Here is a 72089-nt window from a genome sequence, read left to right as displayed (position 1 = left end):
TTATTGTCATAATTTATTTCCTAATTAATGTTTACTTAATTATATAATATATAATTTAATATTCATATACTTTCGATATTACAAAATACATTTACTATTAATTATACCTAGGATTCATATTTATTTATATTTACAATATAATTATTTTGTTTTACATTTTCATTATATTTTATTATTTTCAATTATCATATATCTTTATGAATTATATACATATTTATTTTCAAACATTGGTTCGTGAATCGTCAGGCATGGTCAAAGGGTAATTGATTTCATGAACATAGATTTCGAAACTTTCGAGACTCAACATTACAGATTTGCTTATCGTGTCGGAATCATATAAAGATTAAAGTTTAAATTTGGTCGGAAATTCCCGGGTCATCATAGTACCTACCCGTTAAAGAAATTTTGTCTCGAAATTTGAGTGAGGTCGTCATGGCTAAATATAATAATGTTTTCATGACGAATATGAGCTGATAAATATAGTTTTATCATCATTGAGTAATATAGATAAAATAATTTGATTACGCGAAGAGTATAAGTGAAGCTATCGTAAGAGAGTGAAATGAATAAATATATATTAATTTTAACCGATGACGTAGTTACGATTGATTTCCGAAATTCATGGGATTTAAAGAAAATCTTCATAATAAGATTTGGTTCTTCGGCGAGTAAGGAAATTAAGACCACTATAATTAAATACGGTGATCTGCCTCGATTACTCTGTCTGATATTCCCATTATAAATTAAACTTCTTCCGTTCCATTATTTTCATCATTCCTATACTTTCTTTCTTAGTTCATACATCCAAAAGATTGTGAAAATGCTTAATCTTTTTCTGATCCTTGTCCTCATCCTTACTATCGCAACAATCATTCTCCTTTTCCAACTTTCACCGGAGGAATCTGCTTTCTTCTACTTCGCCCTTGGGATTATAATGTTTTTAATTCTCCTGTGTATTTATGTTGTGATAAACATTGATATACACGGTTTGTAATTTATGTGTTGTTATCGGGCCTTATATTCTCCCTTAAATTTCAAAGCTCTATGCTTTTGTTTTCTCTTCCCGACTTCAAGTCAAGTGAATAATGATCCAGAATTTGTAGATATAGAATTTCGAATGATTATAATGTTCTAAGCAGGAAGGAACGTGATAGCACGATTTGATTTTTAAATTTATCAACATCACGGAAGATAGAACCATCAAGAATACAGTTTCTTGATTTGTTCAGGAGTTAAGTAGAATGAAAGAGTTATGTAACATGGCACATGATGACGTTATGATCTGTGAATCATCACATTCCATTAGAAACTCATCATGACTTACTGTAATATAATCACGTTGATCAAGTGTCATTATATTATACTAACTCAAGCTTCAGTTCCCAACATTACTTCAATAACATTCATATTTTAAGCTCGAAAGTTCATAGAATATAGAAACTAACAGTTTCTATATGATGTAACACTGATAGCACGAAGAGATTAATGATTTCAGATAAAATTAGTTATGAAGATATATTCAGAAATATCAAGGATATTTATAATGAAAGATACGATAATATCTCGGAATATCTAAGATCAGAGGATGATAGAAATTATTATCCGCAAGGGTTTAGAGTATGGAGCAAGATATTCGCTAAAGACTTTAGCAGACATTGAATCATTTGGATTCTTTGAAGTCAAACTTATTCTTTGTGATTTGTCCACAGCTTCCTTCATAGTTTCGCATAATCCGCTTTTCGGTACTAAATTTTCTATTGAATGTTTCCAATACTCTATTCTTTATCATCAAACTTTCGACGGTTAAGGTCGTTTACGGTTACCCACAGTTTCTGCTGCTTTATTCAGCTTTTTCAAAGTTCAATCTATTGATTCGTAGGCTGGGTGCTTTTCAAAATTTCAGAATTGAAGGTCATAATTCTAGGAGATAATTGCTATATGTATACATATAACTATTGATGTAGAAATGCTACGAGATTCTAAATACTGATTGCTGATTCTCGGTAATTGGTATGACAATTATTTTTACAGGGTATAGATGAATACACGATGGAGTTTCAACGAATATATTGATTTTTCGAAAAATCCAAATTCATTGAAGTTGCTGGTAAGTTTACTGCTAATGTGGTGGAATATAAACGGTTCCCCGGTAATGATGACGACAGGCAAACTTATATATCGAGGTTATAATAAGGCTAATTCGAATGGAAGTCGAAGTTGATTTGCTGAAGCTATGACATAATTGGCTAATTTGAAAAAGAACTGCAAAGTTATTTTAGGTAATAATAACACTAAAGGAATTAGCACAGCTACGTGTTAAATGTTTACTCAGTTTTCGAGAGTTTTTCAGGTGCATAACTATATGTTTCAATCTTTTCTTCCATAGATGAAGTGCGGTTGGTTCATCCTCCCGATTGAGATGTTTTCAAGAATCATGAAAGGTTTGAACGCAGATTGTAATCGTCAAGATACAAATGAGGTTTAAGATGAAATCAAGTGGCAAACTTGAAGAATTGTTTAGTTTCATATGTTATAATCAAATTTTAATTCATTTTAATTGTCCAATGTTGGCAGTCCCCAATTAGCAGTCCACAATTAATAATTCAATATTTCATATATAGTTTAATTTATAATATTCGAATTAATTAATACGTATCGTGACCCGTATATGTCTCAGACTTGATCACAATGTAACAACCCAACCCGTATTAAAACCGGCCCATAATTTTTTTTTTCCTTTTAATACGCTTTAAATAACACTTTAGGTCCCAATTGCGTTTCCATAAACATCTTTAATGCAATAGAAGGTTTAATAAACCTTAAAACATTTAATACATTGATTAATTGTCCAAACGGACATACACGACCCGACTAGTTTAGTTTCTAACCAAAACCGAGCATGGTGATTTGGGACTACGCTACCCAAATCCTAATCGAATACAAAAGAAAGATCTTCTTAGCAACCTATCCAAGATCTCTAATCCCCAAGCTTACCCAAGCCGCCAAGCATGCGATCCTATAAAAATAGCAACAACGAGAGGGTAAGCTAACGCTTAGTGAATGATAATATACTACATACATATATATGTATAAAATGGACACGCCACACAATTATCAAATACCGAAGCATCCATGTATAAGGCAACTACACTAAGCATACCGTACTATCTCTAAGTAACAAGCTAAAGATATCAACAAAGTGTAAGTTCACCAACGACGATGTGAACAACACCAATAAGCTACACCCGGAGGGTTAGCTACAACACAACATTACATTAATATATAACAATATAAAATGAATAAGGTTAACCCCTTAACCCATTACCGAATACCAAACTCCACAATGAAGAATGGCCGAGCTACACGAGCCTTACTAATCCGAACTACACGAGATCACTACTTCAATAAGATGACCGAAGTACACGCGTCACCGTGAATCCGAACTACACGAGATTCACTCCCGATAAGATGACCGAACTACACGCATCAACGTGAATCCGAACTACACGAGATCCACTTTCACAATTCAAAACCCACGATCACGGGATTATAGAATCCACCACATCGGGGTTATCCACAATACAACAATATCAACCCTTTGCCATTGGGGTTATATACTCCACATCACAAACACGTGTGATAACGTACACACAAAACGTGTACCTCGCCAAAGGTGGTCAACCAAAACTCACGAACGTGCCAAATGGACCTAAATGCAAGTCCATCAAATCCACCTATATGTGAAGTGAGCTCTATAACCGAGAACCACTTCACCCGACCCGCACCCATCCTACACATACATATGCATATAGGATATTAACACTCACCTTGTGGCCTAGAAGGAATGCTTCCAAGCAATCCGAAACTCGTCAATGGAAAGTACCTAATCCATTATCACAAATTCAACAACACACTTAGATTGGATCTACAAACCAACCCAATTCGACACTTAGTGCAATTTCGACCCAAATGCACTTCCAAGGACAAACCGCGCCCAAACTAACCAATAATCACTAACACAAGTGATAATGGTCCTAATATGCCAATTAAACCCGAACACAAGTGTTAAACACTTATCGTTCTCAAAATCGCCCATAAACCCTAATTTTGACCCATAAAGTCAAAATCTCACCATTTACAAGTTTTGAAACCAAAACATGTTTAACTCGGTTTTATACTTCAACTTAATCCATTTTAAGTTTTCAACCCTCATTGAATCGACATTCGGATCATAATCCTCAACAAACCCTAATTTCGACTCTAGTTAAAATTAGTCAACCACAAGAACCCTAAAAGTCTCCAAAACATCAATAATCGCTAATACTAGTGATTATACACCATCCTCAAGTCTTAAACATGGTTAAATCATTAACCAACCCAAAACCTGTAGTGACCCGAACTTTTCCATGTTTATATATATTAATTGAGATTGATATTTACATGATTAAATGTTTCCAACATGTTAAGCAATCAAACTTGTTAAGACTTGATTAATTGAAATATGTTTCATATAGACAATTGACCACCCAAGTTGACCGGTGATTCACGAACGTTAAAACTTGTAAAAACTATACGATGACATATATATGGTTATATATATAGTTAACATGTTTTTATTATAAGTATGTATCTCATTAGGTATTGTAACAATGAGTTATATACATAAAAATGAGACTATTAATTTAAGAAACTCGAAAACGATATATATAACGATTATCGTTATAACAACGTCTTACTATGTACATATGAATCATATTAAGATATTGATACACTTGGTTAATTATGTTAAATGATAAGTAAATATATTATTAAGTGTATTAACAATGAAATACATATGTAAAAATAAGACTACTAACTTAATGATTTCGAAACGAGACATATATGTAACGATTATCGTTGTAACGACATTTAACTGTATATACATCATACTGAGATATATTATATATCATAATATCATGATAATATAACAATTTAATATCTCATTTGTTATAATAAACAATGGGTTAACAACATTCAACAAGATCGTTAACCTAAAGGTTTCAAAACAACATTTACATGTAACGACTAACGATGACTTAACGACTCAGTTAAAATGTATATACATGTAGTGTTTTAATATGTATTCATACACTTTTGAAAGACTTCAAGACACTTATCAAAATACTTCTACTTAACAAAAATGCTTACAATTACATCCTCGTTCAGTTTCATCAACAATTCTACTCGTATGCACCCGTATTCGTACTCGTACAATACACAGCTTTTAGATGTATGTACTATTGGTATATACACTCCAATGATCAGCTCTTAGCAGCCCATGTGAGTCACCTAACACATGTGGGAACCATCATTTGGCAACTAGCATGAAATATCTCATAAAATTACAAAAATATGAGTAATCATTCATGACTTATTTACATGAAAACAAAATTACATATCCTTTATATCTAATCCATACACCAACGACCAAAAACACCTACAAACACTTTCATTCTTCAATTTTCTTCATCTAATTGATCTCTCTCAAGTTCTATCTTCAAGTTCTAAGTGTTCTTCATAAATTCCAAAAGTTCTAGTTTCATAAAATCAAGAATACTTTCAAGTTTGCTAGCTCACTTCCAATCTTGTAAGGTGATCATCCAACCTCAAGAAATCTTTGTTTCTTACATTAGGTTATCATTCTAATACAAGGTAATAATCATATTCAAACTTTGGTTCAATTTCTATAACTATAACAATCTTATTTCAAGTGATGATCTTACTTGAACTTGTTTTCGTGTCATGATTCTGCTTCAAGAACTTCGAGCCATCCAAGGATCAATTGAAGCTAGATCCATTTTTCTCTTTTCCAGTAGGTTTATCCAAGGAACTTAAGGTAGTAATGATGTTCATAACATCATTCGATTCATACATATAAAGCTATCTTATTCGAAGGTTTAAACTTGTAATCACTAGAACATAGTTTAGTTAATTCTAAACTTGTTCGCAAACAAAAGTTAATCCTTCTAACTTGACTTTTAAAATCAACTAAACACATGTTCTATATCTATATGATATGCTAACTTAATGATTTAAAACCTGAAAACACGAAAAATACCGTAAAACCGGATTTACGCCGTCGTAGTAACACCGCGGGCTGTTTTGGGTTAGTTAATTAAAAACTATGATAAACTTTGATTTAAAAGTTGTTATTCTGAGAAAATGATTTTTATTATGAACATGAAACTATATCCAAAAATTATGGTTAAACTCAAAGTGGAAGTATGTTTTCTAAAATGGTCATCTAGACGTCGTTCTTTCGACTGAAATGACTACCTTTACAAAAACGACTTGTAACTTATTTTTCCGACTATAAACCTATACTTTTTCTATTTAGATTCATAAAATAGAGTTCAATATGAAACCATAGCAATTTGATTCACTCAAAACGGATTTAAAATGAAGAAGTTATGGGTAAAATAAGATTGGATAATTTTTCTCATTTTAGCTACGTGAAAATTGGTAACAAATCTATTCCAACCATAACTTAATCAACTTGTATTGTATATTATCTAATCTTGAGATACCATAGACACGTATACAATGTTTTGACCTATCATGTCGACACATCTTAATATATTTCGGAACAACCATAGACACTCTATATGTGAATGTTGGAGTTAGCTATACAGGGTTGAGGTTGATTCCAAAATATATATAGTTTGAGTTGTGATCAATACTGAGATACGTATACACTGGGTCGTGGATTGATTCAAGATAATATTTATCGATTTATTTCTGTACATCTAACTGTGGACAACTAGTTGTAGGTTACTAACGAGGACAGCTGACTTAATAAACTTAAAACATCAAAATATATTAAAAGTGTTGTAAATATATTTTGAAGATACTTTGATATATGTGTATATATTGTTATAGGTTTGTGAATCAACCAGTGGCCAAGTCTTACTTCCCGATGAAGTAAAAATCTGTGAAAGTGAGTTATAGTCCCACTTTTAAAATCTAATATTTTTGGGATGAGAATACATGCAGGTTTTATAAATGATTTACAAAATAGACACAAGTACGTGAAACTACATTCTATGGTTGAATTATCGAAATCGAATATGCCCCTTTTTATTAAGTCTGGTAATCTATGAATTAGGGAACAGACACCCTAATTGACGCGAATCCTAAAGATAGATCTATTGGGCCTAACAAACCCCATCCAAAGTACTGGATGCTTTAGTACTTCGAAATTTATATCATATCCGAAGGGTGTCCCGCAATGATGGGGATATTCTTATATATGCATCTTGTTAATGTCGGTTACCAGGTGTTCACCATATGAATGATTTTTATCTCTATGTATGGGATGTGTATTGAAATATGAAATCTTGTGGTCTATTATTATGATTTGATATATATAGGTTAAACCTATAACTCACCAACATTTTTGTTGACGTTTAAAGCATGTTTATTCTCAGGTGATTATTAAGAGCTTCCGCTGTTGCATACTTAAATAAGGACGAGATTTGGAGTCCATGCTTGTATGATATTGTGTAAAAACTGCATTCAAGAAACTAATTTTGTTGTAACATATTTGTATTGTAAACCATTATGTAATGGTCGTGTGTAAACAGGATATTTTAGATTATCATTATTTGATAATCTACGTAAAGCTTTTTAAAACCTTTATCTATGAAATAAAGGTTATGGTTTGTTTTAAAAATGAATGCAGTCTTTGAAAAATGTCTCATATAGAGGTCAAAACCTCGCAACGAAATCAATTAATATGGAACGTTTTTAGTCAATAAGAACGGGACATTTCAGTTGGTATCCGAGCGTTGGTCTTAGAGAACCAGAATTTTGCATTAGTGTGTCTTATCGAGTTTGTTAGGATGCATTAGTGAGTCTGGACTTCGACCGTGTTTACTTGAAAAATGATTGCTTAACAAATTTTGTTGGAAACTATATATTTTTAACATGTGAATATTATGTGATATATTAATCTCTTAACGCGTTTGATATTATGTGATAGATGTCTACCTCTAGAACAAGTCCCATTGACTCACCTAATAATAATGAAGAGTCAAATGTAAATTGGAATGATTTGTGGACTGATTCACAAGTTCCCGAAGAGGAACCGGAAGAAGAGTCGGAACCGGAAGAAGAATCGGAACCGGAAGAAGAATCGGAACCGGATGAAGAAATAGAACCGGTGGGGGAAATAATAAAACGGTTAAGTAAAAGAAAATCCTCAACCAACCGACCAAGGTTAATTATGGTCAATGGTTTTTCCGCCAAGGAAGCAAAATATTGGGAGGATTACCAATTCTCCGATGAATCGGATTCCGACGAGAATTCCGATGATGTTATAGAAATTACCCCAACTGAATTTAAAAAGGCAAAAGAAAATAATAAGGGAAAGGGCATAAAAATAGAGAAATCTAATTCCAACCCCAATAAACTTTATATGTATCGTCAACCCCCGAAGTCCTTAAGTTGTAACAATGACCCGGGAACCTCTAAACCACCAGGTTTTTCTAAACCAATGTGGAAAATGACGGCTCGTATTAGGGGAACATCATATATCCCTAGAAACTTGGCAAAACGAACCAAAACCGAAGAAGAAGAAACAAGCAAGTCAGAATAAGATAGTTGTATTCGTGTGGTGTAATATATGTAATATAGTGTGCTTATGCTTTATGATATATGTAAAAATTGCTTGTATTAATAAGTATTTTTTTATGAATCTAACTCTTGTCTATTTTACAGTATAAAAACACAAAATGGATAGACAACCCAATATTTTAAGAGACCTACCCGGAGACATGATTGATGAAATCTTGTCTAGAGTCGGTTAGAATTCTTCGGCACAACTATTTAAGGCGAGATCAGTTTGTAAGACATTCGAAGAATGTTCCAAGAATGCCTTGGTTTATAAAAGGCTTTCGTTCGAAAGATGGGGGATATCACATTGGGAAATCCATAAGTTACGATGTATTTACTTTGACACATATATTGCGGGGAACCCAAATGCTATTTTACGCAATGGGTTAAGAAATTATTTTGACTCAATATATCCGAATATTGGACTTCGTGATTTAGAAAAAGCGGCTAACATGCAACATAAAGAAGCATGTTATGATTACGGATTAGTAATGTTCGCTTTTCACCAAAGTGAGAACAAGAACATCGGGCTACAACTATTAAACAAAACGTTTCCACAAGTGATGGAGTCGGTAATTGGGGTAAGAAATGAGGTTTTTAGATTGTTAGGGGACTGTTGGACATTACGTAACCCTCGTCCATTTGATGAAGTTACAACACGCTGTCTTATCAACGGCCATAACGGTTATGTTCCACAAGACCAAGGATGGGAAGTAATCCTAGTAAAACCAGAATGCATGACTTGTTTCTGGACGTATGAATTACGTGTCTTTATTGCCTTTGCTGAACGACTTGTGTACTAGCTAGAATTATCTTCACAACCATCTTGTATCAAATTTATTGTGTGCTATATTTCATGCTATATGTAAAATAAGCGGTATTGTAAGTTTGTAAAATATTGTGTAAAAGTTTGAACGCGAAATATTATTATAATCAGTTTTTCATATAGAATTGTAGTAGTTGAATTGTATATTAGCTACTAAGTATGAACTTAACGGGTAGGTACTACCCGAATTTAAACTTATAAAACGCTAATATGAAGAAAAAGCTTTTATAAATGAGTTCATATTATGCTACGAAATACTATTAACTACTTTTAATATTCTGTATGATTAACTTGTTCCATTTGACTATTTTGAAGGAAATGGCACCGACTACTCGACACACCGTGAATATGAATGAAGAGGAATTCCGTACTTTTCTAGCTTCAAACATAGCCGCAGTACAGGCTGCGCTACATACCAACAATAACCTTGGATCTAGCAGTACAGGAAATCGTGTAGGATGCACCTACAAAGAATTCACTGCCTGCAAACCTTTAGAATTTGATGGAACCGAAGGACCGATCGGATTGAAACGGTGGACCGAGAAGGTCGAATCGGTGTTTGCCATAAGTAAGTGTACTGAAGAGGACAAAGTAAAGTACGCTACGCATACCTTCACAGGTTCTGCGTTAACATGGTGGAATACCTATCTAGAGCAAGTGGGACAAGACGATGCGTACGCGCTACCGTGGTCAGCATTCAAGGACTTGATGAACGAGAAGTATCGTCCCAGAACCGAGGTCAATAAGCTCAAGACAGAACTTAGAGGGTTACGAACCCAAGGATTTGATATTACCACGTACGAAAGACGATTCACAGAATTGTGCCTATTGTGTCCGGGAGCATTTGAAGATGAGGAAGAGAAGATCGACGCGTTTGTGAAAGGATTACCGGAAAGAATCCAAGAAGATATAAGTTCACACGAGCCTGCCTCCATACAACAGGCATGTAGAATGGCTCACAAACTAGTGAACCATATTGAAGAAAGAATTAAAGAACAGACTGCTGAAGAGGCCAATGTGAAGCAAGTCAAAAGAAAGTGGGAGGAAAACGGTGATAAGAATCACCAATACAACAACAACAGCAATTACAACAATAATCGCAACAATTATCCCAACAATCGCAACATCAATCGCAACTACAACAAACGGCCCAACAACAACAACAACAACAACAACAGCAACTACAACAACAGCAACTACAACAATCATCCCAACAACAATAATAACCGCAACAACAACAACAATCAGAAGCAGCTATGCCAAAGGTGTGAAAAGTATCACTCGGGGTTCTGCACCAAATTTTGCAACAAGTGTAAAAGAAATGGTCATAGCGCGGTGAAATGTGAGGTCTACGGACCAGGGGTTAATAGAACGAAAGGAACAAATGGTGTCGGAACGAGTAATGGCGGAGCAAGTAGTGTCGAAGCAAGTTATGCCAATGTAGTTTGTTATAAATGTGGAAAACCGGGCCACATTATTAGAAATTGCCCGAACCAGGAGAAAACGAATGGACAAGGCCGCGGAAGAGTTTTCAATATTAATGCGGCAGAGGCACAGGAAGACCCGGAGCTTGTTACGGGTACGTTTCTTATTGACAATAAATCTGCTTACGTTTTATTTGATTCGGGTGCGGATAGAAGCTATATGAGTAGAGATTTTTGTGCTAAATTAAGTTGTCCATTGAAGCCTTTGGATAGTAAATTTTTACTCGAATTAGCAAATGGTAAATTAATTTCAGCAGATAATATATGTCGGAATCGAGAAATTAAACTGGTTAGCGAAACATTTAAGATTGATTTGATACTAGTAGAGTTAGGGAGTTTTGATGTGATAATCGGTATGGACTGGTTGAAAGAAGTGAAAGCAGAGATCGTTTGTTACAAAAATACAATTCGCATTATACGAGAAAAAGGAAAACCCTTAATGGTGTACGGAGAAAAGGGCAACACGAAGCTACATCTTATTAGTAATTTGAAGGCACAAAAACTAATAAGAAAAGGTTGCTATGCTGTTCTAGTACACGTCGAGAAAGTACAAACTGAAGAAAAGAGCATCAATGATGTTCCCATTGCAAAAGAATTTCCCGATGTATTTCCGAAAGAATTACCGGGATTACCCCCACATCGATCCGTTGAATTTCAAATAGATCTTGTACCAGGAGCTGCACCAATAGCTCGTGCTCCTTACAGACTCGCACCCAGCGAGATGAAAGAACTGCAAAGCCAATTACAAGAACTTTTAGAGCGTGGTTTCATTCGACCAAGAACATCACCGTGGGGAGCTCCTGTTTTGTTTGTCAAGAAGAAAGATGGTACATTCAGGTTGTGTATCGACTACCGAGAGTTGAACAAACTTACCATCAAGAACCGCTACCCACTACCGAGAATCGACGACTTATTTGATCAACTACAAGGCTCGTCTGTTTATTCAAAGATTGACTTACGTTCCGGGTATCATCAAATGCGGGTGAAAGAAGATGATATTCCAAAGACTGCTTTCAGAACACGTTACGGTCATTACGAGTTTCTGGTCATGCCTTTTGGTTTAACTAATGCACCAGCTGTGTTCATGGACCTTATGAACCGAGTGTGTGGACCATACCTTGACAAGTTTGTCATTGTTTTCATTGATGACATACTTATTTACTCAAAGAATGACCAAGAACACGGTGAACATTTGAGAAAGGTGTTAGAAGTATTGAGGAAGGAAGAATTGTACGCTAAGTTTTCAAAGTGTGCATTTTGGTTGGAAGAAGTTCAATTCCTCGGTCACATAGTGAACAAAGAAGGTATTAAGGTGGATCCGGCAAAGATAGAAACTGTTGAAAAGTGGGAAACCCCGAAAACTCCGAAACACATACGCCAATTTTTAGGACTAGCTGGTTACTACAGAAGGTTCATCCAAGACTTTTCCAGAATAGCAAAACCCTTGACTGCATTAACGCATAAAGGGAAGAAATTTGAATGGAATGATGAACAAGAGAAAGCGTTTCAGTTATTGAAGAAAAAGCTAACTACGGCACCTATATTGTCATTGCCTGAAGGGAATGATGATTTTGTGATTTATTGTGATGCATCAAAGCAAGGTCTCGGTTGTGTATTAATGCAACGAACGAAGGTGATTGCTTATGCGTCTAGACAATTGAAGATTCACGAACAAAATTATACGACGCATGATTTGGAATTAGGCGCGGTTGTTTTTGCATTAAAGACTTGGAGGCACTACTTATATGGGGTCAAAAGTATTATATATACCGACCACAAAAGTCTTCAACACATATTTAATCAGAAACAACTGAATATGAGGCAGCGTAGGTGGATTGAATTATTGAATGATTACGACTTTGAGATTCGTTACCACCCGGGGAAGGCAAATGTGGTAGCCGATGCCTTGAGCAGGAAGGACAGAGAACCCATTCGAGTAAAATCTATGAATATACTGATTCATAATAACCTTACTACTCAAATAAAGGAGGCGCAACAAGGAGTTTTAAAAGAGGGAAATTTAAAGGATGAAATACCCAAAGGATCAGAGAAGCATCTTAATATTTGGGAAGACGGAACCCGGTATAGGGCTGAAAGGATTTGGGTACCGAAATTTGGAGATATGAGAGAAATGGTACTTAGAGAAGCTCATAAAACCAGATACTCAATACATCCTGGAACGGGGAAGATGTACAAGGATCTCAAGAAACATTTTTGGTGGCCGGGTATGAAAGCCGATGTTGCTAAATACGTAGGAGAATGTTTGACGTGTTCTAAGGTCAAAGCTGAGCATCAGAAACCATCAGGTCTACTTCAACAACCCGAAATCCCGGAATGGAAATGGGAAAACATTACCATGGATTTCATCACTAAATTGCCAAGGACTGCAAGTGGTTTTGATACTATTTGGGTAATAGTTGATCGTCTCACCAAATCAGCACACTTCCTGCCAATAAGAGAATATGACAAGATGGAGAAGTTAGCACGACTGTATTTGAAGGAAGTCATCTCCAGACATGGAATACCAATCTCTATTATCTCTGATAGGGATGGCAGATTTATTTCAAGATTCTGGCAGACATTACAGCAAGCATTAGGAACTCGTCTAGACATGAGTACTGCCTATCATCCACAAACTGATGTGCAGAGCAAAAGGATGATACAAACGCTTGAAGACATGCTACGAGCATGTGTTATTGATTTCGGAAACAGTTGGGATCGACATCTACCGTTAGCAGAATTTTCCTACAACAACAGCTACCATTCAAGCATTGAGATGGCGCCGTTTGAAGCACTTTATGGTAGAAAGTGCAGGTCTCCGATTTGTTGGAGTGAAGTGGGGGATAGACAGATTACGGGTCCGGAGATTATACAAGAAACTACCGAGAAGATCATCCAAATTCAACAACGGTTGAAAACCGCCCAAAGTCGACAAAAGAGCTACGCTGACATTAAAAGAAAAGATATAGAATTTGAAATTGGAGAGATGGTCATGCTTAAAGTTGCACCTTGGAAAGGCGTTGTTCGATTTGGTAAACGAGGGAAATTAAATCCAAGGTATATTGGACCATTCAAGATTATTGATCGTGTCGGACCAGTAGCTTACCGACTTGAGTTACCTCAACAACTCGCGGCTGTACATAACACTTTCCACGTCTCGAATTTGAAGAAATGTTTTGCTAAAGAAGATCTCACTATTCCGTTAGATGAAATCCAAATCAACAAAAAACTTCAATTCATCGAAGAACCCGTCGAAATAATGGATCGTGAGGTTAAAAGACTTAAGCAAAACAAGATACCAATTGTTAAGGTTCGATGGAATGCTCGTAGAGGACCCGAGTTCACCTGGGAGCGTGAAGATCAGATGAAGAAGAAATACCCGCATCTATTTCCAGAAGATTCGTCAACACCTTCAACAGCTTAAAATTTCGGGACGAAATTTATTTAACGGGTAGGTACTGTAGTGACCCGAACTTTTCCATGTTTATATATATTAATTGAGATTGATATTTACATGATTAAATGTTTCCAACATGTTAAGCAATCAAACTTGTTAAGACTTGATTAATTGAAATATGTTTCATATAGACAATTGACCACCCAAGTTGACCGGTGATTCACGAACGTTAAAACTTGTAAAAACTATACGATGACATATATATGGTTATATATATAGTTAACATGTTTTTATTATAAGTATGTATCTCATTAGGTATTGTAACAATGAGTTATATACATAAAAATGAGACTATTAATTTAAGAAACTCGAAAACGATATATATAACGATTATCGTTATAACAACGTCTTACTAGGTACATATGAATCATATTAAGATATTGATACACTTGGTTAATTATGTTAAATGATAAGTAAATATATTATTAAGTGTATTAACAATGAAATACATATGTAAAAATAAGACTACTAACTTAATGATTTCGAAACGAGACATATATGTAACGATTATCGTTGTAACGACATTTAACTGTATATACATCATACTGAGATATATTATATATCATAATATCATGATAATATAACAATTTAATATCTCATTTGTTATAATAAACAATGGGTTAACAACATTCAACAAGATCGTTAACCTAAAGGTTTCAAAACAACATTTACATGTAACGACTAACGATGACTTAACGACTCAGTTAAAATGTATATACATGTAGTGTTTTAATATGTATTCATACACTTTTGAAAGACTTCAAGACACTTATCAAAATACTTCTACTTAACAAAAATGCTTACAATTACATCCTCGTTCAGTTTCATCAACAATTCTACTCGTAGGGCACCCGTATTCGTACTCGTACAATACACAGCTTTTAGATGTATGTACTATTGGTATATACACTCCAATGATCAGCTCTTAGCAGCCCATGTGAGTCACCTAACACATGTGGGAACCATCATTTGGCAACTAGCATGAAATATCTCATAAAATTACAAAAATATGAGTAATCATTCATGACTTATTTACATGAAAACAAAATTACATATCCTTTATATCTAATCCATACACCAACGACCAAAAACACCTACAAACACTTTCATTCTTTAATTTTCTTCATCTAATTGATCTCTCTCAAGTTCTATCTTCAAGTTCTAAGTGTTCTTCATAAATTCCAAAAGTTCTAGTTTCATAAAATCAAGAATACTTTCAAGTTTGCTAGCTCACTTCCAATCTTGTAAGGTGATCATCCAACCTCAAGAAATCTTTGTTTCTTACATTAGGTTATCATTCTAATACAAGGTAATAATCATATTCAAACTTTGGTTCAATTTCTATAACTATAACAATCTTATTTCAAGTGATGATCTTACTTGAACTTGTTTTCGTGTCATGATTCTGCTTCAAGAACTTCGAGCCATCCAAGGATCAATTGAAGCTAGATCCATTTTTCTCTTTTCCAGTAGGTTTATCCAAGGAACTTAAGGTAGTAATGATGTTCATAACATCATTCGATTCATACATATAAAGCTATCTTATTCGAAGGTTTAAACTTGTAATCACTAGAACATAGTTTAGTTAATTCTAAACTTGTTCGCAAACAAAAGTTAATCCCTCTAACTTGACTTTTAAAATCAACTAAACATATGTTCTATATCTATATGATATGCTAACTTAATGATTTAAAACCTGGAAACACGAAAAATACCGTAAAACCGGATTTACGCCGTCGTAGTAACACCGCGGGCTGTTTTGGGTTAGTTAATTAAAAACTATGATAAACTTTGATTTAAAAGTTGTTATTCTGAGAAAATGATTTTTATTATGAACATGAAACTATATCCAAAAATTATGGTTAAACTCAAAGTGGAAGTATGTTTTCTAAAATGGTCATCTAGACGTCGTTCTTTCGACTGAAATGACTACCTTTACAAAAACGACTTGTAACTTATTTTTCCGACTATAAACCTATACTTTTTCTATTTAGATTCATAAAATAGAGTTCAATATGAAACCATAGCAATTTGATTCACTCAAAACGGATTTAAAATGAAGAAGTTATGGGTAAAATAAGATTGGATAATTTTTCTCATTTTAGCTACGTGAAAATTGGTAACAAATCTATTCCAACCATAACTTAATCAACTTGTATTGTATATTATGTAATCTTGAGATACCATAGACACGTATACAATGTTTCGACCTATCATGTCGACACATCTATATATATTTCGGAACAACCATAGACACTCTATATGTGAATGTTGGAGTTAGCTATACAGGGTTGAGGTTGATTCCAAAATATATATAGTTTGAGTTGTGATCAATACTGAGATACGTATACACTGGGTCGTGGATTGATTCAAGATAATATTTATCGATTTATTTCTGTACATCTAACTGTGGACAACTAGTTGTAGGTTACTAACAAGGACAGCTGACTTAATAAACTTAAAACATCAAAATATATTAAAAGTGTTGTAAATATATTTTGAACATACTTTGATATATATGTATATATTGTTATAGGTTCGTGAATCAACCAGTGGCCAAGTCTTACTTCCCGACGAAGTAAAAATCTGTGAAAGTGAGTTATAGTCCCACTTTTAAAATCTAATATTTTTGGGATGAGAATACATGCAGGTTTTATAAATGATTTACAAAATAGAAACAAGTACGTGAAACTACATTCTATGGTTGAATTATCGAAATCGAATATGCCCCTTTTTATTAAGTCTGGTAATCTAAGAATTAGGGAACCGACACCCTAATTGACGCGAATCCTAAAGATAGATCTATTGGGCCTAACAAACCCCATCCAAAGTACTGGATGCTTTAGTACTTCGAAATTTATATCATATCCGAAGGGTGTCCCGGAATGATGGGGATATTCTTATATATGCATCTTGTTAATGTCGGTTACCAGGTGTTCACCATATGAATGATTTTTATCTCTATGTATGGGATGTGTATTAAAATATGAAATCTTGTGGTCTATTATTATGATTTGATATATATAGGTTAAACCTATAACTCACCAACATTTTTGTTGACGTTTAAAGCATGTTTATTCTTAGGTGATTATTAAGAGCTTCCGCTGTCGCATACTTAAATAAGGACGAGATTTGGAGTCCATGCTTGTATGATATTGTGTAAAAACTGCATTCAAGAAACTTATTTTGTTGTAACATATTTGTATTGTAAACCATTATGTAATGGTCGTGTGTAAACAGGATATTTTAGATTATCATTATTTGATAATCTACGTAAAGCTTTTTAAAACCTTTATCTATGAAATAAAGGTTATGGTTTGTTTTAAAAATGAATGCGGTCTTTGAAAAATGTCTCATATAGAGGTCAAAACCTCGCAACGAAATCAATTAATATGGAACGTTTTTAGTCAATAAGAACGGGACATTTCAAAACCCGCCTTTAACAACAATAAACCCGAATATTGGTGTTAATCTCCAATTAACAACTAAATGGGTTTCACCTATGAATCCTACAATCAAAAGCCCCAAATTTGAATGATGAACACGAAAATAAAATTCGGAGTTAGAGCTTACCACTAATATCACCGTGTAGCTAAGAACGAGGAGAACAAACTTGTCAACTACACCGAAGATCAAATCCCGTTTCCTCCTTTCCAAAAATCCCTTTGAAATCAAGTGGGTGTTTGAGTTTTTGAGAGGAAAATGAAATGAAAAGGGAAAAGAAATTAGGAAAATGAGTGAGTGGATGAGGTTAAAGCCTCAAATCTGGCTCAAACGTGAAATGACCAAATTGCCCTTGAACTTCATTTAAAATTACAAGAATCCGGTGCCAGTTCGCACTGTATGCCGCGCCGCGACCTATAACTAGGTCTGGGATCATTTTATATCAAGCTTCTGATCTAGATTCTTTCGAAACGCCGCGCCGCGGCTCCATTTGTTGCGCCGCGACACTCTGCTTTCCCTGATTCATTTTTCTCGCGTACTAACTTCAACATGCGAGTACGCCTTGAACTATTCGTAAACTAGTCGTACGCACACTTTACACCTATAAGTCATGTACGGGGAAAACGGGGTGTTAGAACTCTCCCCCACTTAGATTCAATCACGTCCTCGTGATCCTCGTCACTTAACCAAACGGACCACACTTCACGGTCCTCAAACATAAGTCCCAATCGACTTTCCTAAGCAATTCTTCCCAATGAATTGCCCTCGACAACTAAATCGTCACCCGCGATTTATCAATTCCACAATCCGAGCACTAAAACTTGCTCAATCCCTCACATCGGGAAATTCAACCAATCTCGTACCAAGATATCGATCCCTTAGCGGAACCTTACCGAGTACAACGCTAAAAGCAACCAGTCTAAACCTAAGGTCAACAACCCTAAACGATGAAGACAGAACCAAACGAATCCTTACGGATAACACCAAGTCACTAAACATCCCTTGTAGTGCGCAATACGACCAATACGCAACTACCGTAACATCATAACAAACGGTTAAGACCGATAACGCCCAAAACGACTATGGTAACGTTAATTCTCAAGGTGTACAAAATCGACTATCGTCACACCCGTAGCAACATGTGAGCGAAGCACGGCTATCGCCTCACTAATCATATAACATAGTCCTCACGACCCCACCATTGGTGTATAAAACAACCAATAGATCAAACAACCCGAAGGCTGGCCGAAAACACACGTGCCTTAGTGAATCCGAACTACACGCGACTCACTACCTTCACCACAACAACAATCGGGATTGGCCGAACTACACGCGCCATAGTGAATCCAAACTACACGAGTCATTTGTGAATCCGAACTACACGAGACTCACACCTCAATATAATGACCGAAACCACACGAGTCATTTGTGAATCCGAACTACACGCGACTCACTTCCACAATAAGATGACCGAAACCACACACGTCATCGTGAATCCGAAACCACACGCGATCCACTACCATGATGAAGTCAGCAGACCCGAAGATCATGATTCACCAATCTCAACACCAGATGAAGTCAGCGGACCCCGTCAACGGTCATGCTTCACCGATATAACACCTCGCTCATGATGAAGTCAGCGGACCCTGAAGGTCATGCTCCACCAATCGCATACTCCCATGATGAAGTCAGCGGACCCTAAAGGACATGCTTCATCAATCACCAATAACATGATGAAGTCAGCGGACTCCGAAAGTCATGCTTCATCAATCAACGCCCTTTTGGCCTCGAACGACAAGTAGCGTAACATCGCGCTCTGCTATGCCATAGTGAATCATAACGGATACCACTAACCATTCACACACTCGAGCAAGAACTACCTATATCAAACATAGGCACAAAATAATAATTCTCTAGAAGAGAATCCAACACACACCTCCCTTAACCGAAGGATTTCACCTTGCTCACCAAACACGTCCATTATCTCTCAACGAGATTTATCACATTACCACCTCGGTGATAATTCAAATCCAAACCATAAGTACAATTTATCCGAAATTGTAATCTACCACAAATCGACTAAAACCAGGTCTCGACAACATTTTCCAGATCTACCAAAAGCATCATCCGAAATCTCACACTAAAACTTCCTCGTGCGGAAGTGTAACTCCCCCACTTGGAACTATGTTCCATATCCGCACCTCGTACAACCATACAATGCTACCAAAGGTAGACTTTACAAACGATTAGGCTCACACGACCCATCACCATATCTTGCTCCAGCCTAGAGAACACGAAGGATTTCAATCAATCCTTAAACACTTCGAACAAAAAGTGTACCACGATTACACAAACCACACCCTCGCAATCATCCAATTGCTCTAGTTTGTCAATTTCCACCTAGTCACTCATGTACCTAAGGTTTTCATTCCGGTACCCTAAGTACAATGTAACCACAACACAATCGGAGTCGAACACCACGCTAGTAGGTATAAAAGGCACCTAATGTCGCGTCATGTAGACTCCTTTACCAACATACATCGAGATCAAACACTCGATCTTTTTCGGGTTCCAATCCACCCGACGAACCTCATGGTTCATCAACTTCCACATTATAGCGAACACGCGCTTAACAATCGAACACCAAAACCCATTTCCATGGCTTGGTAGAAACATTTCCCAGATACTAAGGAATGCTTGGTTGCACCAAGTCTCACGCCCTTCGCCCGACAATCAAACGTCACCATAGGGTACTTCCATTAGGAACGTCACCCATAACAACCACATGCACAACACAATGCATTTAATAAACTCAAACTCAACGGCGCATAATAAATAATCAAAGGGCATATTTATTAAAACGAAATGTACCTTAACGTCTCCTTGCCGCACCCGTCCTCTCTAACTTGGGACATTCTGACTTACGATGTCCTTTTTCTTGGCAATTGAAAAACACCATACCATCACCCTTTGGTACCGAACATTCCCAAGACTTGTGACTCCTCATGCCATAATTGTAACATCTAGATGCACTAGAATCCGGTATACCCGTTCGCGTACCACCCGTTCTCACACTCGGACCCTTAGTCCTCTTACTCGGAGCACCATACGAAACAACCCTTCTCTCACTTGAAGGTTCACCAATCTTTGATCGCATATACGACTCGAAACCTCTAGCCTCGGCGAATAATTCCGCAAACGATTTCGCATGACCCCGGCTAATCTTATTCTTCAAGTCATCATTCAAGGTCGATAGAAATATTGCATCAACAAATTATCATTCCCCAAATACTCCGGGAAAAAATGTGCGTTCGCCATAAAGGTCGTCTTGAGAGTATTCAAGTCCATAGAACCTTGTTGCAAATTTCGCAACTCATTACGCATTTCCGACAAATCAGCTGAAGTCCGGAACTCCTCGAAGAATTCCTTCTTAAACCCGTCCCACGATAACGCCATAAACGGTTCACCACTGACAAGATCAATCTTACCATCCAACCAATCCTTTGCCCTACCCCGCAACAAACTAGTAGTGAGTCTCGTCTTCTTCTCAGGAGGGCATTCAATAGTACGAAAACACCCTTCGACATCCGAGATCCAAGTTGTGCTTACCAAAGGATCCGGTTTCCCATCATACATCTGGGGTTTAGTCCTCATGAAGCTCTTAAGACAACGCTCCATTTCACTACTACCCCGAAATTCGGAATACTTCCTATCCATTTCTTCTCGAAACGCACTCATTTGCTCCGCAACGGCGGCCACAACTCTAGAGTTAAACTCAGCATTGTTCGTCTCGATCCTACTTCTCTTCGCCATTCTAAGGAATGCAAAGCGATTAGATCACGAACGTATAAAACTCACACTCCACACCAGTCCATCTTGCTAAACACTCGTCGTACATCACTTGTTTGACACGAATTGCACCCGTAATAAGGTTTGCAAGTCCTTATTACGCACACACGCTGTATCTACTTGCTAGTACAACGACCATCTCGCTCGATGATATAAACAAACACAAACAAAATTCTACGCGATATAAACACACGCGAGAATTATCATCGCAACACAATAATATATTAATAATATCCGCATTACTAATATAAACGTTAGTCCACCTACAAACAAGGCACTAACTACAACTCATTCTGACCAGTAATCCTACAAGTCCCGCAACAATTAAGCACACACACAAAAGTCTAAGTCTAGGTACCTATCTCAAGTCACCTAAATCCCTTAGACCTTGCTCTAATACCACTTGTAACAACCCAACCCGTATTAAAACCGGCCCATAATTTTTTTTTCCTTTTAATACGCTTTAAATAACACTTTAGGTCCCAATTGCGTTTCCATAAACATCTTTAATGCAATAGAAGGTTTAATAAACCTTAAAACATTTAATACATTGATTAATTGTCCAAACGGACATACACGACCCGACTAGTTTAGTTTCCAACCAAAACCGAGCATGGTGATTTGGGACTACGCTACCCAAATCCTAATCGAATACAAAAGCAAGATCTTCTTAGCAACCTAGCCAAGATCTCTAATCCCCAAGCTTACCCAAGCCCCCAAGCATGCGATCCTATAAAAATAGCAACAATGAGAGGGTAAGCTAACACTTAGTGAATGATAATATACTACATACATATATATGTATAAAATGGACACGCCACACAATTATCAAATACCGCATACCGAAGCATCCATGTATAAGGCAACTACACTAAGCATACCATACTATCTATAAGTAACAAGCTAAAGATAGCAACAAAGTGTAAGTTCACCAACGACGATGTGAACAACACCAATAAGCTACACCCGGAGGGTTAGCTACAACACAACATTACATTAATATATAACAATATAAAACGAATAAGGTTAACCCCTTAACCCATTACCGAATACCAAATGCCACAATGAAGAATGGCCGAGCTACACGAGCCATAGTAATCCGAACTACACGAGATCACTACTTCAATAAGATGACCGAACTACACGCGTCACCGTGAATCCGAACTACACGAGATTTACTTCCGATAAGATGACCGAACTACACGCGTCATCGTGAATCCGAACTACACGAGATCCACTTTCACAATTCAAAACCCACGATCACGGGATTATAGAATCCACCACATCGGGGTTATCCACAATACAACAATATCAACCCTTCGCCATTGGGGTTATATACTCCACATCACAAACACGTGTGATAACGTACACACAAAACGTGTACCTCGCCAAAGGTGGTCAACCAAAATGCACAAACGTGCCAATTGGACCTAAATGCAAGTCCATCAAATCCACCTATATGTGAAATGAGCTCTATAACCGAGAACCACTTCACCCGACCCGCACCCATCCTATACATACATATGCATATAGGATATTAACACTCACCTTGTCGCCTTGAAGAAATGCTTCCAAGAAATCCGCAACTCGTCAATGGAAAGTACCTAATCCATTATCACAAATTCAATAACACACTTAGATTGGATCTACAAACCAACCCAATTCGACACTTAGTGCAATTTTGACCCAAATGCACTTTCAAGGACAAACCGCGCCCAAACTAACCAATAATCACTAACACAAGTGATAATGGTCCTAATATGCCAATTAAACCCGAACACAAGTGTTAAACACTTATCATTCTCAAAATCGCCCATAAACCCTAATTTTGACCCATAAAGTCAAAATCTCACCATTTACAAGTTTTGACACCAAAACATGTTTAATCGGTTTTATACTTCAACTTAATCCATTTTAAGTTTACAACCTTCATTGAATCGACATTCGGGTCATAATCCTCAACAAACCCTAATTTCGACTCTAGTCAAAATTAGTCAACCACAAGAACCCTAAAAGTCTCCAAAACATCAATAATCGCTAATACTAGTGATTATACACCATCCTCAAGTCTTAAACACGGTTAAATAATTAACCAACCCAAAACCCACCTTTAACAAAAATAAACCCGAATATTGGTGTTAATCTCCAATTAACAACTAAATGGGTTTCACCTATGAATCCTACAATCAAAAGCCCCAAATTTGAATGATGAACACGAAAATGAAATTCGGAGTTAGAGCTTACCACTAGTATCACCGTGTAACTAAGAACGAGGAGAACAAACTTGTCAACTACGCCAAAGATCAAATCCCGTTTCCTCCTTTCCAAAAATCCCTTTGAAATCAAGTGGGTGTTTGAGTTTTTGAGAGGAAAATGAAATGAAAAGGGAAAAGAAATTAGGAAAATGAGTGAGTGGATGAGGTTAAAGCCTCAAATCTGGCTCAAACATGAAATGACCAAATTGCCCTTGAACTTCATTTAAAATTATAAGAATCCGGTGCCAGTTCGCACTGTATGCCGCGCCGCGACCTATAACTAGGTCTGGGATCATTTTATATCAAGCTTCTGATCTAGATTCTTTCGAAACGCCGCGCCGCGGCTCCATTTGTCACGCCGCGACACTCTGCTTTCCCTGATTCATTTTTCTCGCGTACTAACTTCAACATGCGAGTACGCCTTGAACCATCCGTAAACTAGTCGTACGCACACTTTACACCTATAAGTCATGTACGGGGAAAACGTGGTGTTACACACAACTCAAAGTATATATATTATTGTAGATTCAACCTCAACCCTGTATAGCTAACTCCCACATTACTGCATATAGAGTGTCTATGGTTATTCCAAATAATATATATATATATATGCGTCGATATGATATGTCAAAACCTTGTATATGTGTCCCGATATTTAAAGTGCGTAAAATAAATAACAGAAATTAAATGACGATAAATAAAATTACGAGAATATAAATTGCGATAAATAAACTGGGATAAAATAAAATGTAATACGGAATTAACAGTTAGCTAGGAACAATTAGCTAGGATCGCGTTAGCGTGGTTTCTTAACAAAATTCCTCATAGTTAATTTGTCTGTTTCTAACAAATTTTATTTTGTCAAATGTTTTCTTCATTATGCCACTTGTTGGATTCTGATACGTTAAAATCCAAATATGAAATTGAATGAAAATGATTATTCTGCGGTGAACGGATACGTATATCGGTGGTTGTAAGTAAGATAGTAAATGACTGTTGAATCAGATTCGAAGAATGTACAATGTAACTTATTAATGTGAAATCTAAATATTCCTCGGGTATTACTTACCCGTTAAAATATTTTCACCATTAACAGTTTGTTCAAAAGAATTTTAAATTACAATCTTTATGAAAATATATATACATATATATTTTCTTCAGATATAATCATGGATTTAATGAGTCAATATGATATTAAACTCATTTGATTTAAAGTTAGAATAAGATTATATAATCTCTAAAACATTAGAGATTATATAATCGTCATGTCGAACGAAGATAAATGATGTAGAACGATTCGTAGATTGATGATTATGCTCGAGGTACATAATGAGATTTTGAGGCATAGATTGTTGATGGTACTGGTGGCGTTATTGATGGTACTGTTGGTGTCGGTGATGTTTCTGAAGCTGGTATGTTTTGCACCATATTTTCCAAGGCTACAACTCGGGCGCGAGGCTTGTTGAATTATTATTCCGGGATGATTGTCGGTCGTAACAAATGAATGAATAAGGTTTAAAATTTTAGATAGAATCTACTCGTGGCGAGGTATTCGGGAAATGAGTATGAAAATGGTGTTTCTAATAGATTCACCGGTAAGTGCTTCAGGTTCTTTGCCAAGAGGGAAATTTGGTTGATGGAAAAGATCACCTTCTTCTTGTCTCCATTGATTAAATAGGCTACGAACTCATCAGATGAATTGGGGATCACTGATTGATTGATTCATTCTGGTGACGCTGCTTTCAGAGGTGGAGTGAGACTTCATATCGGAATCCGAGGGACTTGAACTAGTTTTGAGTTCCATTTCGTACGATTGAATAAAGGATTTTTCTATATGAAATGATTTTTGGATATTAGATGATATTCTAATTACATAGAATACCTATATATAGTATAAAAGATCCCGTAGATTACGAAGAGAATTAAGGAAACGTGTCAGATAAAGTCTACAGTAACAGATACGCTAAGATATGAATTTTGTCTATACACTATTCATGCAATCATTGTAGAATGATGTGTCTAGCCTAAGAATGATAAGCAGGTAATTTTTGACACGAATTGATAAGTAAAACTTTTGACATGCAGACACGGTCGAAGTCCAGACTCACTAACGCATCTAAATAACTATCAGTTAGACACAGAAATGCAAGACCTGGTTCGCTAAGACCACCGCTCTAATACCAACTGTAGAGACCCGTCCTAATCCATCCGGACAAAGTTCGTATCGATTATAAACGATTCATAATAGTTGATTTCATCACGAGGTACTTGACCTCTATATGATACATTTTACAAACATTGCATTCGTTTTTAAAAGACAACCTTTCATTTTATCGAAATTTGACAGGTATGCATACCATTTCATAATATACAACTATAAATGACCTAATCCGTCATTTACTTAATAATAATCTCTAATGAACTTTAACGACTTGAATGCAACCTCTTTTAAAATATGTCATGAATGACTCCAAGTAATATCCTTAAAATGAGCTAATGCACAGCGGAAGATTTCTTTCAAACCTGAGAATAAACATGCTTTCAAGTGTCAACCAAAAGGTTGGTGAGTTCATCAGTTTATAGTAATCATTTCATTTTCATCATTTTAATAGACCACAAGATTTTAAACATTATAAAACGTGCAGAAGTCCCATTCCAACTGCACAAAAAATATCTTTCATATGAAGAACACCTGGTGAGGATTCACAATATAATAGTAACCATCTGTGCCGGTCTTTCACCCCACGGCTAAATACATGTGCCTTCAAAATATTGAACCTCTGTGCCGGTCTTTACACCCCACGGCTGAACACATGTTTATAAAATATAGGACAACCGGTGTCAAAATGTCATAAATAATAAACCATCCACCCAGCAAGGGAGCTCATACGCTCTAACAGAAACCAGGGGCTAATCCGTGTCATAATAATCAAGCCCAGTTCCCAGATAATTCTATCATAGAATGCAGTTAAGGTACTTGTGTCTATTGCGTCAAACATTTATAAAAGCGCATGTATTCTCAGTGAAATGTCCCGTTCTTATTGATTAAAAACGTTCCATATTAATTGATTTCGTTGCGAGGTTTTGACCTCTATATGAGACGTTTTTCAAAGACTGCATTCATTTTTAAAACAAACCATAACCTTTATTTCATAAATAAAGGTTTAAAAAGCTTTACGTAGATTATCAAATAATGATAATCTAAAATATCCTGTTTACACACGACCATTACATAATGGTTTACAATACAAATATGTTACATCGAAATCAGTTTCTTGAATGCAGTTTTTACACAATATCATACAAACATGGACTCCAAATCTTGTCCTTATTTTAGTATGCAACAGCGGAAGCTCTTAGTATTCACCTGAGAATAAACATGCTTTAAACGTCAACAAAAATGTTGGTGAGTTATAGGTTTAACCTATATATATCAAATCGTAACAATAGACCACAAGATTTCATATTTCAATACACATCTCATACATAGAGATAAAAATCATTCATATGGTGAACACCTGGTAACCCACATTAACAAGATGCATATATAAGAATATCCCCATCATTCCGGGACACCCTTCGGATATGATATAAATTTCGAAGTACTAAAGCATCCGGTACTTTGGATGGGGTTTGTTAGGCCCAATAGATCTATCTTTAGAATTCGCGTCAATTAGGGTGTCTGTTCCTTAATTCTTAGATTACCAGACTTAATAAAAAGGGGCATATTCGATTTCGATAATTCAACCGTAGAATGTAGTTTCACGTACTTGTGTCTATTTTGTAAATCATTTATAAAACCTGCATGTATTCTCATCCCAAAAATATTAGATTTTAAAAGTGGGACTATAACTCACTTTCACAGATTTTTACTTCGTCGGGAAGTAAGACTTGGCCACTGGTTGATTCAAGAACCTATAACAATATATACATATATATCAAAGTATGTTCAAAATATATTTACAACACTTTTAATATATTTTGATGTTTTAAGTTTATTAAGTCAGCTGTCCTCGTTAGTAACCTACAACTAGTTGTCCACAGTTAGATGTACAGAAATAAATCGATAAATATTATCTTGAATCAATCCACGACCCAGTGTATACGTATCTCAGTATCGATAACAACTCAAACTATATATATTTTGGAATCAACCTCAACCCTGTATAGCTAACTTCAACATTCACATATAGAGTGTCTGGTTGTTCCGAAATATATATAGATGTGTTGACATGATAGGTTGAAACATTGTATACGTGTCTATGGTATCTCAAGATTAGATAATATACAATACAAGTTGATTAAGTTATGGTTGGAATAGATTTGTTACCAATTTTCACGTAGCTAAAATGAGAAAAATTATCCAATCTTGTTTTACCCATAACTTCTTCATTTTAAATCCGTTTTGAGTGAATCAAATTGCTATGGTTTCATATTGAACTCTATTTTATAAATCTAAACAGAAAAAGTATAGGTTTATAGTCGAAAAAATAAGTTACAAGTCATTTTTGTAAAGGTAGTCATTTCAGTCGAAAGAACGACGTCTAGATGACCATTTTAGAAAACATACTTCCACTAAACTAGAAGGATTAAAATCATTAAGTTAGCATATCATATAGATATAGAACATGTTTTTAGTTGATTTTAAATGTCAAGTTAGAAGGATTAACTTTTATTTGCAAACAAGTTTAGAATTAACTAAACTATGTTCTAGTGATTGCAAGTTTAAACCTTCGAATAAGATAGCTTTATATGTATGAATCGAATGATGTTATGAACATCATTACTACCTCAAGTTCCTTGGATAAACCTACTAGAAATGAGAAAAATAGATCTAGCTTCAAAGGATCCTTGGATGGCTTGAAAGTTCTTGAAGCAGAATCATGACACGAAAACAATTTCAAGTAAGATTTCCACTCGAAATAAGATTGTTATAGTTATAGAAATTGAAGTAAAGTTTGAATATGATTATTACCTTGTATTAGAAAGATAACCTACTGTAAGTAACAAAGGTTTTTTGATCTTGGATGATTACTTGGAATGGATTTAGAAAACTTGGAAGTATTCTTGATTTTATGAAACTAGAACTTTTGGAATTTATGAAGAACACTTAGAACTTGAAGATAGAACTTGAGAGAGATCAATTAGATGAAGAAAATTGAAGAATGAAAGTGTTTGTAGATGTTTTTGATCGTTGGTGTATGGATTAGATATAAAGGATATGTAATTTTGTTTTCATGTAAATAAGTCATGAATGATTACTCATATTTTTGTAATTTTATGAGATATTTCATGCTAGTTGCCAAATGATGGTTCCCACATGTGTTAGGTGACTCACATGGGCTGCTAAGAGCTGATCATTGGAGTATATATACCAATAGTACATACATCTAAAAGCTGTGTATTGTACGAGTACGAATACGGGTGCATACGAGTAGAATTGTTGATGAAACTGAACGAGGATGTAATTGTAAGCATTTTTGTTAAGTAGAAGTATTTTTATAAGTTTATTGAAGTCTTTCAAAAGTGTATGAATACATATTAAAACACTACATGTATATACATTTTAACTTAGTCGTTAAGTCATAGTTAGTCGTTACATGTAAATGTTGTTTTGAAACCTTTAGGTTAACGATCTTGTTGAATGTTGTTAACCCATTGTTTATTATAACAAATGAGATGTTAAATTGTTATATTATCATGATATTATGATATATAATATATCTTAGTATGATATATATACAGTTAAATGTCGTTACATATATGTCTCGTTTCGAAATCATTAAGTTAGTAGTCTTATTTTTACATATGTATTTCATTGTTAATACACTTAATAATATATTTACTTATCATTTAACATAATTAACCAAGTGTATCAATATCTTAATATGATTCATATGTACCTAGTAAGACGTTTTTATAACGATAATCGTTATATATATCGTTTTCGAGTTTCTTAAATTAATAGTCTCATTTTTATGTATATAACTCATTGTTAAAATACCTAATGAGATACATACTTATAATAAAATCATGTTAACTATATATATAACCATATATATGTCATCGTATAGTTTTTACAAGTTTTAACGTTCGTGAATCACCGGTCAACTTGGGTGGTCAATTGTCTATATGAAACCTATTTCAATTAATCAAGTCTTAAGATGTTTGATTGCTAAACATGTTGGAAACACTTAATCATGTAAATAACAATTTCATTTAATATATATATAAACATGGAAAAGTTCGGGTCACTACAGTACCTACCCGTTAAATAAATATCGTCCCGAAATTTTAAGCTGTTGGAGGTGTTGACGTATCTTCTGGAAATAAATGCGGGTATTTCTTCTTCATCTGATCTTCACGCTCCCAGGTGAACTCAGGTCCTCTACGAGCATTCCATCGAACCTTAAGAATAGGTATCTTGTTTTGTTTAAGTCTCTTAACCTCACGATCCATTATTTCGACGGGTTCTTCAATGAATTGAAGTTTTTCATTGATTTGGATTTCGTCCAACGGAATAGTGAGATCTTCTTTAGCAAAACATTTCTTCAAATTTGAGACATGGAAAGTGTTATGTACAGCCGCGAGTTGTTGAGGTAGCTCCAGTTGGTAAGCTACTGGTCCGGCACGATCTATATTCTTGAATGGTCCAATGTACCTTGGATTTAGTTTCCCCCGTTTACGAAATCGAACAACGCCTTTCCAAGGTGAAACCTTAAGCATGACCATTTCTCCAATTTCAAAATCTAAATCTTTTCTTTTACTGTCCGCGTAGCCCTTTTGTCGACTCTGGGCGGTTTTCAATCTTTGTTGAATTTGGATGATTTTCTCGGTAGTTTCTTGTATTATCTCCGGACCCATAATCTGTCTATCCCCCACTTCACTCTAACAAATAGGAGACCTGCACTTTCTACCATAAAGTGCTTCAAACGGCGCCATCTCAATGCTTGAATGGTAGCTGTTGTTGTAGGAAAATTCTGCTAACGGTAGATGTCGATCCCAACTATTTCCGAAATCAATAACACAAGCTCGTAGCATATCTTCAAGCGTTTGTATCGTCCTTTCGCTCTGCCCATCAGTTTGTGGATGATAGGTAGTACTCATGTCTAGACGAGTTCCCAATGCTTGCTGTAATGTCTGCTAGAATCTTGAAATAAATCTGCCATCCCTATCAGAGATAATAGAGATTGGTATTCCATGTCTGGAGACGACTTCCTTCAAATACAGTCGTGCTAACTTCTCCATCTTGTCATCTTCTCTTATTGGCAGGAAGTGTGCTGACTTGGTGAGACGATCAACTATTACCCAAATAGTATCATAACCACTTGCAGTCCTTGGCAATTTAGTAATGAAATCCATGGTAATGTTTTCCCATTTCCATTCCGGGATTTCAGGTTGTTGTAGTAGACCTGATGGTTTCTGATGTTTAGCTTTGACCTTAGAACACGTCAAACATTCTCCTACATATTTAGCAATATCGGCTTTCATACCTGGCCACCAAAAATGTTTCTTAAGATCCTTGTACATCTTCTTCGTTCCCGGATGTATTGAGTATCTGGTTTTATGAGCTTCTCTAAGTACCATTTCTCTCATATCTCTAAATTTTGGTACCCAAATTCTTTCAGCCCTATACCGGGTTCCGTCTTCCCGAATATTAAGATGCTTCTCCGATCCTTTGGGTATTTCATCCTTTAAATTTCCCTCTTTTAAAACTCCTTGTTGCGCCTCCTTTATTTGAGTAGTAAGGTTAGTGTGAATCATTATATTCATAGATTTTACTCGAATGGGTTCTCTATCCTTTCTGCTCAAGGCGTCGGCTACCACAATTGCCTTCCCCGGGTGGTAACGAATCTCAAAGTCGTAATCATTCAACAATTCAATCCACCTACACTGCCTCATATTCAGTTGTTTCTGATTAAATATGTGTTGAAGACTTTTGTGGTCGGTATATATAATACTTTTGACCCCATATAAGTAGTGCCTCCAAGTCTTTAATGCAAAAACAACCGCGCCTAATTCCAAATCATGCGTCGTATAATTTTGCTCGTGAATCTTCAATTGTCTAGACGCATAAGCAATCACCTTCGTCCGTTGCATTAATACACAACTGAGACCTTGCTTTGATGCGTCACAATAAATCACAAAATCATCATTCCCTTCAGGCAATGACAATATAGGTGCCGTAGTTAGCTTTTTCTTCAATAATTGAAACGCCTTCTCTTGTTCATCCTTCCATTCAAATTTCTTCTCTTTATGCGTTAATGCAGTCAAGGGTTTTGCTATTTTGGAGAAATCTTGGATGAATCTTCTGTAGTAACCAGCCAATCCTAAAAATTGACGTATATGCTTCGGAGTTTTTGGGGTTTCCCACTTTTCAACGGTTTCGATCTTTGCCGGGTCCACCTGGATACCTTCTTTGTTCACTATGTGACCGAGGAATTGAACTTCTTCCAACCAAAATGCACACTTTGAAAACTTAGCGTACAGTTTTTCTTTCCTCAATACTTCTAGCACTTTTCTCAAATGTTCTTCGTGCTCTTGATCATTCTTTGAGTAAATAAGTATGTCATCGATGAAAACAATGACAAACTTGTCAAGATATGGCCCAAACACTCGGTTCATAAGGTCCATGAACACAGCTGGTGCGTTAGTCAATCCAAACGGCATAACCATAAACTCGTAATGACCATAACGCGTCCTAAAAGTAGTTTTTGGAATATCATCCTCCTTTACTCGCATTTGATGATATCCAGAATGTAAATCGATCTTCGAATAAACAGACGAGCCTTGTAGTTGATCAAATAAGTCGTCAATTCTCGGCAGTGGATAACAGTTTTTGATGGTAAGTTTGTTCAACTCTCTGTAGTCAATACACAACCTAAATGTACCATCCTTCTTCTTGACAAACAAAACAGGAGCTCCCCATGGTGATGTGCTTGGTCGAATGAAACCACGTTCTAATAGTTCTTGCAGTTGGCTTTGCAGTTCTTTCATCTCGCTGGGTGCGAGTCTATAAGGAGCACGAGCTATTGGTGCAGCTCCTGGTACAAGATCTATTTGAAATTCAACAGATCGATGTGGAGGTAGTCCCGATAATTCTTTCGGAAATACATCGGGAAATTCTTTTGCGACGGGTGTGAAGACCCGTCCTAATCCATCCGGACGAAGTCCACATCGATTATAAACGATTCACAACAGTTGATTACATCGCGAGGTTCTTGACCTCTATATGATACATTTTACAAACATTACATTCGTTTTTAAAAGACAAACTTTCATTTACATTGAAAGTTTACGACATGCATACCATTTCATAATATATCTAAACTATAAATGACTTAATAATAATCTTGACGAACTCAACGACTCGAATGCAACATTTTTTGAAATATGTCATGAATGACTCCAAGTAATGTCTCTAAAATGAGCAAATGCACAGCGGGAGATTTCTTTCGTACCTGAGAATAAACATGCTTTCAAGTGTCAACCAAAAGGTTGGTGAGTTCATTAGTTTAATATAAATAAACATTTCCATCATTTTAATAGACCACAAGATTTTCATTTCTCATAAATATACGTCCCATGCATAGAGACAAAAAATATCATTCATATGGATTGAACACCTGGTAACCGACATTAACAATATGCAAATAAGAATATCCCCATCATTTCGGGATCCTCCTTCGGACATGATATAAATTTTGAAGTACTAAAGCATCTGGTACTTTGGATGGGGCTTGTTGGGTCCGATATATCTATCTTTAGAGTTCGCGTCAATTAGGGTGTCTGTTCCCTAATTCTTAGATTACCAGACTTAATAAAAAGGGGCATATTCGATTTCGATCATTCAACCATATAATGTATTTTTGATTACTTGTGTCTATTTAGTAAAAACATTTATAAAAATTGCGCATGTATTCTCAGCCCAAAAATATAAAGGGTAAAAAGGTAAATGAAATTCACGCAAAATTAGTTTTAGTATTTGTATTCATTTCATAAAACAGTTATAAAACAGCGCATGTATTCTCAGCCCAAAAATGTAAATTGCAAAGCAATTAAAAAGAGAGCAATGAAACTCACCATACTGTATTTTGTAGTAAAAATACATATGACGACATTTGAACAAATGTAGGGTTGTCCTCGGATTCACGAACCTATATCATTTGTATATATATTAATACATATTCTTGTAATCGAACAATTATGTATATATTATTATTAGTGATATAACTTTATATATTACGTAATTAATTTGTAATTATATTTGAAAATGATTATTACCTATATAGTTATTTATATATATATATATATATATATATATATATATATATATATATATATATATATATATATATATATATATATATATATATATATATATATATATATATATATATATATATATATATATATATATATATATATATATATATATATATATTAAAACACTTAATTTATTATATATGGATATTTTTTTTATAAACATTATTAATCTAATTAATTTATATTTATATGTAATATACTTATAAGTATATCTTTATACACATAGTAATATATGATATTAATAATAGTACTTGTAAAAAAAAAATTAATTAATTTTACTTGTTAAAGAAAGTCATGATACTAATTTTGGTAATTACATAATAATAATACTTGTGATAATATATCTAATATTACTTATGTTAATTTTGTTCATAAAAAGATATTAATACTAATATCTATGAAAATAATAATAATCTATATTATTTTCATAATAATAATAATATTAAACATATTCATCATATTAATACTAATAATAATATTAATGACATTGTTAAGAATGATATTTATGTTGATAATAATAATAACTCTAATAATGATAAGTTTACTACTAATAATATTATTAACACTTTTAATGATAATAATAATAATAATGATTATACTACTTATACATATAATAATAATATTAATAATTCTTATCACTAATAATAACAATAACAATAATAATAATAACAATACCAACCTTAACAATAACATTAATAATAATAACAATACTAAAGTTAAAAGTAATAAAAGTAATAATAATAATAATAATAATAATAAATAATACTAAGGAGCTACCTTAAAAATAGGCCAAAAAGAAATATAGTGAGCATGCCAAGGTTCGAACCCCCGACCTCTCGAAACCCGCCATTCCCCTCAAACCGTTCCTCCAATGCTGTCTTTCTGTTTTAATAGTCTATTAATAAATATATAACCCGTAATTGATTATATGCTCAACTTCATCTTCTTCATTCAATCAATCGACTAGAGACCCAAAGTTATCAAATGAATTTCAAACAAGATTTAAAAGAACGACCTATATTTGGAACATTAATTCAATAGATACAAAAAAAAAAAAAAAAAAAATTAAAAGGCAGTACCTGCTTCGTTGCTGCTTCAAAATAAAAAAAAATTTGATTTCGCGTTTGAGGTTATTTTGGACAAAACTTACAACATGAACAAGGTTTTAAATCACTCATCAAATCTATAGGGATCGTTAATTTAATTGAAAACAAAACACAGATTCCGAATTTAGCAGATGAACAAAAATTGACTTTTGAAATTTAAAACTTTGACTCACAATTTCTTGATTGATAAAACGAATTGAAGTATAAAATTTTGCAGAGTGTTCGAGTACGAGATTACTAACAATCCTGCGTTTATAGTTTTTGAAATAAACTCAAATTCGAGTTTTTGGCCATAAAGTGGAATAGCAGAGGTATCGCTGAAGCAGAGAAAAAAAGAAAAAAAATATAATAAACTCTGTTAAATCCTCAACGTATTCATTGTATATGTTGACTTATAATGATAGGAAAATAATCGGATGCTTTTTCAACAAATCTGTGACGTTTAAATTGTTAGGTAGCGAAGGGAATTTCAACCAACAATCACGGAGGAGCAGGAAAACTCAGAAAAAAATAAAGTAAAAGAAACAGATGGCTGTGATATATATATCCACTCGCATAAATATATTTCTGTAAATATAAAGTTTAATAATAATAATTAATAACATATTAAATATAAATTATTAAATATAGTAATATATTACTATTAATAATAATAACAATCCTAATAATAATAATTATTCTTAATAATGACTAAATATGATATTGAAAATGATAATGATAATAAATTTTTATAATAACAACAATAATTATTATAATTATAACAATGGTTTTTATTATTACTAAAATGTAATAATATTAATAATAATGGTATTAATAAAAATTATAATTCTAATCACTCTTACCATTTAAAATTCTTTATTTTAATAATTATAATCTTTTAATTATAACAATACTGACAATATTAATAATACTAATATTAATACTGATACCAATAATATTAATGATGTAATGATAGTATTACTAATACAACTATATTTTTTTATTTGTAATTAAATTTAATATATAAATGTTACATATTATTAATTATGTAATACTTAATATTCACATAATATATAATAACATATTTGAATAGTTGATATCTATTTATATTTAATTAACTCACAAAATTCTATAGTATTAGGTATGTATAGAACTCGTATTGATATATATATATATATATATATATATATATATATATATATATATATATATATATATTTCATATTTGTATATTTACTACTTAACAAGTTATTATTATAAGTTATAAACTATGTTATATTTTAATTTACATAATTAAATTGTATAATATTTTATAAATGTATTTTAAATTAGCATATCTATACATACATACATACATATATATTTTTATATTTATATATCTAATTACAATAAGTTGTTCGTGAATCGTCGGAAATGGTCAAAGGTCAAATGTATACATGAACACAGTTTAAAGTTTTTGAAATTTAGTTTCACAGACTTTGCTTATCGTGTCGAAAGCATGTAAAGATTAAGTTTAAATTTGGTTGGAAATTCCAGGGTCGTCACAGTACCTACCCGTTAAAGAAATTTCGTCCCGAAATTTGAGTGAGGTAGTCATGGCTAACAATAAAAATGTTTTCATGACAAATATGAGTTGATAAATAGAGTTTTATCATCATTGAGTAATATAGATAAAATAATTCGATTATTCGAAGAGTACGAGTGAAGCTATCATCAAAGAGTGAAATAGAATAGTAAAGATTCATCTTAACTTTTGACAGAGTCAGGGTTGAATTCCGAAATTCAAGGAATTAAAGAAAATCTTCGAAATCTAAAAGATTTTATTCTCCGGCGAATAAGGAAATTAAGATCTCTATAATTAAATACGATGATCTGCCTCGATTACTCTGTATGATATTCCCATTATAAATTAAATTCTTCCGTTCCATTATCCTCACCATTCCTATACTTTCTTTCTTAGTTCATACATCTAAAAGATTGTGAAAATGCTTAATCTAGTTCTAATCTTTGTCCTTATCCTTACTATCGCAACAATCATTCTCCTTTTCCAACTTCCACCAGAGGAATCTGTTTTCTTCTACTTCGCCCTTGGGGTTATAGTATTTTTACTTCTCCCGTGTCTTTATGTTGCGATAAACATTGACCTATACAGTTTGTAATTTCTGCGTTGTTGTTGATTTTATATATATTCCCTTATATTTCAATGTCCCTGCTTCTGTCTCCTATAATCATTTTCATTCACAGTTAATGCTCTCTCCTGTTTGCTGCGATTTATACCCCCATTTACACTTCGAAGCTTCATGCTCTGTTTTCTCTTCTATTCAATAAGCACATCAAGTAATGGTTCAGAATTCTCAGGTATGGAGTTTCGAATTATCATAATATACAAGGTAGAAAGAAAAGGTAGTAGCACGATTTGATTTGTCAAATTACCAGAATTACTGAGGATAGAACTATCAAGAATATATTTTCTTGATATGTTCAGAAGTTAAGTAGAATGAAAGAGTTATGTAACATGGCCCATGATGACGGTATGGTCTGTGATTCATCACGTTCCATTAGAAACTCAGCATGACTTACTGTAATATAATCACGTTGATCAAGTGTCATTATATTATACTAACTCATGCATCAGTTCCCAACATTACTTCAATAACATTCATATTTTTAAGCTCAAAAGTTTACAGAATATCGAAACTAACAGTTTCTATATGATGTAACACTGATAGCACGATGAGATTAATGATTTCAGATAAGAACAGTTATGAAAATATCTTCAGAAATATGGAGGATATTTATAGTGAAAGATACGATGATAACTTGGAATTTATAATATCGATGAATGATGAAGAAGATTTATTTGTAAGGGTTTAGATTCGGAAGCAAGGTATTCGCTAAAGATTTCATCAGAAATAGAATCATTTAGATTCTTTGAAGTCAAACTTATTCCTTGTGATTTGTCCACGGCTTCCTTCATAGTTTCGTATAATCCACTTTTCGGTACTAAATTTTCTATTGAATGTTTCCAATATAATGATACACAGGAAGCACGAAGAGGTATATAATTTCGGACGAGAATATTTATGAAAATATCCTCAGAAATATCGAAGATATTGATGATGATATTTTGGAATTTCTAAGTTCGATAGTTGATGGAGAAAGATTTTTCGTAAGATTTTAACATGACTTCGGAGCAAGATATTCTCTAAAGATTTCAACGGATCCAGAATTATCTGGATTCTTTGAATATAGGGTATGGTCCTTGTATTTGTCCTTGATCTCCTTCATGGTTAACTCTATCCGTTTTCCAGTTCCAACATTTCTGAGCTTTTCCAACATATTATTCTTCATTATCAAACTTCCGATGATTAAGGTCGTTTACGGTTGTCTATGGTTTCTTCTGCTTCATTAAGCTTTTTCAACATTCGGAGTATTGATTTGTGACTGAGTGCTTTTCAGAATTTCAGAATGAGAGATCATAATTCTAAGAGATAAATGTCATACATATAACTGTTGATGTAGATATGCTGTAAGTTTTCAAAGTACTGATTGCGGATTCCCGGTAATTGTTATGGCAATTCTCGTTACAAGATGCGAATGAGTATATGATAGGGTTTCAAATGAATAAATATAATGATTTGTCAGAGAGATTTAAACCAAAAAGCAACGAGGTTGCTGGTACGTCTGCTGGTAATATGGTAGAATATAAAAGAATTCTTCGGTATCAAAAGGGTAATTGTATATATCAGGATTATAGTAAGGTTACTTCGAATGAAAAGTCGAAGTTGACTTGCTGGAGCTGTGACAAAATTGGCTAGTTTGGAAAGGAATTGCAAAGTTATTTTTGGTAATAACAACGCCAAAGGAGCTAGCACAGATACGTGTTAAACGTTTACTCAGGTTCCGAAGGTTTTCAGATGCATAACTATATGCATCAATCTTTTCTTCCGTAGATGAAGTGCGGTTAGTTCATCCTCTCGATTGAGGTGTTTCAAGAATCATGAAAGGTTTGAACGCAGATTGTAATTGTCAAGATACAAATGAGGTTTAAGATGAAATCAAGTGGCAAACTTGAAGAATTGTTTAGTTTCATATGTTATAATCAATATTTTAATTCATTTTAATTGTCCAATATTATTAGTCCACAGTCGATAGTCCACAGTTGACAGTCCAATAATTCATATATAGTTTAATATATAATATTCGAATTAATTATTACGTATCGTGACCCGTATACATGTCTCAGACTCGATCACAACTCAAAGTATATATATTATTGTAGAATCAACCTCAACCCTGTATAGAGAACTCGATCATTACTGCATATAGAGTGTTTATGGTGATTCCAAATAATATATATAGATGCGTCAATATGATATGTCAAAACCTTGTATACGTGTCCCGATATTTAAAGTGCGTAAAATAAATAACAGAAATTAAATGACAATAAATTAAATGCGTAAAGTAAATTACAGAAATTAAATGACGATAAATAAATTGCGATAATTAAATTGCGATAAATAAACTGTGATAAATAAAATGTAATCAGTTAGCTAGGAACAGTTAGCTGGAAACAGTTAGCGTGGATTCTTAACAAAATTTCTCATAGTTAATTAGTCTGTTTCTAACAAATTTTATTTTGTCAAATGTTTTCTTCACTATGCCACTTGTTGGATTCTGATAGGTCAAAATCCAAATTTAAAATTGAATGAGAATGGTTATTCTGCGGTTAACGGATACGTATATCGGTGGTTGTAAATAGGATAGTAAACGACTATTGAATCAGCTTCGAAGGATGTACAGTGTAACTTATTAATGTGAAATATAAATATTTCTAGGGTATTACCTACCCGTTAAAATATTTTCACTATTAACAGTCTGTACAAAAGAATTTTTAATTACAATCTTTATGAAAACATATATACATATATATTTTCTTCAGATGTAACCAAGGATTTAATGAGTCAATATGATATTAAACTCATTTGAGTTACCGTTAGAACAAGAATATATAATCTCTAAAACATTAGAGATTACATAATCGCCATGTCGAACGAATATAAATGATGTAGAACGATTCGTAGAACGATGATTATACTCGAGGTACAGAATGAGATGTTGAGGCATGGATTGTTGATGGTACTGGTGCTGTTACTGCTGGTACCGTTGGTGTCGGTGATGTTGCTGAAGCTGGTAAGTTTTGCACCATATTTTCCAAGGCTATAACTCGGGCGCGAAACTCGTTGACTTATTACTCCAGGATGATTTTCGGTTCGGACGAGCGGATGAATAAGATTTAGAATCTTAGTTATGATATAGTCATGGCGAGATATTCGGGAAATGAGGGTGAAAATGGTGTTACGAACAGGTTCGCCGGTAAGTGCTTCAGGTTCTTCGCTAAAAGGTGAATGCGGTTAGTGGAATGCGCTAAAAGGTGAATGTAGAACGTCACGTAGAATGATGATTATACTTCGAGGTATAGAATGAGATGTTGAGGCATGGATTGTTGATTGTACTGGTGCTGTTACTGATGATACTGTTGGTGCCGTTGATGTTGCTGAAGCTGGTAAATTTTGCACCATATTCTCCAAATTGATTACTCGAGCGTGAAGTTCGTTGACTTCTTTTATTATTTCGGGATGATTGTCGGTCGGAACGAGCGGATGAATAAGATCCAGAATCTGAGATAGTATATAATCGTGACGGGATACTCTGGAAATTAGAGAGAAAATGTTATTACGAACAGATTCGCCAGTAAGTGTTTCAGGTTCTTCGCCAAGAGGTGAATTTGGTTGATGGAAAGGATCACCTTCTTTTTGTCTCTAATGATTAAGTAGGCTACGAACCCATCAGATGAATTGGTTGATTCATTCTAGTGACACTGCTTTCGGAGCTTAGGTGAAACTCCACATCGGAATAGCTGTCGGAGTCCGAGGAATTCGAACTGGTTGAGGGATTCATCTCGTACGATCGGATGAAGGATTTTCGATAAGAAATAGATTATAGGATGTAGATTAGTACCCTGCAATACATAATTTATATATGCATATATAATACTAAAATCCCATAAGTTACGGAGAAATCTACGGAATCTGCCAAGCAAATGTAACAATAACAGATACGCTAAGATATGAATTAGCAGATACGCTAAGATATGAATTTTGTCTATACACTATTCATGCAATCACTGTAGTATGATGTGTCTAGACTAAGAATGATAAGCAAGTGATTCCCTAAGATTGATAAGCAGGTAAATTTCGACAAGAATTGATAAGAAAAACTTTTGACATGCAGACCAAGTTCAACTCCAGACTTATTAATATAACCTAACAACTACTAAGTCGAAGTCCAGACTCACTAATGCAATTCTAACAACTCTTAGTTAGACACACTAATGCAAGACCTGGTTCGCTAAGACTACCGCTCTGATACCAACTGTGAAGACCCATCCTAATCCATCCGGACGAAGTCCACATCGATTATAAACGATTCACAACAGTTGATTACATCACGAGGTTCTTGACCTCTATATGATACATTTTACAAATATTGCATTCGTTTTTAAAAGACAAACTTTCATTTACATTGAAAGTTTACGACATGCATACCATTTCATAATATATCTAAACTATAAATGACTTAATAATAATCTTGACGAACTCAACGACTCGAATGCAACATTTTTTGAAATATGTCATGAATGACTCCAAGTAATGTCTCTAAAATAAGCAAATGCACAGCGGAAGATTTCTTTCGTATCTGAGAATAAACATGCTTTCAAGTGTCAACCAAAAGGTTGGTGAGTTCATTAGTTTAACATAAATAAACATTTCCATCATTTTAATAGACCACAATATTTTCATTTCTCATAAATATACGTCCCATGCATAGAGACAAAAAATATCATTCATATGGATTGAACACCTGGTAACCGACATTAACAATATGCAAATAAGAATATCCCCATCATTCCGGGATCCTCCTTCGGACATGATATAAATTTTGAAGTACTAAAGCATCCGGTACTTTGGATGGGGCTTGTTGGGCCCGATAGATCTATCTTTAGAGTTCGCGTCAATTAGGGTGTCTGTTCCCTAATTCTTAGATTACCAGACTTAATAAAAAGGGGCATATTCGATTTCGATCATTCAACCATATAATGTAGTTTTGATTACTTGTGTCTATTTCGTAAAAACATTTATAAAAATTGCGCATGTATTCTCAGCCCAAAAATATAAAGGGTAAAAAGGTAAATAAAACTCACGCAAAATTAGTTTTAGTATTTGTATTCATTTCATAAAACAGTTATAAAACAGCGCATGTATTCTCAGCCCAAAAATGTAAATTGCAAAGAAATTAAAAAGAGAGCAATGAAACTCACCATACTGTATTTTGTAGTAAAAATACATATGACGACATTTGAACAAATGTAGGGTTGTCCTCGGATTCACGAACCTATATCATTTGTATATATATTAATACATATTCTTGTAATCGAACAATTATGTATATATTATTATTAGTGATATAACTTTATATATTACGTAATTAATTTGTAATTATATTTGAAAATGATTATTACCTATATAGTTATTTATATATATATATATATATATATATATATATATATATATATATATATATATATATATATATATATATATATATATATATATATATATATATATATATATATATATATATATATATATTAAAATACTTAATTTATTATATACGAATATTTTTTTTATAAACATTATTAATCTAATTAATTTATATTTATATGTAATATACTTATAAGTATATCTTTATACACATAGTAATATATGATATTAATAATAGTACTTGTAAAAAAAAAATTAATTAATTTTACTTGTTAAGAAAGTCATGATACTAATTTTGGTAATTACATAATAATAATACTTGTGATAATATATCTAATATTACTTATGTTAATTTTGTTCATAAAAAGATATTAATACTAATATCTATGAAAATAATAATAATCTATATTATTTTCATAATAATAATAATATTAAACATATTCATCATATTAATACTAATAATAATATTAATGACATTGTTAAGAATGATATTTATGTTGATAATAATAATAACTCTAATAATGATAAGTTTACTACTAATAATATTATTAACACTTTTAATGATAAAAATAATAATAATAATGATTATACTACTTATACATATAATAATAATATTAATAATTCTTATCACTAATAATAACAATAACAATAATAATAATAACAATACCAACCTTAACAATAACATTAATAATAATAACAATACTAAAGTTAAAAGTAATAAAAGTAATAATAATAATAATAATAATAATAATAATATATAATACTAAGGAGCTACCTTAAAAATAGGCCAAAAAGAAATATAGTGAGCATGCCAAGGTTCGAACCCTCGACCTCTCGAAACCCGCCATTCCCCTCAAACCGTTCCTCCAATGCTGTCTTTCTGTTTTAATAGTCTATTAATAAATATATAACCCGTAATTGATTATATGCTTAACTTCATCTTCTTCATTCAATCAATCGACTAGAGACCCAAAGTTATCAAACGAATTTCAAACAAGATTTAAAAGAACGACCTATATTTGGAACATTAATTCAATAGATACACAAAAAAAAAAAAAATTTAAAAGGCAGTACCTGCTTCATCGCTGCTTCAAAATAAAAAAAAAATTGATTTCGCGTTTGAGGTTATTTTGGACAAAACTTACAACATGAACAAGGTTTTAAATCACTCATCAAATCTATAGGGATCGTTAATTTAACTGAAAACAAAACACAGATTCCAAATTTAGCTGATGAACAAAAATTGACTTTTGAAATTTAAAACTTTGACTCACAATTTCTTGATTGATAAAACGAATTGAAGTATAAAATTTTGCATAGTGTTCGAGTACGAGATTACTAACAATCCTGCGTTTATAGTTTTTGAAATAAACTCGAATTCGAGTTTTTGGCCATAAAGTGGAATAGCAGAGGTATCGCTGAAGCAGAGAAAAAAAGAAAAAAAATATAATAAACTCTGTTAAATCCTCAACGTATTCATTGTATATGTTGACTTATAATGATAGGAAAATAATCGGATGCTTTTTCAACAAATCTGTGACGTTTAAATTGTTAGGTAGCGAAGGGAATTTCAACCAACAATCACGGAGGAGCAGGAAAACTCAGAAAAAAATAAAGTAAAAGAAACAGATGGCTGTGATATATATATATCCACTAGCATAAATATATTTCTGTAAATATAAAGTTTAATAATAATAATTAATAACATATTAAATATAAATTATTAAATATAGTAATATATTACTATTAATAATAATAACAACCCTAATAATAATAATTATTCTTAATAATGACTAAATATGATAATGAAAATGATAATAAATTTTTATAATAACAACAATAATTATTATAATTATAACAATGGTTTTTATTATTACTAAAATATAATAATATTAATAATAATGGTATTAATAAAAATTATAATTCTAATCATTCTTACCATTTAAAATTCTTTATTTTAATAATTATAATCTTTTAATTATAACAATACTGACAATATTAATAATACTAATATTAATACTGATACCAATAATATTAATGATGTAATGATAGTATTACTAATACAACTATATTTTTTTATTTGTAATTAAATTTAATATATAAATGTTACATATTATTAATTATGTAATACTTAATATTCACATAATATATAATAACATATTTGAATAGTTGATATCTATTTATATTTAATTAACTCACAAAATTCTATAGTATTAGGTATGTATAGAACTCGTATTCATATATATATATATATATATATATATATATATATATATATATATATATATATATATATATATATATATATATATATATATATATATTTCATATTTCTATATTTACTACTTAACAAGTTATTATTATAAGTCAAAAACTATGTTATATTTTAATTTACATAATTAAATTGTATAATATTTTATAAATGTATTTTAAATTAGCATATCTATACATACATACATACATATATATTTTTATATTTATATATCTAATTACAATAAGTTGTTCGTGAATCGTCGGAAATGGTCAAAGGTCAAATGTATACATGAACACAGTTTAAAGTTTTTGAAATTCAGTTTCACAGACTTTGCTTATCGTGTCGAAAGCATGTAAAGATTAAGTTTAAATTTGGTTGGAAATTCCAGGGTCGTCACAACGGGAACATCATTGATGCTCTTTTCTTCAGTTTGTACTTTCTCGACGTGTGCTAGAACAGCATAGCAACCTTTTCTTATTAGTTTTTGTGCCTTCAAATTACTAATAAGATGTAGCTTCATATTGCCCTTTTCTCCGTACACCATTAAGGGTTCTCCTTCTTCTCGTACAATGCGAATTGCATTTTTATAACATACGATCTCTGCTTTCACCTTCTTCAGCCAGTCCATGCCAACTATTACATCAAAACTCTCTAACTCTACTGGTATAAAATCAATCTTAAATATTTCGCTACCCAGTTTAATTTCTCGATTCCGGCATATATTATCTGCTGAAATTAATTTATCGTTTGCTAATTCGAGTAAAAATTTACTATCCAACGGCGTCAATGGACAACTTAATTTAGCACAAAAATCTCTACTCATATAGCTTCTATTCGCACCCGAATCAAATAAAACGTAAGCAGATTTATTGTCAATAAGAAATGTACCCGTAACAAGCTCCGGGTCTTCCTGTGCCTCTGCCGCATTAATATTGAAAACTCTTCCGCGGCCTTGTCCATTCCTGTTCTCCTGGTTCGGGCAATTTCTAATAATGTGGCCCGGTTTTCCACATTTATAACAAACTACATTGGCATAACTTGCTCCGACACTACTTGCTCCGCCACTACTTGTTCCGACACCATTTGTTCCTTTCGTTCTGTTAACCCCTGGTCCATAGACCTCACACTTCGCCGCGCTATGACCATTTCTTTTACACTTGTTGCAAAATTTGGTGCAGAACCCCGAGTGATACTTTTCACACCTTTGGCATAGCCGCTTCTGATTGTTGTTGTTGTTGCGGTTGTCATTGTTGTTAGGATGATTGTTGTAGTTGCTGTTGTTGTTGCTGTTGTTGTTGTTGTTGTTGTTTTTGTTGTTGGGCCATTTGTTGTAGTTGCGATTGATGTTGCGATTGTTGGGATAATTGTTGCGATTATTATTGTAATTGCTATTGTTGTTGTATTGGTGATTCTTATCACCGTTTTCCTCCCACTTTCTTTTGACTTGCTTCACATTGGCCTCTTCAGCCGTCTGTTCTTTAATTCTTTCCTCAATCTGGTTCACTAGTTTGTGAGCCATTCTACATGCCTGTTGTATGGAGGCGGGCTCGTGTGAACTTATATCTTCTTGGATTCTTTCCGGTAATCCTTTCACAAACGCGTCGATCTTCTCTTCCTCATCTTCGAACGCTCCCAGACACAATAGGCACAATTCTGTGAATCGTCTTTCGTACGTGGTAATATCAAATCCTTGGGTTCGTAACCCTCTAAGTTCTGTCTTGAGCTTATTGACCTCGGTTCTGGGACGGTACTTCTCGTTCATCAAGTGCTTGAATGCTGACCACGGTAGTGCGTACGCATCATCTTGTCCCACTTGCTCTAGATAGGTATTCCACCATGTTAACGCAGAACCTGTGAAGGTATGCGTAGCGTACTTCAGTTTATCCTCTTCAGTACACTTACTTATGGCAAACACCGATTCGACCTTCTCGGTCCACCGTTTCAATCAGATCGGTCCTTCGGTTCCATCAAATTCCAAAGGTTTGCAGGCAGTGAATTCTTTGTAGGTGCATCCTACACGATTTCCTGTACTGCTAGATCCAAGATTATTGTTAGTATGTAGCGCAGCCTGTACTGCGGCTATGTTTGAAGCTAAAAAAGTACGGAATTCCTCTTCATTTATATTCACGGTGTGTCGAGTAGTCGGTGCCATTTCCTTCAAAATAGTCAAATGGAACAAGTTAATCATACAGAATATTAAGAGTAGTTAATAGTATTTCGTAGCATAATATGAACTCATTTATAAAAGCTTTTTCTTCATATTAGCATTTTATAAGTTTAAATTCGGGTAGTACCTACCCGTTAAGTTCATACTTAGTAGCTAATATACAATTCAACTACTACAATTCTATATGAAAAACTGATTATAATAATATTTCGCGTTCAAACTTTTATACAATATTTTACAAACTTACAATACCGCTTATTTTACATAAAGCATGAAATATAGCACACAATAACTTTGATACAAGATAGTTGTGAAGATAATTCTAGCTAGTACACAAGTCGTTCAGCAAAGGCAATAAAGACACGTAATTCATACGTCCAGAAACAGGTCATGCATTCTGGTTTTACTAGGACTACTTCCCATCCTTGGTCTTGTGGAACATAACCGTTATGGCCGTTGATAAGACAGCGTGTTGTAACGTCGTCAAAGGGACGAGGGTTACGTAATGACCAACAGTCTCGTAATAACCTAAACACCTCATTTCTTACCCCAATTACCGACTCCGTCACTTGTGGGAACATTTTTGTTTAATAGTTGTAGCCCGATGTTCTTTTTCTCACTTTGTTGAGAAGCGAACATTACTAACCCGTAAGCATAGCATGCTTCTTTATGTTGCATGTTAGCCGCTTTTTCTAAATCAGGAAGTCCTATATTCGGATACATTGAGTCAAAATAATTTCTTAACCCGTTGCGTAAAATAGCATTTGGTTTCCCCGCAATATATGCGTCAAAGTAAACACATCGTAACTTATGGGTTTCCCAATGTGATATCCCCCATCTTTCAAACGAAAGTCTCTTATAAACCAAGACATTCTTGGAACGTTCTTCGAATGTTTTACAAACTGATTTCGCCGTAAATAGTTGTGCCGAAGAATTCTGACCAACTCTAGACAAGATTTCATCAATCATGTCTCCAGGTAGGTCTCTTAAAATATTGGGTTATCTATCCATTTTGTGTTTTTATACTGTAAAATAAACAAGAGTTAGATTCATAAAAAAAATATACTTATTAATACAAGCAATTTTTACATATATCATAAAGCATAAGCACACTATATTACATATATTACACCGCACGAATACAACTATCTTATTCCAACTCGCTCGTTTCTTCTTCTTCGGTTTTGGTTCGTTTTGCCAAGTTTCTAGGGATATATGATGTTCCCCTAATACGAGCTGTCGTTTTCCACAACGGTTTAGAAAAACCTGGTGGTTTAGAGGTTCCCGGGTCATTGTTACAACTTAAGGGCTTCGGGGGTTGACGATACATATAAAGTTCATCGGGGTTGGAATTAGATTTCTCTATTTTTATGCCCTTTCCCTTATTATTTTCTTTTGCCTTTTTAAATTCAGTTGGGGTAATTTCTATAACATCATCGGAATTCTCGTCGGAATCCGATTCATCGGAGAATTGGTAATCCTCCCAATATTTTGCTTCCTTGGCGGAAACACCATTGACCATAATTAACCTTGGTCGGTTGGTTGAGAATTTTCTTTTACTTAACCGTTTTATTATTTCCCCCACCGGTTCTATTTCCTCCTCCGGTTCCTCCTCTTCCGGTTCTGATTCTTCTTCCGGTTCTGATTCTTCTTCCGGTTCTTCTTCGAGAACTTGTGAATCAGTCCAATATATATTCGACTCTTCGTTATTATTAGGTGAGTCAATGGGATTTGTGCTAGAGGTAGACATCTATCACACAATATCAAACATGTTAAGAGATTAATATATCACATAATATATACATGTTAATAATATATAGTTTCCAACAAAGATGTTAAGAAATCATTTTTAAAGAAAACACGGTCGAAGTCCAGACTCACTAATGCATCCTAACAAACTCGATAAGACACACTAATGCAAATTTTCTGGTTCTCTAAGACCAACGCTCGGATACTAACTGAAATGTCCCGTTCTTATTGATTAAAAACGTTCCATATTAATTGATTTCGTTGCGAGGTTTTGACCTCTATATGAGACGTTTTTTAAAGACTGCATTCATTTTTAAAACAAACCATAACCTTTATTTCATAAATAAAGGTTTAAAAAGTTTACGTAGATTATCAAATAATGATAATCTAAAATATCCTGTTTACACACGACCATTACATAATGGTTTACAATACAAATATGTTACATCGAAATCAGTTTCTTGAATGCAGTTTTTACACAATATCATACAAACATGGACTCCAAATCTTGTCCTTATTTTAGTATGCAACAGCGGACGCTCTTAGTATTCACCTGAGAATAAACATGCTTTAAATGTCAACAAAAATGTTGGTGAGTTATAGGTTTAACCTATATATATCAAATCGTAACAATAGACCACAAGATTTCATATTTCAATACACATCCCATACATAGAGATAAAAATCATTCATATGGTGAACACCTGGTAACCGACATTAACAAGATGCATATATAAGAATATCCCCATCATTCCGGGACACCCTTCAGATATGATATAAATTTCGAAGTACTAAAGCATCCGGTACTTTGGATGGGGTTTGTTAGGCCCAATAGATCTATCTTTAGAATTCACGTCAATTAGGGTGTCTGTTCCCTAATTCTTAGATTACCAAACTTAATAAAAAGGGGCATATTCGATTTCGATAATTCAACCATAGAATGTAGTTTCACGTACTTGTGTCTATTTTGTAAATCATTTATAAAACCTGCATGTATTCTCATCCCAAAAATATTAGATTTTAAAAGTGGGACTATAACTCACTTTAACAGATTTTTACTTCGTCGGGAAGTAAGACTTGGCCACTGGTTGATTCACGAACCTATAACAATATATACATATATATCAAAGTATGTTCAAAATATATTTACAACACTTTTAATATATTTTGATGTTTTAAGTTTATTAAGTCAGCTGTCTTCGTTAGTAACCTACAACTAGTTGTCCACAGTTAGATGTACAGAAATAAATCGATAAATATTATCTTGAATCAATCCACGACCCAGTGTATATGTATCTCAGTATTGATCACAACTCAAACTATATATATTTTGGAATCAACCTCAACCCTGTATAGCTAACTCCAACATTCACATATAGAGTATCTATGGTTGTTCCGAAATATATATAGATGTGTCGACATGATAGGTCGAAACATTGTATACGTGTCTATGGTATCTCAAGAGTAGATAATATACAATACAAGTTGATTAAGTTATGGTTGGAATAGATTTGTTACCAATTTTCACGTAGCTAAAATGAGAAAAATTATCCAATCTTGTTTTACCCATAACTTCTTCATTTTAAATCCGTTTTGAGTGAATCAAATTGCTATGGTTTCATATTGAACTCTATTTTATGAATCTAAACAGAAAAAGTATAGGTTTATTGTCGAAAAAATAAGTTACAAGTCGTTTTTGTAAAGGTAGTCATTTCAGTCTAAAGAACGACGTCTAGATGACCATTTTAGAAAACATACTTCCACTTTGAGTTTAACCATAATTTTTGGATATAGTTTCATGTTCATAATAAAAATCATTTTTCCAGAATAACAACTTTTAAATCAAAGTTTATCATAGTTTTTAATTAACTAACCCAAAACAGCCCGCAGTGTTACTACGACGGCGTAAATCCGATTTTACGGTGTTTTTCGTGTTTCCAGTTTTTAAATCATTAAGTTAGCATATCATATAGATATAGAACATGTGTTTAGTTGATTTTAAAAGTCAAGTTAGAAGGATTAACTTTTATTTGCGAACAAGTTTAGAATTAACTAAACTATGTTCTAGTGATTACAAGTTAAAACCTTCGAATAAGATAGGTTTATATGTATGAATCGAATGATGTTATGAACATCATTACTACCTCAAGTTCCTTGGATAAACCTACTGGAAATAAGAAAAATAGATCTAGCTTCAAAGGATCCTTGGATGGCTTGAAAGTTCTTGAAGCAGAATCATGACACGAAAACAATTTCAAGTAAGATTTCCACTCGAAATAAGATTGTGATAGTTATAGAAATTGAATTAAAGTTTGAATATGATTATTACCTTGTATTAGAAATATAACCTACTGTAAGTAACAAAGGTTTCTTGATCTTGGATGATTACTTGGAATGGATTTAGAAAACTTGGAAGTAAACTTGTAATCTTGGAAGTATTCTTGATTTTATGAAACTAGAACTTTTGGAATTTATGAAGAACACTTAGAACTTGAAGATAAAACTTGAGAGAGATCAATTAGATGAAGAAAATTGAAGAATGAAAGTGTTTGTAGGTATTTTTGGTCGTTGGTGTATGGATTAGATATAAAGGATATGTAATTTTGTTTTCATGTAAATAAGTCATGAATGATTACTCATATTTTTGTAATTTTATGAGATATTTCATGCTAGTTGCCAAATGATGGTTCCCACATGTGTTAGGTGACTCACATGGGCTGCTAAGAGCTGATCATTGGAGTGTATATACCAATAGTACATACATCTAAAAGCCGTGTATTGTACGAGTACGAATACGGGTGCATACGAGTAGAATTGTTGATGAAACTGAACGAGGATGTAATTGTAAGCATTTTTGTTAAGTAGAAGTATTTTGATAAGTGTCTTGAAGTCTTTCAAAAGTGTATGAATACATATTAAAACACTACATGTATATACATTTTAACTGAGTCGTTAAGTCATCGTTAGTCTTTACATGTAAATGTTGTTTTGAAACCTTTAGGTTAACGATCTTGTTGAATGTTGTTAACCCATTGTTTATTATAACAAATGAGATGTTAAATTGTTATATTATCATGATATTATGATATATAATATATCTTAGTATGATATATATACAGTTAAATCTCGTTACAACGATAATCGTTACATATATGTCTCGTTTCGAAATCATTAAGTTAGTAGTCTTATTTTTACATATGTATTTCATTGTTAATACACTTAATAATATATTTACTTATCATTTAACATAATTAACCAAGTGTATCAATATCTTAATATGATTCATATGTACCTAGTAAGACGTTGTTATAACGATAATCGTTATATATATCGTTTTCGAGTTTCTTAAATTAATAGTCTCATTTTTATGTATATAACTCATTGTTAAAATACCTAGTGAGATACATACTTATAATAAAATCATGTTAACTATATATATAACCATATATATGTCATCGTATAGTTTTTACAAGTTTTAACGTTCGTGAATCACCGGTCAACTTGGGTGGTCAATTGTCTATATGAAACCTATTTCAATTAATCAAGTCTTAAGAAGTTTGATTGCTTAACATGTTGGAAACACTTAATCATGTAAATAACAATTTCATTTAATATATATAAACATGGAAAAGTTCGGGTCAGTACAGTACCTACCCGTTAAATAAATTTCGTCCCGAAATTTTAAGCAGTTGGAGGTGTTGACGTATCTTCTGGAAATAAATGCGGGTATTTCTTCTTCATCTGATCTTCACGCTCCCAGGTGAACTCGGGTCCTCTACGAGCATTCCATCGAACCTTAACAATAGGTATCTTGTTTTGTTTAAGTCTCTTAACCTCACGATCCATTATTTCGACGGGTTCTTCAATGAATTGAAGTTTTTCATTGATTTGGATTTCGTCCAACGGAATAGTGAGATCTTCTTTAGCAAAACATTTCTTCAAATTTGAGACATGGAAAGTGTTATGTACAGCCGCGAGTTGTTGAGGTAGCTCCAGTTGGTAAGCTACTGGTCCGACACGATCTATAATCTTGAATGGTCCAATGTACCTTGGATTTAGTTTCCCCCGTTTACCAAATCGAACAACGCCTTTCCAAGGTGAAACCTTAAGCATGACTATTTCTCCAATTTCAAACTCTAAATATTTTCTTTTACTGTCCGCGTAGCTCTTTTGTCGACTCTGGGCGGTTTTCAATCTTTGTTGAATTTGGATGATTTTCTCGGTAGTTTCTTGTATTATCTCCGGACCCGTAATCTGTCTATCCCCCAATTCACTCCAACAAATCGGAGAACTGCACTTTCTACCATAAAGTGCTTCAAACAGCGCCATCTCAATGCTTGAATGGTAGCTGTTGTTATTGGAAAATTCTGCTAACGGTAGATGTCGATCCCAACTATTTCCAAAATTAATAACACAAGCTCGTAGCATATCTTCAAGCATTTGTATCGTCCTTTCGCTCTGCCCATCAGTTTATGGATGATAGGCAGTACTCATGTCTAGACGAGTTCCCAATGCTTGCTGTAATGTCTGCCAGAATCTTGAAATAAATCTGCCATCCCTATCAGAGATAATAGAGATTGGTATTCCATGTCTGGAGACGACTTCCTTCAAATACAGTCATGCTAACTTCTCCATCTTGTCATCTTCTCTTATTGGCAGGAAGTGTGCTGACTTGGTGAGACGATCAACTATTACCCAAATAGTATCATAACCACTTGCAGTCCTTGGCAATTTAGTAATGAAATCCATGGTAATGTTTTCCCATTTCCATTCCGGGATTTCAGGTTGTTGTAGTAGACCTGATGGTTTCTGATGTTCAACTTTGACCTTAGAACACGTCAAACATTCTCCTACATATTTAGCAATATTGGCTTTCATACCTGGCCACCAAAAATGTTTCTTAAGATCCTTGTACATCTTCCCCGTTCCAGGATGTATTGAGTATCTGGTTTTATGAGCTTCTCTAAGTACCATTTCTCTCATATCTCCAAATTTTGGTACCCAAATTCTTTCATCCCTATACCGGGTTCCGTCTTCCCGAATATTAAGATGCTTCTCCGATCCTTTGGGTATTTCATCCTTTAAATTTCCCTCTTTTAAAACTCCTTGTTATGCCTCCTTTATTTGAGTAGTAAGGTTAGTGTGAATCATTATATTCATAGATTTTACTCGAATGGGTTCTCTATCCTTTCTGCTCAAGGCGTCGGCTACCACATTTGCCTTCCCCGGGTGGTAACGAATCTCAAAGTCGTAATCATTCAACAATTCAATCCACCTACGCTGCCTCATATTCAGTTGTTTCTGATTAAATATGTATTGAAGACTTTTGTGGTCGATATATATAATACTTTTGACCCCATATAAGTAGTGCCTCCAAGTCTTTAATGCAAAAACAACCGCGCCTAATTCCAAATCATGCGTCGTATAATTTTGCTCGTGAATCTTCAATTGTCTAGACGCATAAGCAATCACCTTCGTCCGTTGCATTAATACACAACTGAGACCTTGCTTTGATGCGTCACAATAATTCACAAAATCATCATTCCCTTCAGGTAATGACAATATAGGTGCCGTAGTTAGCTTTTTATTCAATAATTGAAACACCTTCTCTTGTTCATCCTTCCATTCAAATTTCTTCCCTTTATGCGTTAATGCAGTCAAGGGTTTTGCTATTTTGGAGAAATCTTGGATGAATCTTCTGTAGTAACCAGCCAATCCTAAAAATTGACGTATATGCTTCGGAGTTTTTGGGGTTTCCCACTTTTCAACGATTTCAATCTTTGCCGGGTCCACCTGGATACCTTCTTTGTTCACTATGTGACCGAGGAATTGAACTTCTTCCAACCAAAATGCACACTTTGAAAACTTAGCGTACAGTTTTTCTTTTCTCAATACTTCTAGCACTTTTCTCAAATGTTCTTCATGCTCTTGATCTTTCTTTGAGTAAATAAGTATGTCATCGATGAAAACAATGACAAACTTGTCAAGATATGGCCAACACACTCGGTTCATAAGGTCCATGAACACAGCTGGTGCGTTAGTCAATCCAAACGGCATAACCATAAACTCGTAATGACCATAACGAGTCTTAAAAGCAGTTTTTGGAATATCATCCTCCTTTACTCGCATTTGATGATATCCAGAACGTAAATCGATCTTCGAATAAACCGACGAGCCTTGTAGTTGATCAAATAAGTCATCAATTCTCGGCAGTGGATAACGGTTTTGATGGTAAGTTTGTCCAACTCTCTGTAGTCAATACACAACCTAAATGTACCATCCTTCTTCTTGACAAACAAAACAGGAGCTCCCCATGGTGATATGCTTGGTCGAATGAAACCACGTTCTAATAGTTCTTGCAGTTGGCTTTGCAGTTCTGTCATCTCGCTGGGTGCGAGTCTATAAGGAGCACGAGCTATTGGTGCAACTCCTGGTACAAGATCTATTTGAAATTCAACAGATCGATGTGGAGGTAGTCCCGGTAATTCTTTCAGAAATACATCGGGAAATTCTTTTGCGACGAGAACATCATTGATGCTCTTTTCTTCAGTTTGTACTTTTCGACGTGTGCTAGAACAGCATAGCAACCTTTTCTTATTACTTTTTGTGCCTTCAAATTACTAATAAGATGTAGCTTCATGTTGCCCTTTTCTCCGTACACCATTAAGGGTTCTCCTTCTTCTCGTACAATGAGAATTGCATTTTTATAACATACGATCTCTGCTTTCACCTTATTCAGCCAGTCCATGCCAACTATTACATCAAAACTCCCTAACTCTACTGGTATCAAATCAATCTTAAATATTTCGCTACCCAGTTTAATTTCTCGATTCCGGCATATATTATCTGCTGAAATTAATTTACCGTTTGCTAATTCGAGTAAAAATTTACTATCCAACGGCGTCAATGGACAACTTAATTTAGCACAAAAATCTCTACTCATATAGCTTCTATCCGCACCCGAATCAAATAAAACGTAAGCAGATTTATTGTCAATAAGAAACGTACCCGTAACAAGCTCCGGGTCTTCCTGTGCCTCTGCCGCATTAATATTGAAAACTCTTCCTCAGCCTTGTCCATTCGTGTTCTCCTGGTTCGGGTAATTTCTAATAATGTGGCCCGGTTTTCCACATTTATAACAAACTACATTGGCATAACTTGCTCCGACACTACTTGCTCCGCCATTACTCGTTCTAACACCATTTGTTCCTTTCGTTCTGTTAACCCCTGGTCCGTAGACCTCACACTTCGCCGCGCTATGACCATTTCTTTTACACTTGTTTCAAAATTTGGTGCAGAACCCCGAGTGATACTTTTCACACCTTTGGCATAGCTGCTTCTGATTGTTGTTGTTGTTGCGGTTGTTATTGTTGTTTTAATGATTGTTGTAGTTGTTGTTGTTGTTGTTGCTGTTGTTGTTGTTGTTGTTGTTGTTGTTGTTGTTGGGCCGTTTGTTGTAGTTGCGATTGATGTTGCGATTGTTGGGATAATTGTTGCGATTATTATTGTAATTGCTATTGTTGTTGTATTGGTGATTCTTATCACCGTTTTCCTCCCACTTTCTTTTGACTTGCTTCACATTGGCCTCTTCAGCCGTCTGTTCTTTAATTCTTTCCTCAATCTAGTTCACTAGTTTGTGAGCCATTCTACATGCCTGTTGTATGGAGGCGGGCTCGTGTGAACTTATATCTTCTTGGATTCTTTCCGGTAATCCTTTCACAAACGCGTCGATCTTCTCTTCCTCAACTTCGAACGCTCCCAGACACAATAGGTACAATTCTGTGAATCGTCTTTCGTACGTGGTAATATCAAATCCTTGGGTTCGTAACCCTCTAAGTTCTGTCTTGAGCTTATTGACCTCGGTTCTGGGACGGTACTTCTCGTTCATTAAGTGCTTGAATGCTGACCACGGTAGTGCGTACGCATCATCTTGTCCCACTTGCTCTAGATAGGTATTCCACCATGTTAACGCAGAACCTGTGAAGGTATGCATAGCGTACTTCACTTTGTCCTCTTCAGTACACTTACTTATGGCAAACACCGATTCGACCTTCTCGGTCCACCGTTTCAATCCGATCGGTCCTTCGGTTCCATCAAATTCCAAAGGTTTGCAGGCAGTGAATTCTTTGTAGGTGCATCCTACACGATTTCCTGTACTGCTAGATCCAAGGTTATTGTTGGTATGTAGCGCAGCCTGTACTGCAGCTATGTTTGAAGCTAGAAAAGTACGGAATTCCTCTTCATTCATATTCACGGTGTGTGGAGTAGTCGGTGCCATTTCCTTCAAAATAGTCAAATGGAACAAGTTAATCATACAGAATATTAAGAGTAGTTAATAGTATTTCGTAGCATAATATGAACTCATTTATAAAAGCTTTTTCTTCATATTAGCGTTTTATAAGTTTAAATTCGGGTAGTACCTACCCGTTAAGTTCATACTTAGTAGCTAATATACAATTCAACTACTACAATTCTATATGAAAAACTGATTATAATAATATTTCGCGTTCAAACTTTTATACAATATTTTACAAACTTACAATACCGCTTATTTTACATAAAGCATGAAATATAGCACACAATAACTTTGATACAAGATAGTTGTGAAGATAATTCTAGCTAGTACACAAGTCGTTCAGCAAAGGCAATAAAGACACGTAATTCATACGTCCAGAAACAGGTCATGCATTCTGGTTTTACTAGGACTACTTCCCATCCTTGGTCTTGTGGAACATAACCGTTATGGCCGTTGATAAGACAGTTTGTTGTAACGTCATCAAAGGGACGAGGGTTACGTAATGACCAACAGTCTCGTAATAACCTAAAAACCTCATTTCTTACCCCAATTACCGACTTCGTCACTTGTGGGAACGTTTTTGTTTAATAGTTGTAGCCCGATGTTCTTTTTTCACTTTGGTGAGAAGCGAACATTACTAACCCGTAAGCATAGCATGCTTCTTTATGTTGCATGTTAGCCACTTTTTCTAAATCAGGAAGTCCTATATTCGGATACATTGAGTCAAAATAATTTCTTAACCCGTTGCGTAAAATAGCATTTGGGTTCCCCGCAATATATGCGTCAAAGTAAACACATCGTAACTTATGGGTTTCCCAATGTGATATCCCCCATCTTTCAAACGAAAGTCTCTTATAAACCAAGACATTCTTGGAACGTTCTTCGAATGTCTTACAAACTGATTTCGCCGTAAATAGTTGTGCCGAAGAATTCTGACCGACTCTAGACAAGATTTCATCAATCATGTCTCCGGGTAGGTCTCTTAAAATATTGGGTTGTCTATCCATTTTGTGTTTTTATAATGTAAAATAGACAAGAGTTAGATTCATAAAAAAAATATACTTATTAATACAAGCAATTTTTACATATATCATAAAGCATAAGCACACTATATTACATATATTACACCACACGAATACAACTATCTTATTCCGACTCGCTCGTTTCTTCTTCTTCGGTTTTGGTTCGTTTTGCCAAGTTTCTAGGGATATATGATGTTCCCCTAATACGAGCTGTCGTTTTCCACAACGGTTTAGAAAAACCTGGTGGTTTAGAGGTTCCCGGGTTATTGTTACAACTTAAGGGCTTCGGGGGTTGACGATACATATAAAGTTCATCGGGGTTGGAATTAGATTTCTCTATTTTTATGCCCTTTCCCTTATTATTTTCTTTTGCCTTTTTAAATTCGGTTGGGGTAATTTCTATAACATCATCGGAATTCTCGTCGGAATCCGATTCATCGGAGAATTGGTAATCCTCCCAATATTTTGCTTCCTTGGCGGAAACACCATTGACCATAATTAACCTTGGTCGGTTGGTTGAGAATTTTCTTTTACTTAACCGTTTTATTATTTCCCCCACCGGTTCTATTTCCTCCTCCGGTTCCTCCTCTTCTGGTTCTAATTCTTCTTCCGGTTCTGATTCTTCTTCCGGTTCTTCTTCGGGAACTTGTGAATCAGTCCAATATATATTCGACTCTTCGTTATTATTAGGTGAGTCAATGAGATTTGTGCTAGAGGTAGACATCTATCACACAATATCAAACATGTTAAGAGATTAATATATCACATAATATATACATGTTAATAATATATAGTTTCCAACAAAAATGTTAAGCAATCATTTTTAAAGAAAACACGGTCGAAGTCCAGACTCACTAATGCATCCTAACAAACTCGATACGACACACTAATGCAAATTTTCTGGTTCTCTAAGACCAACGCTCGGATACCAACTGAAATGTCCCGTTCTTATTGATTAAAAACGTTCCATATTAATTGATTTCGTTGCGAGGTTTTGACCTCTATATGAGACGTTTTTCAAAGACTGCATTCATTTTTAAAACAAACCATAACCTTTATTTCATAAATAAAGGTTTAAAAAGCTTTACGTAGATTATCAAATAATGATAATCTAAAATATCCTGTTTACACACGACCATTACATAATGGTTTACAATACAAATATGTTACATCGAAATCAGTTTCTTGAATGCAGTTTTTACACAATATCATACAAACATGGACTCCAAATCTTGTCCTTATTTTAGTATGCAATAGCGGAAGCTCTAAGTATTCACCTGAGAATAAACATGCTTTAAACGTCAACAAAAATGTTGGTGAGTTATAGGTTTAACCTATATATATCAAATCGTAACAATAAACCACAATATTTCATATTTCAATACACATCCCATACATAGAGATAAAAATCATTCATATGGTGAACACCTGGTAACCGACATTAACAAGATGCATATATAAGAATATCCCCATCATTCCGGGACACCCTTTGGATATGATATAAATTTCGAAGTATTAAAGCATCTGGTACTTTGGATGGGGTTTGTTAGGCCCAATAGATCTATCTTTAGAATTCGCGTCAATTAGGGTGTATGTGTCATAACCCGTCCTTAACCATAAGAACGAGTTAGATAACGTATGATTTCATTGCGAGGTATTGACCTCTATATGCGACATTTTTAAAAGAACAACTGCATTTATTTTACATTACAAACCATAACTCTTATTTTAATACAAGCTTTAGACAATAAAAAGATGATTATCGTTTAGCGATAATCTTAGACTTACAAACTTTACATGTGATGATAACAATACGATTTCTAGCATATTTTACATTACAATTCCTCGGATATGCAGTTTTATTTTTGACACAAATATGCATACTCAAGATCTTGCTTAAATTCAACATGTTGCAGCGGAAGCTTCTAATTATCACCTGAGAATGAACATGCTTAAAACGTCAACATAAAGTTGGTGAGATATAGGTTTAATGCCGGCAGCAATATATATATATAGACCACAAGATTTCATATATAAACATTTTAATAAAAATATTCTAAGTGGTTGAGCACTTGGTAACCATACTTAACATTTAATCACGTCGCATATTCCCTTTATTATGAAATCTTACTACACCGTACCAAGTGTAGTCACGAAACGAAGTACTGTGCAACCGTTGAATACTGGTCGTCCAGTCCGGTTGGGGTTGTCAGGCCCGATAGATCTATCAACAGGATTCGCGTTTACAATACCGCTGTAAATAGTAGTTACCAAGCTACAGGGAAGTATGCCAGTGGTACAACTCAACGTAGAATATATTTTTCAGTTACTTGTGTCCATATCGTAAAACATAAAATACATGTATTCTTATCCCGAAATACTTAGAGTTTAAAAGTGGGACTATATACTCACTTTTGCCTTGAAGATATATATATTTTGACTTGGTCTCCGGTTGATATCACGAACCTATCCATATATAATATATCAACATATTTTCATTTTAAACAATCGTCACATATATATACTTATAATACTTTTAATGTCTTCTTAGTCCGTAGTTAGCAATTCAATTTTAGTGGTTCATATTTAGGTGTTTAATAAATAAATAAAACCCCTATCGAAATAAATAAAACCCCCAATCGTATTCATATTGGTCAGGATTAATCTTGACCCACGGTACCGTGTTGTCAAATGACGTGTTGCGTACATAAAGTACCGGTGTTGTCAAATGACGTGTTGCGTACGTACATGAGGTCTTATGATTAATCTTCTCGTGTTGTTTACGGGTGATCCTGAAATATATAAAATTAAATTATGAGTACATATATATAAAATATCATGTTATTTTAGAAAGATGTGATTTATTTAATTTTTCTCCAATTATTTTCGTGGCTAAACTAGTTTTGGATATCCGATCTTGTTTTAGTCATAGTTTCTTCGTTACAACTCCGTTTTCGTTGGTTCAACTTGCCACTTCCTTGGATCGAGTCCTTCTTTAAGAATATGAACTGTAAATACCTTAGTTTGTATTCGAAATCACAGGTCATAGGTCAAACTTTGGTGAAACTTATGAAGTTGATCATTTTCCATCATGTAAACAACCTTAAATGATTATTTTTCTAAAAATACTTATACTTTGAGTTAAATCATGAAATTTTTATGTGTTAACATATTCATAGTAAATATCAATTTTCCAGAAAATAAGCCTCCAATTCAAAGTTCAAGATGGTTTTTACTTATCCAACCCAAAACAGCCCCCGGTTGCACTCCGACGTCATAAATTCAGTTTTTAAGGTGTTCTTTGAAAAACCAAGTTATACCTTGTTAAATTAGCATATATTTATGATATATTACAGGTCTTGAAGTATTTTAAAAGTTAAGTTTGAAGGATCTATTTAGTTTGCAAACAAGTTTGAAATCATTCAAACTATGTTCTTGTTATTAAAATTGTATACCATAAAATAAGATAGCTATATATATATGAATCGAATAAGGTTATGAACAAAGTTACTACCTCAAGTTACTTGGACAAGATTGATGTAAAAGAGAAGTAAAAACCTAGAACCAAAAGAGTGATGGAATTGGATGAAAGTTTGGAAGCAACTTAAGACATAAACTTGAATTGAAAGTTGTATCTTTGTAGTGTTTTTATTTGATCTTGTTATGGTGGTGTTTAAGGTGATTCTTGAGAGGATTTTTGCTGGAGTTCTTAGAGATACATGAGGCTAGTAAGTGTGTGTGTTTAGCTAGAGAAATGATGTATCAAAAATTGAAAATGGATGCATGTATAAATGATGGTGGTGGCGTGATTTATGATGAACAAAGACAAAATTTTAGGTTGTTTTCTTGTATAATTAGTCATACTAGATAACAAAGTAGTTACCTTATACATAAGGCATGAACAAGGGCTGGTTGGTGGTGATTTGATGTGTATATACCAATAGTAAATATTTATAGAAGCTAGGTATGATACGAGTACATATACTCTAGATATACGTATAGAAATCTTGTGAAAACGGAACGAGGATTCAAATATAGCTATCTTTTGTGAATACACTTATATTGTTTTATGTATTTAAGTCCTTAAAAGTGATTAAATACATTACATATACGATATATGTATAAACATTATAGGTCATAAGTATTTATGTCAAATAACGTTACGTATGGTTATTGTTTTGAAAACTTAAGTTAGCAGTTTCAACATATACTTATAACTTATTGTTATTAATACAAAATGAGGTATTAAAACATCCTTAGATCATGTTAAATATGTATATATACATATATATACATAAACGTATAATTATCATATGTTATATAGTTCGTGATATCATCGGTCAACTAGACGGTCAAACGTTGTGTAAAACTCTTTTCAAAAACATAAGTCTCAACAATTTGGATTGCTTATCATGTTGGTAAGGTTTAATTTATGTAAATATTAATCTTATAAGTAAAAATTGATCGAAAAAGTCCGGGTCATTACAGTACCTACCCGTTAAATAAATTTCGTCCCGAAATTTTAAAATTGTACCTATTTTGCGTCATCGAGAAACAAGTGTGGATACTTTTGTTTCATCTGATCCTCTCGTTCCCAAGTAAACTCAGGACCTCTTCGAGCATTCCAACGAATCTTAACGATCGGTAAGTTTCTCTGCTTGAGCCGTTTAACTTCACGATCCATGATTTCGATTGGTTCTTCGATGAATTGTAGTTTCTCGTTGACATGGATTTCTTCAAAAGGAATGGTGAGATCTTCCTTTGCAAGACACTTCTTAAGGTTTGAGACGTGAAATGTATTATGTACTCCAGCGAGTTGTTGTGGTAACTCGAGTCGATAAGCTACCGGTCCAATGCGTTCGATAATCTTGAACGGGCCTACGTACCTTGGGTTCAGTTTACCCCTTTTGCCGAAACGTATTACACCTTTCCATGGTGACACCTTTAACATAACCATGTCACCAATCTGAAACTCTAATGATTTCCTTCGAACATCGGCGTAGCTCTTTTGGCGACTACGGGCTGTTTTCAATCTCTCCTTGATTTGTACTATCTTCTCAGTCGTTTCGTGTATGATCTCGGGACCAGTTAATTGTCGATCTCCTACTTCATTCCAACAAATAGGAGATCTACACTTCCTTCCGTACAATGCTTCGAATGGCGCAGCTTTAATGCTCGCATGACAACTATTATTATACGAGAATTCTGCTAATGGTAGATATTTATCCCATCCGTTTCTAAAATCGATCACACATGCCCTGAGCATGTCTTCAAGAGTCTGAATTGTTCTTTCACTCTGCCCGTCGGTTTGCGGATGATATGCGGTGCTCATATCCAAACGAGTTCCTAGGGCCTCCTGTAGTGATTGCCAGAACTTTGATGTAAATCTATTATCACGATCGGATATAATGGAAATAGGTATTCCATGCCTTGAAACAATTTCCTTTATGTATAATCGTAATAGTTTCTCCATTCTATCCGTTTCCTTTATAGGCAAGAAATGTGCAGATTTGGTGAGACGATCAACTATTACCCAAATGGTGTCATAACCCCAGGCAGTCTTAGGTAATTTTGTGATGAAATCCATGGTAATACCATCCCATTTCCATTCTGGGATTTCTGGTTGTTGAAGTAATCCTGACGGCTTCTGGTGTTCTGCTTTGACTTTGGAACAAGTTAAACATTCCCCAACATATGTTGCAACGTCTGTCTTCAAATTAGGCCACCAATAATGCGTCTTAAGATCTTGATACATCTTTCCAACTCCAGGATGTATCGAGTACCTTGTCTTATGTGCCTCATTCAATATTAACTTCCTTAATCCACCCAACTTTGGTACCCAAATATGGTTTGCAAAATATCGAATTCCATCTTCCAGTATAACGAGTTGCTTCTCATACTTCTTCATTATTTCATTTCCTATATTTTCTTTAGTAAGTGCTTCTCGTTGAGCCTCTTTGATTTGTGAGTTGAGATTCATGCGAATTTTTATGTTCATCGCTCGTACTCGAATTGGTTCTCGTTCTTTTCGGCTTAGAGCATCGGCCACCACGTTCGCTTTCCCGGGATGATAGCGAATTTCACAATCATAGTCGTTTATCAGTTCGACCCACCTACGTTGCCTCATGTTCAATTGTTTCTGATCAAAAATGTGTTGAAGGATTTTATGATCAGTAAACACAGTGCATTTAACCCCATATAAGTAGTGTCTCCATATCTTCAATGCAAACACGACTGCTCCCAGTTCTAGATCATGCGTCGTATAATTCCGCTCATGAATCTTCAATTGTCGGGATGCGTATGCAATAACTTTCTTCCGTTGCATAAGAACGCAACCAAAACCTTGTCGCGAAGCGTCACAATATATTTCAAAATCATCATTCCCTTCTGGTAACGATAAAATAGGCGCCGTAGTTAACTTCTTCTTTAGTAATTGAAATGCACTCTCCTGCTCAGAGGTCCATTCATATTTCTTCCCTTTTTGCGTTAACGCTGTCAACGGCTTAGCTATTCGGGAAAAATCTTGAATAAACCTTCTATAATAACCGGCTAAACCCAAAAATTGGCGTATCTGCGTTGGTGTCTTAGGAGTCTCCCATTTTTCAATGGCTTCAATTTTTGCTGGATCAACCTGAATTCCTTTGCTACTAACAACGTGGCCAAGAAATTGCACTTCTTTCAACCAGAAAGCACATTTAGAAAATTTAGCATATAGCTGTTCTTTTCTCAACAACTCTAATATCAACCTTAAATGCTGCTCATGCTCTTGCTCACTCTTGGAATAGATAAGAATATCATCAATGAAAACGATAACAAACTTATCTAAATACGGACTACAAACTCGATTCATGAGGTCCATGAATACAGCTGGCGCATTTGTCAACCCAAACGGCATGACCAAAAATTCGTAATGACCGTAACGTGTCCGAAAAGTAGTTTTCGGTATATCTTCTTCTTTTACGCGTAATTGATGATAGCCCAATCTTAGGTCAATTTTCGAGTACACACATGATCCTTGCAGTTGATCAAATAAGTCGTCAATTCTCGGTAATGGATACCGATTTTTGATAGTTAACTTATTTAATTCACGATAATCTATACACATCCTAAAAGATCCATCTTTCTTTTTAACAAATAGAATCGGAGCTCCCCACGGTGAAGTACTTGGTCGTATGAATCCACGATCCAGTAATTCTTTTAACTGACTCTGAAGTTCTTTTAACTCAGACGGTGCAAGTCTATATGGAGCACGGGCAACTGGTGCAGCTCCTGGTACTAAATATATTTGAAATTCTACAGATCTAAATGGAGGTAATCCCGGCAACTCTTCCGGAAAAACTTCAGGAAAATCTCTTGCCACAGGCACGTCGTTGATGCACTTCTCTTTTTCTTTCTTTTCGACTTTATTAACATGTGCTAGAATAGAATAACATCCCTTTTCTAAACACTTCTTGGCTTTCAAACAGCTAATGAGTTTTAGCTTTGAGTTACCCTTCTCTCCATAAATCATCACCGGCATTTTATCCTTACAAGGAATGCGAATTGCCTTCTTGGCACACACAACTTCAGCTCCTACTTTGGACATCCAGTCCATGCCGACTATTACATCAAAACTTCCTAATTCTACGGGTATCAAGTCAATTTTAAACGTTTCTCCGGCTAAATTTATTTTACAATCACGACAAATTTTATCGGCTTTAATTAGTTTACCATTAGCTAACTCAATCATGTACTTAGCATCTAGAGGTAATGATGAACAATTCAATTTAGTGTAAAAATTTCTACACACGTAACTTCTATCGGCACCAGTATCAAATATAATAGATGCTGATAAGTTATTAATGGTAAACGTACCCGTAACAAGCTCCGGGTCTTCACATGCCTCTCTAGTATTAATAATAAATGCTCTCCTACGTGCAGGTCCGATATTCTTCTCAGGATTCGGGCACTGGCTCTTATAGTGACCTTGTTTTCCACACCCATAACAAGTAATGGTAGCCAAAGCAGTTCTATTTGCATTGGTGGCAGGAGTCTTGGTACCATTTGTATTTGTAACGAGAGCCCTACAATCTTCAGCAAGATGACTCTTTCGATTACATTTGTTGCATACCACATTACAGTAGCCAGAGTGATGTTTGTGGCATCGGTTACATAAAGGATTTTGTCCTTTGTAACCAAAGCTTAAACCACTACCCGCACCTTGCGTGATTTCTTTTTTCTTAAAAGATTGTTGTTGGTTACCTCGACCATAATTTCCATTCCACTTTCTTTTGTTACCTGATACCTTCACATCAGTATTGGATACTTTCTTATCCATGATGACCTGATCCATTAGCTCGTTTGCCATGGTTATAGCTTCATGAATTGTCTTTGGTTTCGATGCTGTAACATTTGCCTTGACCTTTTTGGGCAAACCATCTTTGTACATTTCAATCTTCCGTTCTTCGGTTAGAACCAATTCAGGACATAGCAAAACTAATTCCATGAATCGCTGATTGTAGTTGGTGATTTCAGTACCAACAACCTTCAGGCTTCGTAATTCATCTTCCAACTTCCTAACCTCGTTCCTTGGACAATACTCGTTGATTAACATTATTTTGAATTCTTCCCATGGGGTATCATAAGCTACATCTCCTCCTACAGCCTTCACATAATTTTTCCACCACGTGAGTGCACTATCTTGTAAAGTGCACGATGCATACTTGGTCATGTCCTTTTCAACACAACCACTGATTTTAAACACAGTCTCCATCTTTTCTATCCACCGGGTTAAACCGATCGGTCCTTCTGTTCCACTGAATGATGAGGGCTTGCAAGCTTGAAAAGTTTTGTAGGTGCATCCTACACGAGGATTTGGGTTAACTGCAGCAGCTCTTGCAGCCTCGACCCATAACATTCTGTCGTTCACTCGCTGGTTGATGAATTCCTCGACTTCTTGTTCCGTCATTCGATTCAATCGTGCCATATTCTTCTATAAGAATGAAAAGAAAATAATTATTCACATGGAATATTATAGATGTAGTGTATATTTACAGTACATTATAGCTTATTAATAATATGAACCAGGTATTATTATAAAAGCCTTTTCTTCTTATTAGCATTTTATAATTATATCTAGGGTAGTACCTACCCGTTAATGTTCATACTTAATAGCTTAGTACAGATCCAATTACTACCATCTAAATAATACTTAACCATGGAAAATTATTGCATTTCATACTTCACTATTTTACATATGCTTATCTTACATCGAACATTAAGCAAACTACACTAATAATATTATACAAAACATTATATGATCCCATGGTTTAATACGGCAGCGCATCGTTTGATCTATTTTCTAGGACGTTTAGGTTCAAAGAATCGCTTAACACTTATCCTGGCTGTCTGCCTATATTTTGGCTGTGGGGCTGAAGAACTAGATGCCGGGATAGAACGAATAGGAATAGTGGGTATAGGGTGGTAGTGTCTAGTGGAGTTGGTGCCACATCATCCTCACTAAACTCGGGATTTGAATTTTCTAATTCATTAGCCTTTCGTTTCTTTCCTAGTTCGAACTTGTCTTTTGTAATTTCCTGTATTTCTTCCTCGGGTTCACTTTCCTCCTCGGGTTCACTTTCCGGGTTCTCTATAGTCGGTTCATCCGGAATTTGTGAGTCTTCCCCAAAGATATTATTTTCGTCATCGGATAGGTTAATGACTGGAACACCATCTGAAGATTCTGGTTCGGAGTCGCTGAATGTGATAACAAGTTTTGAGCCCTACATCTATCACATAACAACTAACCCATTAGTACTACATAATATTTACATATAAATTTTAACCAACAATGATAAGCAATGGTTTTTAAATCAGACCCGGTCAAAGTCCAGACTTACTAATGTATCCTAACGACTTATCAGTTAGACACACTAATGCAAACCTGGTTCGCTAAGACCACCGCTCTGATACCACATGTCATAACCCGTCCTTAACCATAAGAACGAGTTAGATAACGTATGATTTCATTGCGAGGTATTGACCTCTATATGCGATATTTTTAAAAGAACAACTGCATTTATTTTACATTACAAACCATAACTCTTATTTTAATACAAGCTTTAGACAATAAAAAGATGATTATCGTTTAGCGATAATCTTAGACTTACAAACTTTACATGTGATGATAACAATACGATTTCTAGCATATTTTACATTACAATTCCTCGGATATGCAGTTTTATTTTTGACACAAATATGCATACTCAAGATCTTGCTTAAATTCAACATGTTGCAGCGGAAGCTTCTAATTATCACCTGAGAATGAACATGCTTAAAACGTCAACATAAAGTTGGTGAGATATAGGTTTAATGTCGGCAGCAATATATATATATATATATAGACCACAAGATTTCATATATAAACATTTTAATAAAAATATTCTAAGTGGTTGAGCACTTGGTAACCATACTTAACATTTAATCACGTCGCATATTCCCTTTATTATGAAATCTTACTACACCGTACCAAGTGTAGTCACGAAACGAAGTACTGTGCAACCGTTGAATACTGGTCGTCCAGTCCGGTTGGGGTTGTCAGGCCCGATAGATCTATCAACAGGATTCGCGTTTACAATACCGCTGTAAATAGTAGTTACCAAGCTACAGGGAAGTATGCCAGTGGTACAACTCAACGTAGAATATATTTTTCAGTTACTTGTGTCCATATCGTAAAACATAAAATACATGTATTCTCATCCCGAAATACTTAGAGTTTAAAAGTGGGACTATATACTCACTTTTGCCTTGAAGATATATATATTTTGACTTGGTCTCCGGTTGATATCACGAACCTATCCATATATAATATATCAATATATTTTCATTTTAAACAATCGTCACATATATATACTTATAATACTTTTAATGTCTTCTTAGTCCGTAGTTAGCAATTCAATTTTAGTGGTTCATATTTAGGTGTTTAATAAATAAATAAAACCCCTATCGAAATAAATAAAACCCCCAATCGTATTTGTATTGGTCGGGATTAATCTTGACCCACGGTACCGTGTTGTCAAATGACGTGTTGCGTACATAAAGTACCGGTGTTGTCAAATGACGTGTTGCGTACGTACATGAGGTCTTATGATTAATCTTCTCGTGTTGTTTACGGGTGATCCTGAAATATATAAAATTAAATTATGAGTACATATATATAAAATATCATGTTATTTTAGAAAGATGTGATTTATTTAATTTTTCTCCAATTATTTTCGTGGCTAAACTAGTTTTGGATATCCGATCTTGTTTTAGTCATAGTTTCTTCGTTACAACTCCGTTTTCATTGGTTCAACTTGCCACTTCCTTGGATCGAGTCCTTCTTTAAGAATATGAACTGTAAATACCTTAGTTTGTATTCGAAATCACAGGTCATAGGTCAAACTTTGGTGAAACTTATGAAGTTGATCATTTTCCATCATGTAAACAACCTTAAATGATTATTTTTCTAAAAATACTTATACTTTGAGTTAAATCATGAAATTTTTATGTGTTAACATATTCATAGTAAATATCAATTTTCCAGAAAATAAGCCTCCAATTCAAAGTTCAAGATGATTTTTAATTATCCAACCCAAAACAGCCCACGGTTGCACTCCGACGTCATAAATTCAGTTTTTAAGGTGTTCTTTGAAAAACCAAGTTATACCTTGTTAAATTAGCATATATTTATGATATATTACAGGTCTTGAAGTATTTTAAAAGTTAAGTTTGAAGGATCTATTTAGTTTGCAAACAAGTTTGAAATCATTCAAACTATGTTCTTGTTGTTAAAATTGTATACCATAAAATAAGATAGCTATATATATATGAATCGAATAAGGTTATGAACAAAGTTACTACCTCAAGTTACTTGGACAAGATTGCTGTAAAAGAGAAGTAAAAACCTAGAACCAAAAGAGTGATGAAATTGGATGAAAGTTTGGAAGCAACTTAAGACATAAACTTGAATTGAAAGTTGTATCTTTGTAGTGTTTTTGTTTGATCTTGTTATGGTGGTGTTTAAGGTGATTCTTGAGAGGATTTTTGCTGGAGTTCTTAGAGATACATGAGGCTAGTAAGTGTGTGTGTTTAGCTAGAGAAATGATGTATCAAAAATTGAAAATGGATGCATGTATAAATGATGGTGGTGGCGTGATTTATGATGAACAAAGACAAAATTTTAGGTTGTTTTCTTGTATAATTAGTCATACTAGATAACAAAGTAGTTACCTTATACATAAGGCATGAACAAGGGCTGGTTGGTGGTGATTTGATGTGTATATACCAATAGTAAATATGTATAGAAGCTAGGTATGATACGAGTACATATACTCTAGATATACGTATAGAAATCTTGTGAAAACGGAACGAGGATTCAAATATAGCTATCTTTTGTGAATACACTTATATTGTTTTATGTATTTAAGTCCTCAAAAGTGATTAAATACATTACATATACGATATATGTATAAACATTATAGGTCATAAGTATTTATGTCAAATAACGTTACGTATGGTTATTGTTTTGAAAACTTAAGTTAGCAGTTTCAACATATACTTATAACTTATTGTTATTAATACAAAATGAGGTATTAAAACATCCTTAGATCATGTTAAATATGTATATATACATATATATACACAAACGTATAATTATCATATGTTATATAGTCCGTGATATCATCGGTCAACTAGACGGTCAAACGTTGTGTAAAACTCTTTTCAAAAACATAAGTCTCAACAATTTGGATTGCTTATCATGTTGGTAAGGTTTAATTTATGTAAATATTAATCTTATAAGTATAAATTGATCGAAAAAGTTCGGGTCATTACAGTATGTTCCCTAATTCTTAGATTACCAGACTTAATAAAAAGGGGCATATTCGATTTTGATAATTCAACCATAGAATGTAGTTTCATGTACTTGTGTCTATTTTGTAAATCATTTATAAAACCTGCATGTATTCTCATCCCAAAAATATTAGATTTTAAAAGTGGGACTATAACTCACTTTCACAGATTTTTACTTCGTCGGGAAGTAAGACTTGGCCACTGGTTGATTCACGAACCTATAACAATATATACATATATATCAAAGTATGTTCAAAATATATTTACAACACTTTTAATATATTTTGATGTTTTAAGTTTATTAAGTCAGCTGTCCTCGTTAGTAACCTACAACTAGTTGTCCACAGTTAGATGTACAGAAATAAATCGATAAATATTATCTTGAATCAATCCACGACCCAGTGTATATGTATCTCAGTATTGATCACACCTCAAACTATATATATTTTGGAATCAACCTCAACCCTGTATAGCTAACTCCAACATTCACATATAGAGTGTCTATGGTTGTTCCGAAATATATATAGATGTGTCGACATGATAGGTCGAAACATTGTATACGTGTCTATGGTATCTCAAGAGTAGATAATATACAATACAAGTTGATTAAGTTATGGTTGGAATAGATTTGTTACCAATTTTCACGTAGCTAAAATGAGAAAAATTATCCAATCTTGTTTTACCCATAACTTCTTCATTTTAAATCCGTTTTGAGTGAATCAAATTGCTATGGTTTCATATTGAACTCT

The sequence above is a fragment of the Rutidosis leptorrhynchoides genome, chromosome 3 (assembly GCF_046630445.1).
Source record: "Rutidosis leptorrhynchoides isolate AG116_Rl617_1_P2 chromosome 3, CSIRO_AGI_Rlap_v1, whole genome shotgun sequence".
NCBI lineage: Eukaryota > Viridiplantae > Streptophyta > Magnoliopsida > Asterales > Asteraceae > Rutidosis > Rutidosis leptorrhynchoides.
Note: the sequence above shows the minus strand (reverse complement) of the source record.